The sequence below is a fragment of the Macaca fascicularis genome, chromosome 14 (genome assembly GCF_037993035.2).
Source record: "Macaca fascicularis isolate 582-1 chromosome 14, T2T-MFA8v1.1".
Taxonomy (NCBI): domain Eukaryota; kingdom Metazoa; phylum Chordata; class Mammalia; order Primates; family Cercopithecidae; genus Macaca; species Macaca fascicularis.
This window is the reverse complement of record NC_088388.1, coordinates 126,723,355-126,795,443: the sequence shown is the minus strand read 5'-3', so window position 1 is coordinate 126,795,443 and position 72,089 is coordinate 126,723,355. Positions and strand designations below refer to the sequence as shown.

At 37.8% G+C, this 72,089-nt stretch overlaps 1 long non-coding RNA gene across 1 annotated transcript; it reads right to left on the bottom strand.

Annotated features, from left to right (window-relative positions):
• Positions 1–41,159: 41,159 nt before the first annotated feature.
• On the bottom strand, positions 41,160–69,392 carry LOC123568630 (uncharacterized). The gene is made up of 4 exons (XR_006692046.2): positions 69,216–69,392; positions 66,431–66,511; positions 64,053–64,167; positions 41,160–41,322 (listed from the first exon to the last, which is right to left on the bottom strand). It is a non-coding gene; the product is annotated as an uncharacterized lncRNA (long non-coding RNA).
• Positions 69,393–72,089: the final 2,697 nt, after the last annotated feature.

Sequence of the window (72,089 nt, the reverse complement as noted above, 5' to 3'; positions counted from 1 at the left end):
GAGAGAGAGAGATGACAGCATACATTGATAAATCATGTTAGGAAGTCAATTTGGCATTATTTTAAATGCGTGTATTCTTTAACCATAAATCTACTTCACAAAATTTATCTCATAGCAATATTTGTATGTATACTCCAAGAATTATATAAAGTATTTTCACAACCAAGTCAGAAAACAGCCTTAACTAGATGAGTGTTTGCACAAACCATAGAACATCTATGCCCTGGTAGGCAATATGGTCATTAAAAAGATGGATATGAATGGAAAGAGACTGAAGACACTACTAAGTGAAAAAAATAAGTATTAGAAAAATGTTGATGATTCCATTTAGGAATTAAAGTTAGGAATTAAAATTCCATTAGGAACCTAAGTCTAGAATCTTAACATGCATGAGTGTACCTGTGTGTGTATGTGCGTCTGTGTGTGGAGAAAAGAGAGAAAGAAAGTTGAAGGCAGGGTGTGGAGAGGGAGAGAGAGAAAGCACACATTCAAAATATTCAATAAAGAATTAGAAATAAGCGCACCATTGTCCATACTATTTACCTATGCGAGATTACTGGGATTGGAATGATTTGAGATGATTTTCATAGTTTATTTGATCATGATGACTTGAACCTTTTACAATTAGAATTTGCTGCTTAATAACTGAGTAATGTAAAATATATCAAAAGGGAAAACAGCAAAAATAGAGTTAAATATTTAATAAGTATTCAAGAAAAAATTAAATTTTTATTTTACAACTACTTGAATGAATTCCAAAGAAATAAACCAATTGAATTACTTAAATATTCAAAGCCTATGAAAATAACTCAAAAGAAAGACAAAAAGATTATAATTCTTGCAATAAATATGAAAAATCATATATAACTCAACATATAATGTAAAATACAAAAATCATAATATAAAGAGAAACTTGAAGGCTTAATTCATGCATAAAACTCATAAAGGAATATTACACCTAAGAGAATTATAACTAAGTTTATATTTGGACAATTTTAGCCTCCATTGAATTAAATAAACTCCCATAACACCTATGAGTTCCATTGAATATCTGGTAAAATGTTTATAAAATTTAATCAGAATCATAATTCTCAGTGCTGTTTAGATGAACATAAAATGGTACCGATGCCAAAGTACATGATCACTTTAGAATGCAATCATGCATATCTCTCTACATCCATGTAGTGCTCATAACATTTGATTTTCTAAACCCGTTTTCGGAAATGTGTCCAAATAAACTCTTCCAGGAAATTAAGAGAAAAATTATATACATCATGTTTTTATTTGGGGAGTATTAATAAAGCCCAAAAAGTTCAGTAATAAATGAATAACCACTGAAATTAGTACACATTTACATGATAGAATATTATGTATTCATTTAAAGTTATGCTTGTGAAATCTAAAAACACAAAATCAAAGCCAAACAACTCCTAATATTGATCTACTGATAAATGAAAGAATAACATTTAAAAATGTTGACCTACTACCTGACAATGAGAAAAAATGTTTTACATTTGTGTAGGCAGGACTGGGAAAGTCTGAACAAAAATGAATTTTTTTTCGTTAGAATGATAGGCTTATTGGTATATATCTTTCTCTTTTAAAGTGTCTATAATAGCATGGATATTTACAATCATAACACCTGGAATTCATATATAGCTTTTTTTTTAAATTTATTTATTATTATTATACTTTAAGTTGTAGGGTACATGTGCATAACGTGCAGGTTTGTTACATATGTATACTTGTGCCATGTTGGTGTGCTGCACCCATCAACTCGTCATTTACATCAGGTATAACTCCCAATGCAATCCCTCCCCCCTCCCCCCTCCCCATGATAGGCCCTGGTGTGTGATGTTCCCCTTCCTGAGTCCAAGTGATCTCATTGTTCAGTTCCCACCTATGAGTGAGAACATGCGGTGTTTGGTTTTCTGTTCTTGTGATAGTTTGCTAAGAATGATGGTTTCCAGCTGCATCCATGTCCCTACAAAGGACACAAACTCATCCTTTTTTATGGCTGCATAGTATTCCATGGTGTATATGTGCCACATTTTCTTAATCCAATCTGTCACTGATGGACATTTGGGTTGATTCCAAGTCTTTGCTATTGTGAATAGTGCTGCAATAAACATACGTGTGCATGTGTCTTTATAGCAGCATAATTTATAATCCTTTGGGTATATACCCAGTAATGGGATGGCTGGGTCATATGGTACATCTAGTTCTAGATCCTTGAGGAATCGCCATACTGTTTTCCATAATGGTTGAACTAGTTTACAATCCCACCAACAGTGTAAAAGTGTTCCTATTTCTCCACATCCTCTCCAGCACCTGTTGTTTCCTGACTTTTTAATGATCGCCATTCTAACTGGTGTGAGATGGTATTTTGTGTTGTGTGATCAATGTTAAGTCTATTGTTCAGAAATCCATTTGTTTTTCTCTTTTGAAAATAGGATGTATCTCTATCCCTATTTTTTGAGGAACTTTCTAATTATCTGTAGTTTTTACAGGGTTACACGTTATATGGTGACCCTCACACATGCAGAGGGTGCCCATGTTCTGAGAAGCTATTATTCTAGGCATGAATTTACTAAAAGTGGCTACACGCTCCTTTACCCTCTCTTCTTTAAATTTAATTTTTTAAACCTCTCTTACTGAGTTTTAAATATCTTTTTTTAAGTTTAAACCACCCCTCATCTAGAAGCAAAAGAGAAGTAAAATGTTATTTATGGAGCTTTGTCTTTTATTCCTGCCATCTGATGATATTATATAACAACCAAGTAGTTACATTTCACATTCATCTTTCTGTTTGAAATGCAGCTAGAAAAACCCTTTTTATTTTCTTTGGCCTGAATCTTCTTGATTCTGTTGTTACTGGTTTCTGACATTCCACCATTCATAACTTCCCACCTCTCCAGTCATCGTTGGTATGTACACTTTTAAACCCTACGTTTCTTATAAAGTAATTTGTACAGGCACATTGGATGCTCAGTATCTCTCCTCTTGTTGATATCTATCCTTAGGTCACTTCATTTATGGAAGCTTCTAAACACACTTGGCCTTCCTTTTTTCAAAAAAATAAAATTTCAGGTTTTGATATTAGATCTAATTTTTTTCTAATGTTTTTGAAAGGGAGTCCAGTAGATAAAGAAATAGAAAAAAATTACTATTTTGAATTTAAAGCATTTTTCTTAAATACATGCCAGTGAGCAGTGAAATACGGTACTATTTGTATAACAATGATAATTTAAGAAACAAAGACTTTTCTCACTATTTTTTTCTTTATCATTCTGAGACACAGCATTGCACAGGGTACATGCAGATGACAGAAAACATGCAGTGAACTCATAACACTAAAGACCTCTATAATCTTTTCCCAAGTCACTTCTTTCTTTTCTTTCTTTCTTTCTTTCTTTCTTTCTTTCTTTCTTTCTTTCTTTCTTTCTTTCTTTCTTTCTTTCTTTCTTTCTTTCTTTCTTTTTTTTTTGAGACAAAGTGTCACTCTGTTGTCCAAGCCGGAGTGCAGTGGCACAATCTCAGTTCACTGCAACCTCCAACTCCCAGGTTCAAGCGATTCTTCTGCCTCAGCCTTCTGAGTAGCTGGGACTACAGGCACACACCACCATGCCTGGCTAATTTTTGTATTTTTAGTAGAGACGGGGTTTCACTATGTTGGCCAGGCTGGTCTTGAACTCCTGACCTTGTGATTCGCCTGCCTTGGCCTCCCAAAGTGCTGGGATTACAGGTGATTCTATTGCGCATTTGAAATACCATAATATCCAAAGTTTGAAGGTAACATGAGGGGAGTATAAAACCATAAGTAGAATGTAGTGGTTTAGTGCTGTGTCTTCTGATAGAAATACCATCAGCCTGTATTAGTCCATTTTTACAGTGCTATAAAGAACTGCCTGAGATTGGGTAATTTATAAAGGAAAGAGAGTTAATTGACTCACAGTTCAGCATGGGTGGGGAGGCATCAGCAAACTTAGAATCATAGCGGAAGGCAAAGGAGAAGTAAGGCACCTTGTTCACAAGGCGGCAGGAAGGAGAGTGAACACAGGAGGAACTACCAAACACTGATAAAACCATCAGATCTCCTGAGAACTCACTCACTATCACGAGAACAGTGTGGAGGAAACTACTCCCATGATCCGATTACTGCCACCTGGTCTCTGGATACATGGGAATTATGAGATTACAGGGATAATAATTCAAGATGAGATTTGGTTGGGGACACAAAGCCTAACCATATCATGGCCATAGAATAATTCTCACTCTTCTGCAAAGACTCTGGGCCTAAATTTAGTTTCTTTAGTGATCAGATAGATTATCTTTCCCCCTTTCAAGCTTGTAAACAAGGAGATGGGGGTCTGGGCTATATTGTGTTACTAATGAAGAGATCATCAAGGTGTTTTATGTGGAAGTTACAAGTCAATGGAAGCTCATGGGCAAAGGGATGATGGACGATAGGGTAACATTCTAAGAGTTAGACACAGATGCGCACACACACGCACACACATTTGAATAAAAAAGACATAGATGGATAGATATACATACATATGTACATATGCCCATACATTTTTCTGGGTAGTGACATAGCTATAACCACCAAAAATATTTAAATCCTGGTGCTTGGATGATTCTTTCTCGTCCTTACCAAAAGCAACTGAAGAATGATCCTCTCCAACTGAAATTGTACAAGCCACCTAAGAACACGAAGGGACACTATTTTTGTGGTGGTCTAAGGGAGAGAGTCAAAGTGGTTTGCTCTTTTCCAAATTGTTCCCTAGATTTTAGATGTCACAGCAAAACATTCAACAACAACCTCCCTTCTCCCATTACCTCCCTGGAGAGGAGGGAGCTGAGTGGGGAGGCTCATGCTTGTCAAAGGAAACAAAAAATGGAAGGAGAAGGAAGGAAGCAACTAAATTCACCTGTGTTAAGGTGCTTTGCTAAGGTGAAGAAAGGCTTGTGAAGGTTCTTGAAGTAAAAAGAGAAAAAAAGCAAACCAGTGAACAAGAGTGGGCCCTGCACCCGCCAAAGTCTTTACACACCAAACGGCCTCCCTGTGGCAGTGTGGAACAGCCTGTTTGTGGAAACAATGGCAATAAGTTGGCCCCAGAATCAATCACCAGGCCAACAGGTAGATGATCTCCAATGTTTTTTAATTGTTGCTTTTAAGTGATTAATTTTTAAATAATATTTCTTACTTCCTTTAGTGCTCCTTCAAAGTTGGGTTAACATCATATGGTGCATAAGTGCTCCACCCTATCAAAAGCCTACTGCTCAATTTTTATTTATTCTTTGGATTTGAATGCCTAAAAGCCATCAGTACACTTATATTAATAGTATCTTATTGGAAAATGAGGCTTCAAGAACTGATTCACTTCAATTTAATTATTTTAGAGGGGAGAGGACTCTGCTTCCTACTAGCAAGCAACTTATTATGACCTGGTTTAGCAGATTTAACCTGCAAGATAACTGACTGAGTATAACTGAGAATGAGAGTTTAATGGCAAGAAGAAGGTGTATGGGTATGTGGGGAAAAGGGTAACTTTGGAACTTAGTATTGTAGGGGAAGAGAAATATCTTTCTCATCACCAGGTTTGTGACTGAGACTCCGTAACAAAAGTCAGATTAACAAAAGGAAAGCATACAAATGTATTTAACATAAGTTTTGTGTGACTCAGAGGCCTTCAGAAATGGATAACCAGAGAAACAGGGAAGCCTGTGCATTTTCCTTCTGTCTGATGAAGAGCGGCAGTCATGGGGAAATGTGACAGAGGACAAAGGGTCTAATATCATAATATGCTGGGAGGAACTCAGCAAAGTCTGTTTGTTCAGTTTCTTCCTTGTATCCCTGTGTCTTCAGAGATAAGGATGCTCGTTTCCTTTGGGTATAGGGAGGGTACCACTTGAAAAGGGCTTATAACCTGCTTCAGGGGAGAAGAGCAAGGGGAAGGTAAAGGCTACCCTTCTGCTATTTTCTTAGGTGCCATATTTTGGGTAGCATGTCCTGAACCCACCGGTAACCTGCCCGTGGAAACTAGAGCTGAGTACAGTACTGTTACCAGAACCTTGGTAGCTCCAAAAGGTGGGATCTTTCCCCATTCAGTGTCGCAGAGTCAATACACAAAATTGAAAGTGAATGTCAGTAACAGCAAGCTTTATTTGCTGGCCAGGTAACGGAGAAGCGGGAAGGTGGCTCACAAATCAACTTCTCGACTAGTGAAGTGTGAGTGGGTTAAAATATACAGTTTCCATTGTGGAAAGCAGTGTGGTGATTCCTCAAAGAGCTGAAAACAGAGCTACCATTCAACCCAGCAATAACATTACTGAGTATATACCCAAAGTAATACAAATTTTTCTACCATAAAGACATATGCATGTTTATGTTTATTGCAGTACTGTTCACAACAGTAAAAACATGGAATCAAGCTAAAGGTCCATCAATTGCAGATTGGATAAAGAAAATGTGGTACATATACACCATGGACTACTATGCAGCCATTAAAAAAAAGAGTGAAATTATTTCCTTTACAGAAACATGAATGGAGCTGGAGTACATTATCTGTAGCAAACTAATGTGGGAACAGAAAACCGAATACCGCATGTTCTCACTTAAAAGTGGGAACTAAATGATGAGAACACACAGACACAAAGAGGGTAACAACAGGCACTGGAGCCTACTGGAGGGTAGAGGGTGAGAGGAGAGAGAATATCAGAAAAAATAACTATTGGGTACTAGGCATACTACCTGGGTGACAAACTAGTCTGTACAACAAGCACCTGTGACATAAGTTTACCTATGCAACAAATCTGCACATGTGCACATGCACCCCTGAACTTAAAAGTTTAAAAATAAAAATAAAACAATTAAAAAATTAAAGATATGGCCTCTTTAATGAAGGGGTTGGACATTAAAAATGAGGGGAGGAATATTCCTGTATTTTCCAGGAATAGGCAGTGAACTTCTTGGAACAAGTAGTGTTGCCTTCCTTTTTGTTATTTTACAGCTTCTTCCAGTCACTGTTATGGGTGATTGTCAATTGTCATGGTGCGAGGAGAATGTCATTTAGCATGGAAATGAGATTCTAATGAAGTCTGAGGTCTTTTTGAAGTCGTTGGTTGGCTATCTTGGTTCTAACCAGTCTCAACTGGTGTGAGTACAAAAGGAACGTCTCATAGCAAGCGTCCTATCTTTAAAAGATAAGCAGAGAGAGGGTGGGGTAGAAATTTTGCTATGTCACATAGGCATTCCACCAAGTAATAGACTATACGTAAGGGGATTTTGCACAACCGACACAGACCCTGTGAAATCATCATGAACCAAGTTTCTATAGAATTGTAAGGAATATATAGTATCATCTGTTCTAGTTCTGCATTTTTCAAATGAAAAATTCTTAAGGCCTAGGAAAATAATGTCTAGCTCACATTCACTCACATTGGTAAGGCCAAGAGAACTCATTTCACTTGACTCTTAGTCCAAAGTTTTTTCTCCAGTACCACAAAGCCTTCCTTCTCTTCAGCAGGTACCCAGTGATATAAACTTCACTCTGAGGATCTCAAAAAAACTGTTAATTATAAATAATAACTATAATTTTCATTGCCTCTTTTGTCAAAAGGCAAAGAACACCAGAGAGTTGTACGATAGTCATAGTAGTCTTTATACCTCCAGCCAATTTATGTCAGCTTAGAATTCAGAAGAGGTCCTTATATTGGAAAGTAGCACTGGGCGTCAATCTGCAGTGTCACTTTACTAGATAAAGATCTTGGTTTAGTTTGAGCTGAGTTCATTTGCACAGAAATTTTTCTGCTTGAACATTGCCTAAGTCTGTTTGGGTTGCTATAACAAAAAAATCTCTTAGTCTGGGTTACTTAAAAACAACAGAAGTTTATTGCTCACAGTGCTGGAGGCTAGGAGGTCCAACGTCAAGGCTGTGGCAGTTTTAATGTCTGGTGAGGGCCTATTTCTAAGACATTGCACCTTTCATATGTCCTCACATGGTAGAAGGTATGAACAAGTCCCTTAGACCTCTTTTATAAGGGCACTAATCTCATTCATGAGGGTAGAGCCCCCATGACTTAATCACCTCCCAAAGGCCCAATCACTTCTTATTAAGTGATCTTAACACATCTCTTTGGGGATTAAGTTTTAACATACGCATTTTGTGGAGACAAAAATATTCAGACTAGCAAACATGATGCGTTGATTCTCTTTGGGTTGGGGGGAATGGTACTTCTTTTGGGTGGTTGAGCAATTGATTTTCACATATTATCTAAGATGCCTAAAAATGTTATTTTATTTGAACATGAAAGGAAAAAGCATGGGCCTGTGTAGTTATTGAAGAGCAGGTATCTTGTTTGTCATTTCCTTTTGCTGGTACTGAAGCCAGTGTTCACTGTCATTAGAAAGTATACTCTATAACATAAGAGGTTATATTCTAAACCTTGGATTCTTATTTCCAGGGGAATCTTGCAGATGAGATATTCATGTGTCAGTGAGACTTGTTGAGAGACAAAGAATCCCCTTGAGGCTATCACTCTGTAGGATGCCAAGAATGACTTCCCATAACTTTATGCTTTGCTGTTTCTCCTGCTGTCATGACAGCTATCAAAACCCAGAAAGATAGAAAATAAGAGCCTGTCAGCGACTGTATTGGGTATTTTTTGTTTTAGTTATAAAAGCAATACAAGTTCATTGTAGAGGAAAAGCACACACACACACACACACACTCTCTCTCTCAACAGGACACAGAGTATAAAATAAAAGACAGGTCTGAATAGGTCCCTTCACCACCCAACTTATATATATAAATGAGATCATACTATACATTTTGTATTTCCACTTGCTTTTACTTCCCTACTTTTAAATATATTCTGGCCATTTTTCCATTTTCTCACGTAGGTCTATCTCACGGTTAATAGTTCTACAAGGGTTGCACTGGACATTTGTATCATGGACTCAATACACATCTTATCTAGCCCCTGTTCATGGAATCTGTTTTCTTCTAATTTTTCCCAATTATTAAACATATTTTAATGCATGTGCTTTCAGGGATCTTCATTGACTGAAGTAGGTAGAGAGTAACTATAAAATTGGCAGAAAGCAGCAGTGGTCAAAAGCGATGATATTTTCAATCCCTTTCCAGTGAGAACTGAAATACAAACAAAAGTCTGAAGAACATTTGAGTGACTTGTTCTACAAACAAACTTTATGTTCAGATTTCAAAATGGGATAAACTTTGTAGATGGGAGAGAAATCAGACAGCTCTCTTCTCTACTACAAAAATAAGCCAATTTCAGCAGAGAAGAAAAAAACAGAAGTAATGAATTGCTAAGCAACAGAGATCCTGTTTACATGCAAATATTGGTAGTAATAACAAAAAAGAAAAACAGGGTGCAGGAATAACACAGGAAATATGATCTGAAAACAAAATTGCATATAATAAAATATTTGGGTCTTGCTTTGGAGTTTGGTTTTCCACAACAAGTCAACAGCTATTTATGTTGACACCATCTGAATTAATCGGCCTCAAAGCTAACCTGACGTTTTGCAATCTGCCATCTGTCTAGGAAGGAAGTTTATTCTGACAAATACTAAAAGGTGTTTGTGCATCAGCTTATCTCTTCTAAGGACCTTAATAAGAAAGTCAATTTTGTGGTGCTTCAGACTTTTCTTACTAGCAAGATCTGAGGCATGTTGGAGCATAAATATTTCTACTAGGATATGAGCCCTTTAAACCATAGTGGTTTATTCTTTTTACTAGGATGGATTTTTAACCTTCTAGTGGAATGTATAAAGACTAAGTCACTTTTCCTAAGCAAAGTTTTAAGACGATTTTTAGAACACATTTAAGTTTACAGCAAAATTGAGAGAAAGGCACAGAGATACAGCATATGCCCCTGCCCTCATACACACAGTCTCCCTGACTATGCTGTAACCATATTTACAGCCACTTTTCCGGAAATATAGGATTAGAAGTTAGGCTTTCTGCATTTTTTTTCTTCAATTTGTTTTTAGATTTTTAACATGTGAAAACATTGCTTTTCTTCTGTCAGATGTGTTAGGTTTGTGGTTAGAGAATTTTAGACTAAAAATCAGCTTCCCTCAGAATCTTGAATAAGGCCTTGTTCTAATACCTTTTAGCTTCCAGTAACACTATTCAGAAGTCTAATTAAATTTTTATTTATGATTCTCACATTGTGGTTTTTTCTTCCTTTATTTCCTCTTTCTGTAAGATGTTAGAACTTCTCTTTATCTCTGGTGTACACAAATCTCATGATGAGGTACTATATTGGTTTGGGGATTATTTTTTAAACATTCATTTGCTAAGTACTTGATGTTCTCTTTCAATTAAGTTATAAGTGTTCTTCAATTATTTTTTGAAAACTTCATTAAGAAAGAAGAAAGACCTCAATAATCAAATTTTCATATTAATACACTAAACAGAGAAGAGTACACTAATCAGAAAGCAAACAGAAAGAAGAAAATAATAAAGATTACAGCAGAAATCAATGAAAAAGAAATAGGAAAACAATAGAGAAATTCAGTGACACCAAGGAATGGTTTTTGAAAAGCTCAATAAAACAAACAAAACATTAGCTAAATTGACCAAGAAGAGAGACAGAGAGAGAGAAGACACAAATTACCAGAACTAACGATGAAAGGAGACAAACTACTAAGCTTAGAAACACAAAAAGAATTATGAAGAAATACTAATAACGATTGTGTACCCACATATTAAATAAATTAGATTAGCAGTCCCCAACCTTTTTGGCATCAGGGACTAGTTTCATGGAAGACAATTTTTCCACAAATGGGGGGTGGGGTATGGTTTTGGGATGAAACTGTTCCACCTCAGACCATCAGGCATTAGTTAGAGTCTCATACGGAGCATGAAACCTAGATCCCTCCCATGCACAGTTCACAATAGGGATCCGCTCCTGTGAGAATCTAATGCCACCGCCGATCTGACAGGAGGAGCTCAGGCGGCGATGCTCCCTTGCCCTCCACTAGTCTCCTGCTGTGTGGCCCAGGGTACGGGACCCCCGAATTAGATAAAATGGACACATTCCTTGAAAGTTATGAACCACCAAAATTGACTCGTGGAGAAATCACAATCTGAATAAACCTGTAATAAGTGAAGAGATTAAAGTATTAAAAACAAAACACAACTATCCACAACATAAAGCCCTGACCCAGATAGATTGACCACCAAATTCTACCCAAAATTTAAAAAATAGAATTCATACCAATTCTGTTTCCAAAAATTAGCAGATAGAACACTTCCCAACTCATTCTATTAACCAAAACCAAAGATATCACAAGAAAAATCCAGAACAATGACTCATGAATATAGAGTCACACAACCTCAACAAAATACTCACAAACTGAATCCAGTGTCATATAAAAAGAATTACACACGCGACCAAGTGGGATTTAGCCTTTACATCTGAAAATAATTAATGTGATACATATTATCAATATTTAAAAATCGCATAATCATTGTAGTAGATGAAAAAACAATTGACAAAATTCAAAACTCTTTCCTAATAAAAACAATAAATAAACTAAGAATAGAAGGAAAATGTCTCAATCTGATAAAGACTATCTATGAAAAACCCACAGCTAACATCACATCTAACACTGGAAGACTGAACGATTTACCTCTAATATCAGGACCTAGACAAGGATGTTTGCTTTCAGTGCTTCCATTCAACATTATACTAAAGGCTCTTGCCAGGGAAATTAGGCAAATAATGAAATAAAATGCATTCAAATTTGAAAGGAAAGAGTAAAACTGTTTCAATTAACTGAATGTCTGATCATGTGTAGAGAAAATTCTAAGGAATCTACTAAGAACTATTAAAACTAATAAATGAGTTCAACAAATTAACAGAATTACAAGGCCAATATACAAAAAAAAATTGCATTGATACATACTTGCTATGAACAGCAAATAAAATAAAAGAAACAATTTCATTCACAGCAGTATCAAAATAATAAAATACATTAAAAATATTTAACAAAGGTGGCATAAAACTTATATTCTGAAATGTACAAATCATTATTGGAAGAGATTAAAGAAGGTATAAGCCAAGGAGAAAGCATACTATGTTTATAGATTGGGAGACTCAGCATTGTTAAGTTAGTAATACACCCCAGCTGATCTATAGATTCAATACAATTTCTATCAAAATCACAGATTATTTCTTCTTAGAAAGAAAAAGTGATTCTGAAATCTATATAGAATGCAGAAAAGCCAAAATAATTCTGTAAAAGAAGAACAAAATAGAAGAACCCTCATTTTCTGATTTCAAGACTAAATACAATATAACAGTCATCAAAACAGTATGATACTATCCCCAGGATAGACATATATGTCAATGAAATAGAATCAAAGGTTCAGAAATAAACACATACATCCATGGTTAACTGATTTTAAAAAAGAATGCCAAGACCATTCAAAACTGAAAGAATAGTCATTTCATGAGTGGTTCTGGGACAATTAGATGGCTACCTGTGAAAGCATGAAATTGGATCATAATTTACACCATATGTAAAAATTAAATGGATCAAAGACCTAAATGTAAAAGCAGAAAACTATAAAACGTTTATAAGAAAATATAAGAGTAAATTTTCATGACTTTGGATTTGCAAAGAATGTATAAGATGCCACCAAAAACATGAGCAGCAGAAGAAAAATTAGATAAATGAGACTTGATCAAACTAAACATTTGTACTTCAAAGGACACCACCAAGAAAGTGTAAAGACAACCCACAGAATGGGAGAAGATAGTGACAAATCATATATCTGATAAGGGACTTGTATCTAGAACATATAAAAAGCTCTTAAAACTCAACAATAAAAAGAGAAATAACACAATTAAAAATAGGTAAAAGATCCAAGAAAGATATATAAATGGTTCACAAGTACATGCAAGGATGCTCAACATCATTAGTCATCAGAGAAATATAAATAATAACCATGGTAAATCAAGGAGTTACCACTTTACATCCATCAAGATGGCTAGAATAAAAATGTTAGATAACAAGTGTTGGTGAGGGTATAAAAAATTAATACCTTCATACACTACTAATGGGAATATGATATAGTGCAGCTACTTTGGAAAACAGTCTGGCAGTTTCCCAAATGATTAAACATACAGCTACTGTATGCCCCAGTAATTTAACTCTTACTAATATATCCAAGAGAAATGAAAATATGTGTTCCCTCATATAGAAACTTGTACGTAAATGTTTGTAGCAGCAATATTCACAATAGCTAAAAGGTGGAGATAATGGAAACATCCATCAACAGACACATGAATAAAAAAATGGTATATTCATATAATAAAATATGATTCAACCGTTACAAGGAATGAAATACAGACAGTCCTCAACAATGATTTGACTTATAGCTTTTCAATTTTTTGACTTTAATGAAAAAATGAATGATACACAAACAGTAGAACTTATACTTTGAATTTTGATTTTTGATCTTTTCCCAAGCTAGTGAATACGCTATACAATATTTTCTCCCCATGCCGGGCAGCAGCAGTAAGTCAAAGCTTCTGGTCAGGTACATGTTCTTGAGAGCAAACAAATGATACTCTATAGTGTGCTGTGTTGCCAGATGATTTTGCCCAACTGGAGGCTAATTTAAGTGTTCTAAACACATTTAATGTAGGCTATGCTAGGTGACTATATTTGGTGGTTAGGTAGATTAAATACATTTTGGCTTCATGACATTTCCAGTTTACAAGGAGATCATCAGGACATGCCTCCGTTGTAACTCAAGGAGCATATGTAGTGATATATGCCACATCGTGGATGAACCTTGAATAAATTCTGCTAAGTGAAAAATGCCAGTCACAAAAGACCATATACTGTATGATCTCATTCTCACGAAAGCCCAGAAAGACATATAGATACAGAAGGTAGACGTGTGGCTGCTTAGGGCTGATGCAGCTAAAGGACAACACTTAGAAGCTACAGAGTCTGTTTTTGAGATGATGAAATGTTCAAAATTGGACTGTGGTGAAGGTTGCACCTATTGGTGATTATGCTGAAAGTCTATTGAATTTTACATTTTAAATGGGGGAACATGTGATATATAAAATATATCTTAATAAAGCTGATAAGAGGAAGAATGATAGGAAACATCGCAGGGGAAGAGACTTGTGTTTAGGTAAGGCCTCATTGAAGAGGAGACCTTCAGGGAAAAAGATGAAGAGGAGTGAGATATTTAGATATCTCTGAGAAGAGTATTCCAAGTATAAAAATCCTGAAATATGAATTAAAGACTGTTACAAATTATCTGTGTTTGTAAACTGACTTTTTTTTACCTTGTATGTCTGTGTTTAATGTGCAGTATATCCAATTAACAACACTGTTTGGGTGATATCCATTCCCAGACTAGAAATGAATTGCGTTGTTTTCATTGCTAAGGAAAAAAAGTAGTTAACTAAATGTACCTGATCTTTATCCAATAAGGAGAAAGACACTATTGAAATGTAGTGGAAATTTGTTGGATGCCTCCTTAGCAACCATTCCTTACTTTCCCGTTACCAGAATTCCCAGTCACTATTTAGAAATCCATTTGGTTCTGGGTAATTCGGCCATACCTCCAGATCCACAGACGTACAATATGACCTGGGATAAGCCAAGCAATACGCTCTATTCCCTGTACACAAGAGTAGGTAACAAGGTAGAGATGTAATTTAAGTTGTTTAAAGAAAGTGAATCTCTGGATATTTGCTGGTAATGATTGGCAAAGGCTTACTTTTATGTGGAGCTGAGCAACAAAAAAATGCAGCCCCAGCACCTGTTGGCGGTCATCATAAGACCTCAAGAAAAGCCAGTCTTAGGATAAAGGCAATACTGCTGAAGGCAGAAAAAAGTCAGGTCCTCATTAGCTGCTGAATCAAGCTACACTTAAAGCCAGTATTATCTCTGGAAGTATACTTACATGAATAATAAATTAGTTTTGTGTATAAGCCAACATTAGTTGGCTTTTCCAACATGTGCAACCAGAAGAAGAATAACTGTTTCAGAATTTTGTGCCAGTAGTGGGGAATTATAATTAACAGACAGAGAAGGGTGAAATGGTTCTAGTCAAAGAGGTAGGATTGAAAGCAATAAGAAACTTTGTGTCCTAGTCTGGGAAGTATACAATTCTTGCTATATAGAATTAAAGCAACTAGTTAAACTGCGAACTATTGTTTCTTGGCATTTAAACTTTGCTTTCCAAGGCTGTAGTATTGGGCATTTAGTAAAAAGTAAAACTGTATTGGAGAGTGCTGGGTACATTTTGCAGAATTGTGGGCTTCTGGGATATCTGAATGCATAAAAGAAAGAAAATATGACCTTCTAAAAGAGGCTCTTTCTGCCTGTCAACTGCAATATAAATTTAGAATATAGTAATTTGAAGACCTGCAGGCTAGATGAATGTAAATTATATGCCCCAAAGACAGAAAAATAAACCCAAGGTGGAAATAATATTGAGATTTCTGAGTCTACAGGTCTCCCCCAAATACCACTTATTTGTTTTACTTATCTCATGAGGAAGACAGTTTCACCCATGTGAAGGTACAGCAAAGTTGCATTTTGGGGGCAAGGCAAATATAGTCAGTGCCTTGACCACTGAGGCCATTGTCAAGAGATAGAAGTATCCAGGGGTTTGTCTTGAAACTCAGAACTATGAATTTGGAATGTATGTGGTTTTGGCTGCTGGATTATGGATCCATATAGAAACTACTTTATTTGAAGGGAGTTGTGAGATGGCTTATTATGGAACTACATAACTAATACATTTTATTTTCATTTTTCTCATCTTCTGTTCAACAACTTATGTTCCAAGTATTAGAAACTACAAATCTGTTCATTGACTTTCTCTTGACTATAACTATGGAGGCTCATGTGAAGTTCCTTTTAGAGGAAACTCTATTGTTCTTTTTTCCCTACTAAAATTATCTAAAAGAAGGAAAAGTTTTATTAATTTGTAACTCTAAAAACATATTTAGAAATTCCATAAAATCACTATGTTGATTATTTTATTTAAAACATGCAAGAAATATTTTTGTTCACCCACTTGACTGTAAGCTCCTTAAAGCAAGGGTGCGCTTTGCTTGTGACCTTCTTTCCCCATTCCTATCCCTGTTATATCAATTTCAACACTATAAAATCAACTGCAATCTTCTCATAATAATGCTGAGCTGTACAATTGAGTAAACACAGCTGGACAAGTGACTGAGAATTGACGATTAGAAGGGATAAAGGACCTAACTTCTGTTGGGCACCTGCTATGCCAGTTACACAGCACATTTCAACATCATCCTGAAAGGTATTATCTTTCCGATTTTACAGATGAAAAAACTGAGCCTCAGAGAAATCAAGTACGTTACATATTCAATGGCAGACTTACATTTTTAATGTGAATTCATCCAGCTTCAAAGCCAAAAAAATGTGCATTTTACTATAGATATAAATACATTGGGGTGATGATGATCTAAGAGGCCTCTGCCTTGATCTTGCCTCTGAGATGAAACATCCGTGTTGATGCTTCAATTGCTATTTTTTTTCTGTTTTTTTTTTTTTTTTTTTTTTTTTTTCCAAACTTGAATAGCAATTCTAACAAGAAGGCAATTACTTTTCACCCTGGGGAACAGATATTGGCACTAATCATGCAAATTAATTCTAAAGGTCAGATGAGAGTGTAAATGTGGGTCAGTACAAGCTGTAAAGCAAACATTTCGGCACCGGAAGAGGCAAATAAATTAGTGTTAGAGAATAGAGTCAAAAAAGAAATCTTAAAGTACATAAGAAATTAGTATGTGATAAATGTGTCTCAAAATCACTGGGAAATACATTTTATATTAAATACTTTTGGAGATATTGGAAATAAATTTAGAAGAATATATCATTAGGTTTTGATATTAAATGCTATACATAAAGGAAATTCGAGTTTGTTTATAATTTAAATTTAAAAATCTATAAACGTAAAGAAAAAGTATACAATATATTTTTAATCCTGGGCAGAAGGCAAAGGGGAAGACAATCTTCCCTCATATATGACATTCTTATATCTATTTTCCTATTATTGATCTATCTATCTATCTATCTGCCTACATATGCACACATTAGCATTTGTATGTGTTATATCTGTATTCATATTCGAAATTGGATTATTGGTGGCTTATTTTTTGTGTGTATTTGTACTTTTTTAGATAAAGAAAGTTAAATCTATTTTTCATCTATTTGCTCTTAAAAATGTTATCGTTTAAAACATAATAGTTATACAAATTTTAGGGGATATATGGCATTTTGATACATGTATAAACTGTGTAATAATCAAATCAGGGTAATTGAGAAATCCACCACGTCAGACATTTATCTTTGCTGCAATATGGATAGACCTGGAGGTCATTATGTTAAGAGAAATAAGCCAGGCACAGAAAGACACATACCGCATGTTCTTTCACATGTGGAAGCTGAGAGAAATGGATCTCATGGAGGTACTGCGTAGAATGGTGGTTACCAGAGGCTGGGAAGGTTATGGAGGGGGCAGGAAGACAAGTTGGTTAATGGGTGCAAAAATACAGTTAGTTAGAAGCAATATGTTCTAATCTGTAGTACAGTAGGGAGACAATAGTTAACAATAGTTTCTTGTATATAAATTATCTATAATATAATTGTATTTGAATTGAAGTGTTCTCAACATAAACCTATTTTTTTTTAATGAACAAAAGTCATCAACAATATTCGGCCTGTGAACAGGTAACATGTCTTTATGTGGAGCTATTAAAAGTGGCCAAATATGGAGTCTCCTTTTGGACTAAAGTGATATTTTCTACAAACTGAAAAGGAACAGATGGCCCCGGCTTTCCTGCAGCAAATGAGCCCATTTCTGGGTACACCGAGGGTGTTCCTCTGCCCACCTTGCCCTGTGTTCTTCATCTAGCACACCCGCAGACACATGGCCAGACTGGTATTCCCCAGGGCAGAACCTGACAGTGTGCTTCTCATCAGTGAAAACTCGGGCAACGGCTTCTTTTCTGTCTCTCTCCTTCCCCATTATCTACTCACGCTTTCTCTGACTTGGCGCTTTCATGCATGAAACACTGCAATTGTGAGCTCGAGTTTAGTATACCAAATCTGTTTCTATGAAGCGCTGAAGCTCAGTTGGGTGGGTTTATTTTTTATTTATTTATTTTTTTTTTGAGACGGAGTCTCGCTGTGTCTCCCAGGCTGGAGTGCAGTGGCGCTATCTCGGCTCACTGCAAGCTCCGCCTCCCGGGTTCCCGCCATTCTCCCGCCTCAGCCTCCCAAGTAGCTGAGACTACAGGCGCCGCCACTGCGCCCGGCTAGTTTTTTTTGTATTTTTAGTAGAGACGGGGTTTCACCATGTTAGCCAGGATAGTCTCGATCTCCTGACCTCGTGATCCACCCGCCTCGGCCTCCCAAAGTGCTGGGATTACAGGCTTGAGCCACCGCGCCCGGCAGTTGGGTGGGTTTATAAGCCCTTTCTGAAAATCCAAATCTTGGGGCTTAGAATGTATTCATTCTGTCTGAAGAGAGTCATTTATCCCTTCTTCCCTTTTTGCTCTGTCATTAGCCTTCCTTCCTCTAAGCCCAGCCCTCCTCCCTGTGTCCTGTTTCTCTTCACCACCTCTGCCCCCACTACTCTGCATACACACAGATAGAAAAGGATGGTTGTATTAACGTGGCCAGCGTAATGTGTTATTTCTACTGGGCAAAAGTCAGAAGTGAGCAATCAGAGTCTAGCAGATCAGAGGACACACAGAGAGAAGACGGTGACGGACTCATATTTCTGGGCCATGGAAGTGGGAGATGGAGAGTAAGAGGCATAGCACAGCAGATAGGAGGCAGTTTCGGTTTAGATTTAGGTCAGGATTTAGGCATTTCACACAAATGGGAAAGGGAAGACATTCTAACAAAAAAAGATTCACTTAGATCAGGATTTGATGTTTTGGGTTGAGAATCAAAGGAGTAGAACTGTAGTGACTGCCTGAAGGGATAAAGGGAGAAGGAAATAAAAGCACCACTGAAATGTGGTATTACCGTTTTTCCCCATTTATCTCCTGTTTACTTCCTCTCAGGGGAACCTCTTGCGTTGCCTCTTATCCAATGATTGTCAACTTCTTGAGGCTGGAAGTGTCACGTCAATCAGAAATAAATGGGGGTGGATGAAAGAAGAATTTGAAGCAGAGTTGTCTTAAGCTTTACTTAAGCCAGACAATGTCCGAATCTCTATGATTTTTTTTTTTCAGAAGAGGAAATCTCAGCAATAAGAGGAAAAGGTACAGCAGTATTAAACCGGAAGGTTTCTTGTCATCTTTTCTAATGAGTTTCTTTGATCTCTGGCTATACTCTTCTCTGCTAAAACCTGCTACTCTGAAGGAACATGAGCTTTTGCCTTTATCTCCTTGTCCCAAGGGTTCAGGGCCTGCAGTGGATGGAGCTAACTTCATTTCTTTCTTCTCAATGCTAGGGACGATTTCTATTAAGTACTTCTTATGAAGTCTTACGCCCTGATGGATATCATGTATTTTCAGAAGTCGTCTGGAAACATAATTCCATATCCTACTGATGTTGCTGATACAAACGGAAGGCAGGTAGATACTGGGTAGAAGAGGGCCGTTCCCCAGCAAAGCCTCAAGCATGGAAACCCACGGCTCTAAATGGGAACAAGCATTCCTGTTTCTGCACCCAAATGTTGCCTTTTGGCCTGCCATGCCCCTCTATCCCGTCCCCATATAAACTCCAAACGCCAGGCTCCACAAGCAGAAGAGCAGAGGAACAGAAGAGTGGCAAGGCCAAGAAGGAGGGAAGAGAAGAAGCATCTGAACATCAAGAGGAGTTCAGCTGGGGGCAGTCGGAGAGGAGATCAGCTGCAGGATTGCTGAACTCCAGGTGAAGATCATCTTCCCACTCCATCCCCTTTCATGCCGCTGAGAGCCCCCTCCATCTGGCTATAAAACCCCCCGCATTTACCATCCTTCAATTTGTCTGTGTGACCTGACTCTTCCTAGATGCCAGACAAGAACCCCGGTACCAAGATGGCACTGAGCTGGTTAACGTTTAAGCCGTCTGCGGATGCCAGAGCTAAAAGGAGCACTGTAACATGCCCGTCGAGGTTTCAGGAGTTGCAGGTACTCTCCCCAGATGCTACTGTGGGGCTGGAGCCCAAAAGTGCTCATCCCGGCTCCTGCGCCTGCCTGTCTGAATGGTCTCCCTCCTGGAAGGGGTCTGAGCATGTGGTGGCCAAACAGACAAGCCACACCCCTCCCCCACTTCCTGTGAGGGGGTCAGGGAACTCTCCGGTCTCATTGCTTCCTTTTCAGAAGATCTTCCATATGTAATTTGAATTCTCCATATTTGGAGTAAGCGCAGATCATCTTAATTTTGCTTTTGCTCTAGAATATCTTCTGTTTCCTATTTACGTGAGGAAACTTTACAGAGGAAGGTCCACATTCTAGACCTAAAGTATCTCCGAGCTGGTATACCACAGTGGCTCATTTTCAAGGACTTGAATTACAGATAGGAAAAATATTGCCTATTACACCTTTCTCATAAAATCTAAGCATACCCTGCTTGGCCCTGTCTTTGTGGGAATGCAGCAGCTCATATGAATATCATTAGAAAAACAATAAACTGTCCCTACATCCATTTCACTCTCATGGCATTAAGCAAGACCAGGCCTTGATTATAAGGCACTGGGGCTTTTGTTCAAGAAGCAAAGTAAATAAGTGGCCCTTTCAAGGAAAAAGAGGAATACAGTAGTACTCAGTGATATCACGGTTTCTGAGAGCAGCCTGTGTTCAAAAGTAAAGGTGGACTTTGAGGAAAAAATGATGCAATGAATGTGTGAATAAAAGTAGTCAGAAATTTTATCTAAGGTTTCAGATAGTAAATCAAAATAATTTATTTTAGTTTCTACATGATCTCTCTCTCTCTCTTCTGTTGGAATTAGATACTTAGATTTCGTTAGTTATTTTATTTTGTTTACTCTGTGGCCTTTCCCTGTAGCAGGAACACTGAAGCTATTCAAAGGAGAAAAAGCCAAATAAATCAAATTCCTCAAGTCACAGCTTAGAGATACTTGCTGGTTCCTGTAGATCCTGAATCTTCAGAAAGATCTGGGATAATTTAAATGTGAGAGTAAGAGAGATTTAGAACTTTGTAACCATAAAACTTATATTTGACTGAAGATATGGGCCAGTGGATACAACTTCCTGAGGAATATAAATATGTCAAATATGCAAAAGAATATTTGATCACCCATGACTGGAGGAAAGCTACTAAGTGACTCTGTCAGGCCATACTGTTGACTTCAAAAAGGAGGAGGCTGGAAATATGAAAGACACCTTTAGAATTAAGTAAGAGTCGAGAAAATACAACAAGAGAGGAACGTATGCTCATCCACTGACTCCCATAGCACACAGACTTGGGAGTCAAAGGGTTGAGGGCTGTGTGACCTTCTCGTAGTTGTTAACTGTTCTGAGCCTTCGCTAACATGATTGAGAATGAAAATCTTCATTGGCTGGTTTCAGTGTATTGTTGGTGACCCAAAGCAGCAGAGTTCTGGGTGTTCACAGGCTGCTAGATGTGCCCAAGTGGGAGCGTGCTGGAAGTTAGAAAGTTGATGAAACATTTTAATCTGAGCTTTGTGCCCTGAATGAGCTCTGTGTTCCTCCTGGTAGCGTACTTTACCTTAGGAATCAAAGTAGAGCTTTGAACCATTTTCTTTATAAACTGTTCTCCTAACGCCCATCCCCTGCCATTCCCACACGCACTGAGGCTAGCATGCTTTGGCCCACTGTGCCTTTCCCAGGCTTCAGGAGCCCAAGAGACACTAAAACCTGGATTTGTTGGAGTCGTCTATCCTGCAATTTCCCCAAACATATACTGAATAAAGAACTCTAAAACTAGTTTTCATGGGCTATTTGTTCTGTCTTCCCCCAATCTCTTTACACTTAAACTATGGCTGAAGTCAGCTCCAAAGCACTTAAGTGATTTTGCTATTTCGTATGCTATGTTTCTATTGACTTTAAAACTAATCTGATCATTCAAAAAGCTGCCAAACCCAGCCCCGAGGAATAAAGAAATAAGAGGCAACCTTTAAATAGGGGAGGGTTGGGCATCCATGGCTGCCGGCTAAGAGAGCACTTCCCCCAGGTGTGACTATATTAAAGCCGTATTTCACTTTAATGGGGAAAGACTGGAGGGGAATTGGGAGAAGGTGACCCCTCCTGACGCATGGGACTCCATTTGGGCTAATAAAAGACCACTTAGCTATGAGGGCGCATTACAATTAAATTGTCTCTAAACAGTTGCTTGCTTGGTAAACTTAAGAGTGGAACAGCTGGGGCATATGTAGGTTGGGAGACTGAGGTCTGTCCCTGCCCTGGAGCCAGCAGTGGATTTCAGGGGCCCTTGTAAATCTAACTGCACAGGAGGTGCTGTTGAATGTCCTTATAGTCCTTTTCTCTCAGCAGAGGACTCCCAGCCAAGTACCAAGTCTGCCCCAAACCTAATATAAACTTTTTCCTTTCTCATGCTACCTTATTCTAGTTTGGTTTCAAGGTAATATTACCCTTGTTAAATGACTTGGGGATAATTCTCTCCTTTTCTATTTCCTGATACAATTTATAAAATAGAGCCTATTTATTACTGGATAGTTAAATTGAACTTGCTATAAAACCTTAACGCAGTGACTTTGCTTATAGACTTCTATTTTTAATGTAAAATCGGAAAAGGTTTGATATCTGTGTATATTTGTGAGGCCATGACCATCATTAAGATAGTGAAAGCATCTGTAATCTCCCCAAATTTGCTCTTGTCCCTTTGTAATTTATCTTTCTGGCTTCCCAAATCTCTACCTTAACCTAGGCCCCAGAGAACCATTAATCTATTTTCTGTTATCATAGTTTGAATTTCAATTATACATGCATTATAGACTTTGTTATATTTTTGTCTATTTAAACAACCAATTATCTTTTAAAAATCTTAAAGTAATAAACAATTGAATATATTTACCTATGTAATTAGGATTAAATAGTATTTTATTTCTTTGGTTTATCCACGTATCCATATGCTATCATTTTTCATCTGCCTTACAGACTTTTTGTAACATTTCTTGTAGTTTAGGTCTTTTAGTGATGCATTATTTTAACTTGTAATGATACATTACATTACAATGATACAGTACATTGTATCATCTTTAAAGATATTTTTTCTAGACACAACATTCTAGGTTTAGAGTGTTTTATTTCAGTACTTAAAGGATGTTGCTATACTGTCTCTGTGCTTGCATTGTTTCAGACAGTAAATCTGCTGTCAACCTTGCGTTTTATGTAACGTTCCTTTTTCTTCAGGCTCCTTTTAAGATTTTCTCTTTATCACTAGTATTAATCAGTTGGATTATGATCAGTCTTGGTGTCGTTTTCTAAATAATCCTTGTGCTTGAGATTGATTATGCTTCTTAGATTTGTGGATTTGTAGTTTTCCTCAAAATTTGAAATGTTATGACTGTTATTTTTAAAATACTTTTTTTCTGTCACTACCTTTCTTTTTCAGGAATTTAAGATACATGTGTTAGCTTACTTGAAACTGTTTCAGAGCTCACTGATGCTTTTTTCATCTTAGAAATTATTTTTTCTTTTATGTGAATCACTTGGATATTTATAATGTCTTCAAGATTGCTTATCTTGATATTTAATCTTTGTTAATCTCTTTCAGTGTATTTTTAAATTGATACATAATATTTTTACATATTTGTTGTTCCCTTTTCCCTGCATCCTCGCCAGCATCTGTTGTTTTTTAGTCTTTTTAATAGCCATTCTAACTGAGGTAGGATGATATCTCCTTGTGGTTTTGATTTACATTTCCCTGATGATTAGTGATGTTGAGCATTTTTTTTCATATACCTGTTGGCCATTTGTATGTCTTTTTTTGGAAAATGTCTATTCAGGACCTTTGCCCACTTTTTAATGAGATTATTGATTTTATTTGTTTATTTATTACTGTTGAGTTATTTTAATCCCTTGTCAGATGAATAATTTGCAAATATTTTCTCCTACTCAATACATTGTCTATTCACTTGCTGATTATTTTCTTTGCTGTGCAGAAGCTTCTTAGTTTAAAATAGTCTTATCTTTCAGTTTTTTTTCTTGCCTATGCTTTTGAGGTCTTAGTCATAAAATATTTGCCTAGATAAATGTCCTGAAGTGTTTCCTCTATGTTTTCTTCCAGTTTTATAATTTCGGATCTTACATTTGTCTTTAATCCACTTTGAGTTGATTGTTGTGTATGTTGAGAGATAGTAATCCAGTTTCATTCTTCTGCAGATGAATATCCAATTTTCCTGGCACCATTTACTGAAGACGGTTTTTTCTCCAATGTATGTTCTTGGTGAGTTTGTCAAAAATTATTTGACTGTGAGTAAATATGTGGATTTATTTATGGGTTCTCTATTCTGTTCCATTGGTCTATGTGTCTGTTTTTGTATCAGTACCATGTTGACACAAACTATGCAAAGTTACTATAGTTTTGTGATAAATTTTGAAGTCAGGTAGTGTGATAACTCCAGTTTTGTTATTTTTGCTTAGGATTGCTTTGGGCATTGAGAATCTTTTTTGGTTTGATGCAAATTTTAGGATTTTTTTTCTGGTTCGTGAGAAATGACATTGGTATTTTGATAGGGATTACATTAAATCCATGGATTGCTTTGGTTAGTTTGGTTATTTTAACAATATTAATTCTTCTGATCCATAAGCATAGAATGTCTTTCCATTTGTGTGTGTCCTATCCAATTTTTTAAATTAGTATTTTGTAGTTTTCCTTGCAGAGATTTTTCACCTCTTTGGTTAAATTTATTACTGCTTGTTGTTTTTTGGCAGCTACTGTAAATGGCACTGCATTCCTGCTTTCTTTCTCAGATAGTTCATTATTGGTATAACAGAAATGCTACTGATTTTTGTATGTTGATTTTGTATCCTATAACTTTAATGAATTTGTTTATCAGGTGTAAGTGTGTTTTGGTGGAGTCTTTAGTTTTTTTTTTTTAGATATAAGATCTTGTCATCCACAAGGAGGGACAATTCAACTACCCCTTTTCTAATTTGGATACCTTTTATTTCTTAGCTTGCCTAATTGCTCTGGCTAGTATTTCCAGTACTATGTAGAATAGCAGTAGTGAAAATGGGCATTCTTTACTAGTTCTAGTTCTTAGAGGAAAGGCTTTCAGCATTTCCCCATTCAGTATGATGTTAGCTGTGGTTCTGTCAAATCTGGTCTTTGCTATGTTGGGGCTGATAAAATTCAACATCAATTCACGATAAAAACCTTTAACAAACTAGACATAGAAAGAACATACTTCATTCAGGTATTTTTATTCTCCAACATTGCAGTTTTTATCTCTAGATGTATGATTTCATTTTTATTTATCTCAGGTGTCTATTACCTTTATGAACATTTGAAGCACAGTTATCTGGTAATTCTAACATCTATGTCAATTTTCTTTATTAGGTTTGATTGATTGATTTTTTTCCTTATTCAGGTCATATTTACTTGCTTCTCTTGTTGTGTGTTATCTTGAATTGGATTCCAGATCTTATAAATTTTACATGGTTGGATGCTGGATATTTTCTTTAAATATTTCTGAACTTCATCTTGAGACTTGAGAGACCTGTGAACAGTTTGATCATTTTATTGCTTGCTTTGGAGATTTGTTGGGTAGGAAAAGAACAGCATTTAATTTAGGCCTAGTTATGTTCCACTGTTGAGGTAAGACTTTCTGAGACTTTTACCTAATGCCCTATAAATTATAAGGTTTTCTCTCTGTCTGGAGCAATCCAGGCAGTGTTCCCATAGAGTGAGAACGTGAGCTACTATTTCTTCTCATTTTGGATGCTCTTTCTCCTGTCTCATGTAATTTCCTCATACACATATACTGATGAGTGCTCTTTTGAATAATCAAGGATAATTTTCTGCTTGTCTCTAGTTTTCTCTCTGTGTGGCTCCCTCCTCTCTGGTATTCTGTTCTGGGAAGTCCAGCCATATTGATAATCCCAGATTTTCAGTTCTGTCTTCTCAACTCAGGATTTTTTCAGTCTTCATCTGGATTGCCTCTTCCTAAATTAAATCCTGGACACACTCTATAAAGAGTAAGGTAGGAAGGTCTTAGGCCTCAGCTCATTGCTTTCCTAGATCTCTCTGACAGCTCATAATCTTTTGTTGCCTGATATTCGATTGTTCCAGGTATTTTGTCTGTTTTCTTTTTGTTTGTTTGCTTCAGGTGGCTAGGCAAAAATGACTTCTGTTACTTTTTCTTAGTGGAAAGTAGAATCTACATGGATTCCTTTTCTCTAATGGCTAATGAGTATATTTTGTTTTGTCTGTTAAATTTTTTCTTGAGGAGTTTTAAAATAATTTTTTAGTAAAAGTTACATTTAAGTTTTCAAATTTACTACACACTAACGTTCTTTATATTCTTTTAATTTTTAAAAACGCATGTCATCTGCAATTGTATCAAAAATTTTTTTTTATTATTATACTTTAAGTTCTAGGGTACATGTGCACAACGTGCAGGTTTGTTACATATGTATACATGTGCCATGTTGGTGTGCTGCACCCATCAACTCGTCAGCACCCATCAACTCGTCATTTACATCAGGTATAACTCCCAATGCCATCCCTCCCCGCTCCCCTCTCCCCACAACAGGCCCCGGTGTGTGATGTTCCCCTTCCTGTGTCCAAGTGATCTCATTGTTCAATTCCCACCCATGAGTGAGAACATGCGGTGTTTGGTTTTCTGTTCTTGCAATAGTTTGCTGAGAATGATGGTTTCCAGCTGCATCCATGTCCCTACAAAGGACATGAACTCATCCTTTTTTATGGCTGCATAGTATTCCATGGTGTATATGTGCCACATTTTCTTAATCCAGTCTGTCACTGATGGACATTTGGGTTGATTCCAAGTCTTTGCTATTGTGAATAGTGCATTTTTACTCTTAGATTAATTACTTGAAAGTTCCATTTTGCATTGAACAATCCTGTCAACATTTTATGTATTTCATTTTCCTACTAATCTTTTCTGTTGTTTTTGATGGTTTGTTTTGTTTAATGTTTCATTAATGTATTCTTTCATGTTTCTTCTTTCTATTTTTCTTGGAATTAGTCAAATTTTCTAAACTATAGAAGTAACATTTTTAAGAAATACTTTTTACTTCCTAAAATAGACACTTAAGACTATACATTTCATTTTAAGAACTTTAGCACTGCTTTTATTACAATTCATTTGAAACATGTTGTCAATTCTCATATGATTTCTGTACTGACCCATGAATTACTTTAAAATATTTTAAAATAATACAAATACACAGAGTGAAGGTGAGAATGTAGTTGTCTACCTTTATTGGATTTGTTAGCTTTATTGTCTTATGATCTGAAAAAAATCTAAGCTTAAGGTTAAACATATTTTGTTGCATAGTTTTCTTAAATCTTATCAATTATTTGGTTGATTTAATCTGTCGATTACCAGTATAATTTTTTTCACTGTCTTCTTACCTCCCTTCTTTCTGATGAGAAGTTAATAGTTATTTGATCATCATTTTCTTCTTGTATGCAATGTGTTGTTTTTCTCTGACTGCTTTCAAAATATTGGTTTGTAGCACTTTGTGTGTGATATGTTGAGGTATGATCATCTTCATGTTTAGCTCCTTTGGGTGGCTGAATTTCTTCATTCTTTAAATTTCTGAATTGCTTCAAATTTGTAAACTTCAGTTGTTAATTCTTTGAAAAATATTTTTTTGCCATTCTGTATCCTCATTGTCTGAGATTTCAAATAATCATATTTTAGAACATTTAATATTGTCCCACAGGTCTCCGATACTTCCCCCGCTATTCTTTTCCTCTGGGTTCTTCAGATTGGATACTTTCTATTGATTCATCTTGATGTTCTTACGTTATTTTCATTACTTAGTTCAAACCACCTCATAATTTTTTAGAATTTTTAGTATTGTATTTTTTATTTTTATAAATTTAAGGGGTACAAATGTAATTTTGTTCCATAGGTTTGTTGCGAAGTGATGAACTCAGACCTTTTTTTTTTTTTTTTGAGACGAAGTCTTGCCCTGTCTCCCAGGCTGGAGTGCAGTGGCACCATCTCGGCTCACTGCAAGCTCCGCCTCCCGGGTTTACGCCATTCTCCTGCCTTAGCCCCCCGAGTAGCTGGGACTATAGGCGCCTGCCACCACGCCTGGCTAATGTTTTGTATTTTTAGTAGAGATGGGGTTTCACCATGTTAGCCAGGATGGTCTTGATCTCCTGACCTCGTGATCCGCCCGCCTCGGCCTCCCACAGTGCTGGGATTACAGGCTTGAGCCACCGCACCCGGCCTGGAACTTTTAATGTATCTATCACCCAACTAACATACATTGTACCCATTAATTAATTTCTTTCATCCACCCTCCTCCAACCCCTCCACCTTTCCTAGCGTCTGTTGTCTGTTATTGCACATTCTGTTCATGTGTACACATTAGTTAGCTCCCACTTATAAGTGAAAACATGCAGTATTTGTCTTTCTGTTTCTAGTTGTTTTACTTAAGATAATGGCCTCTTGTTCCATCCATACTGCCACAAAAGACATAGTTTCATTCTTTTTTATGGCTAAATAGTAGTCCGCTGTGTATATGTATCACATTTTCTTTACCCAATTATCCATTGATGGACACTTAGGTTGATTCCATATCTTGGCTATTGTGAATGGTGCTGTAAGAAACATGCTAGTGATGGTATCTTTTTGATACAAGTATTTCTTTTCCTTCGGGTAGATACCCAGTAGTGGGATTGCTGGATTGAAGGGTAGTCCTATTTTTAGATATTTGAGAAATTTCCACAGTGTTTTCCATAGAGGTTGAAACAATTTGCATATCCACCAATAGTTATACATGCTCCCTTTTCTCTGCATCTTTGCCAACATCTGTTATTTTTGTCTCTTTAATAACAATCATTCTGAGTTAGGATGATATCTCATTGTGGTTTTGATTTGCATTTTGCTGATGATTAGCAATGTTGAACATTTTTCATATATCTGTTGGACATTTGTATGTCTTCTTTTTAAAAATATCTATTCGTGTCCTTTGCCCACTTTTTAATAAAATTGTTTCTGGTTTTTGTTTGTTTCTTTTTGAGTTGTTTGAGTTCCTTGTAAATTCTGGATATTAGTCCCCGGTCAGATGCATAGTTTACAAATAGTTTATTTTATTGTGTAGGTTGCCTATTCACCTTGCTAATTATTACTTTTGCTATCCAGAAGCTTTTTAGTTAATTAAGCCCTATTTGTTTATTTTTGTTTCTGTTACTTGTGTGTTTGAAGTCCTAGTCATGAATTCTTTGCCGAGACCAAACTTGTTCAACCTGTAGCCCATGAGCCACATGCAGCCCAGGTCGGCTTTGAATGTGACCCAATACAAATTCTTAAACTTTCTTAAAACATTATGTTTCATTAGTATCTTTTATGAGGTCATCAGCTATTGTTAGTGTTATTATATTTTATGTGTGGCCCAAGACAATTCTTCTTCTCCCAGTGTGACCCGGGAAAGCCAAACGATTGTACACCCCTGGCCTACAACAATGTCTAGGACATTTTTTTCTAGGCTTTGTTTTAGTATTATTGTAGTTTCAGGTCTTACATTTAAGTATGTCATCCATCTTGAATTGATTATTGTATATAGTGAGAGATAGGGGTCCAGTTTCATTCTTCTGTATATAGATATCCAATTTTCCAATTTTCCCAGAATTATTTGTTGAGAAGTGTATCCTCTCCCCAGTGTATGTTCTTGTCTACTTTGTCAAAGATCAGTTGGCTATAGAGATATGGCTTAATTTCTGGTTTCTCTGTTTGGTTTCATTGATTTATGTGTCCAGTTTTACACCAGTACCATACTGTTTTGGTTACCATAGCCTTGTATTATAATTTGAAGTCAGGTAATGTGACACCTTCAGCTTTGTTCTTTTGCTTAGGATTTTATTGGCTATTTAGGCTCTTTTTTGGTTTCATATGAGTTTTAGGATGTTTTTCTAATTCTGTAAAAAAGTAACGTTGATAGTTTGATAAGGATTGCATTGAATCTATAGATTGCTTTGAGCAGTATGGTCATTTGAATGATTTATGAACATGGAATGCTTTCTATTTTCTGTGCCATGTACAATTTCTTTCATCACTGTTTTGTAGTTTTGCTTGTAACGGTCTTTCACTTCCTTAATTAAATACGTTCCTAGGTATTTAATTTTATTTTGTTTTATTTTTATAGCTATTGTAAATGATATTGCCTTCTAGATTTCCTTCTCAGCTTGATCATTTTTGGTGTGCAGAAACGCTACTAATTTTTGTCAGTTTATTTTGTATCCTGTGAATTCAATACATTCATTTATCGAATCTAAGAGGGGTGTGTGTGTGTGTGTGTGTGTGTGTGTGTGTGTGTGTGTGTGTGAAGTCTTTCCAGGGAAGAGCAAGTACAAAAGCTCTCAGGTGGGAACACAGGTGGAAGACCAGAGGAACAGCGAGGAGTCAAGAGCAGCTGAAGCAATCGCAAAGAGAAGAGTAGGACAGGAGGCACTGAGCAAGTTTTGGGGCCAGTCCTCTGGGGAGGCAGGAAGCATGAGGGATTTGAACAGAGACAGTTTAATATATAGAAATAGGGGATTAACAGGAGACTGGAGTGACAAGGGATGGACTAGTACAGGGAAAAGAGGGGCTAAAGAACACAGAAATAGTAGCTCCAGGGAGAAGTTACTGCCTGTAGGACTGAGACAGTGTACCTGTATTCGTTCATTTTCACATTGCTGATAAAGACATACGCAAGACTGGGCAATTTACAAAAGAAAGAGGTTTAATAGACTTGCCCCAAGTGGTTGGGGAGGCCTCACAATCATGGCAGAAGGTGAAAGGCACATCACATGCGGCAGCAGATAAGAGAAGAGGGCTTGTGTGGGGAAACTCCTCTTTAAAAATCCATCGGATCTTGTGAAACTTATTCACTATCATGAGAACAGCATGGTAAAGTCCTGCCCGCATGATTCAGTTAATTCCCACCGGGTACCTCCCACAAGTGGGAATTATGGGAGCTACAATTCAAGATGAGATTTGGGTGGGGACACAGTTAAACCATAGCAATACCCAAGGGAGGAGCAAACCTGGAGATGGGCCTTCGTCCTAGGGCTGAGAGCTAGACTTCGTGGGTTTGCAGGATTTCCAGTGTTTCATGATGCTCCTCTGTCTAATACATTTCTATGGTCAAGGTAAAAATGCAGTCTTCTACAGCAGGGTCTAAATAGCAGGCCCTGACCTGATTTGCCTGCATTCCAAATTGCAGCTTCATAGTTTACTCCTCTCATTTCTTAAGTGTCTTGTACAAGACAGTTAACCTCTCTGTACTTCGGTTACCTTATCTGTAAATAGGGATAATAATATTAAATCACATAGAATAACTGCTGTGAGAATTTATAAATTAATCTCTACAAAGCACTCAGAAGGATGTCGGGTGCCTAATCAGCATTCGTTCAGTGTAACTCTTATTAACATTATTGGACAGATTTCACATAATTTCTATGCCTCACAAAAATGAACAGATTTTTATGGTCATGATGATTAATTAGTTACGATAAATCTTTTGAGAAAAAATATCCTCCCCATTATGTTTTGATGCAGGGACAAGTTCAAGTTAATACAGAGTTGATTGAAAACAGTCACTCCCTCCTCCAACCAATTAGTGGGAGTGAGTACAAGAGAGTCACATGTGACTATTCACCCACATGTGAATATTCCCCTAAATTTTTTGTGGGCGTGGGCTGCTGGTTTCTGCTTGTACCCACTGGGTTAAAAAGAGGGGAAATGGAGTGAGATGGTATGGCCTGGTATCACTGGAGAAAAACTGGGGAATAATATCTATTTTAGAAAGAAGATAACTGCACAGTCATGAACCCTGGGTACAACCCCTTAGAAGGAGTAAACACTGAACCCAAGTGCATTAGCCCTTCTCCATGCACTCCCAATCAGTGCTGCAAAAATAAACAGTTTATACATTCAACGTAACCCTAGAAGACCCCCCTCACCAATTATTGTATAAGTATTCCTCAGAAGATAAACACATTTCTCTTGCATTTCTGTCCCTGGCAGGCATTCTTCTGCTTTCAGCTATGGAAGTGGGATGGTAGCCTGCTTACCCCGGCACCCCAAGGCCCAGAGCTATTTTGGGAAATAGGGTATCTATATATTTGCCACCCACTGGTGAAGCGTTTTATCTTCTTAAATTTCCATCTCTCTAAAGCTCTCCTACCTCTCCGCCTGACTGAGTTTTTCCATCCTGGAGTATTTGAGCATGTTTGGTTGTCCATGGAGAGCACTGAGGTGGGGCCTAATGAAGCAGTGTTTGAAGTAATACTGGAACTTCTCTTCTGTTCTGCCCCATGGAAGTGATAAAATATCCGCCCTCTGTTGAATACATACTATGAGCCAGAGACTGGTGTCATTTGATTCAATTTGTATTAATGTCATGCCTGGTGAGTATTATTAACCCCTCTTTAAAAAGAGACAACTGAGTCCAAGATTACACAGCAGGTCAATGAATAGCATGTCTCTGAAACTCCACCCACCTAATTCCAGTGCTGTCCTCTTTCTACTGTGACATGTTGATTTCCTATGAGGACAGGTAGCATGCATTTCATAATTCTCATGTGCTGGGTATGGTTCACAGAGATTAATGAGACCGATTGCCAACCATTGCAAGGAGCCAAACAGGTGGCATGGAATCAACAGGGAAGCTAAAGTTCATTTTATTAGGCAAATGACTCGAGGTCACATAGTTAGTAAAAGATAGATCTGAGGTTTGAACTCAGGTCTCTTTTCCAAAACACACTTGTTACATTGCTGCTTTGCTTTTTGAGTCAACGATCTTTTAACCCTGTCTGATCTCATCTTCTTCAAACTTACCATGATCAATAGCTGTAGATCTGAGCACATTACTTTTTCCCCTATGAACCTAATTTTCCTACCTCACTGGGCAAATTTAATATGGTCTTGTTTCCCAACGTTTTTTCCTTTCATTATCTGGGAGGCTTTATTTTTTATTTTTTAACTTTGCTTCTTCTTAATTAAAAAAAGAGATTATATGGAAGTTTTTTCCTTTGAAGAACTCATTAAGCAACTATTTCTTCAAGGACATTTTGTCCTTTGTTAAGAGATTCTTTTAAAATATATGGAGTTTCAAAGTTCTTTAGACTTTGTGGTGAAGAACTAGATTCATTTTTATTAAGTCTTGGTTAAATATGAGTTCTGGGATAAGATACCAGAAGCTAAAACAGGTCCTGGGACTGAAAAAATATTTTGTTTTTCGTCTGTACACCTTTGTACCCTTTACCCTCTGGATCATTTATAGGTTAAAGTGAGCAGGGTCTAAGAAGGGGATTGAGATTATTAATAGGTGAAATTATATCAGAAATTATATCTGAGCTAGCTGGGAAATTGAGTGAATGAAAATAAAATGATATTATTTATAGAAACCTGACTTATAAGCTTTTTATTAGAGAGAAAGAGGCTTTCTTGAATTCAACTGAAGTTCCAACCAAAGGCTGAATTAAGGTTGTGAGGAGTCTCCTGAATAAAATATTGAGGCTTCAAATTTAATACCAACCTAAAATTAGGTTAAAACCTTTAGAGTTGACACTATGTAAAATTCTTTTTGTAGCAGCTTTACATGTAGGGTTTGTTGTGGAAGTAGTAAATCTAGTGGGTGATACTTTAAATGCCCAAATCCTTCTTCTCTCAAAACCTACTAACTTTGGGTGAGAATCAAGCCAATTACATTCTAGATTGATGTAAAACCAAATAAAAAATAGAGAAAGTTGATAATAATATTGGTTCTTGATGTCAACTCAGGGGGTGACTCTACTTCTCAGTAAATAGGAACCCTTTCTTGAACTCTCTTGTAAAAGAGTCTGGGGCTGGAAAGAAAGCTCCTCATCTCCTTCCTCCATGAGTGGCACCTACTACTTGACCACTTGTTTCACTTCCTCACCCCCATTTTAGTGCTTGTCTCCCTCCCTCACTAGACCATAACTCTAGCATTGCCCAGATGGAGCACATAACTTTTAATGTTGATCAAACTCTAACCACATGCTAGAGTTCTCTAAAGAATTTTTGGGGGATTAACTTATTAAAATCTCTTAAGACCCCTTTTGGGTAGCTAATATCATTATGTCTATTTCACACATGAGGAAATCATGACCCAGCTAGGTGAAGTAACTTGCCAAGGTCACACAATGATTAAGTGGATTTGAACAAGATTTGAACTTGAAAAATCAGATACCAGAGCCCAAATTCTAAACTACCAAGCTACAGTGCCTTAAATCGCTGTTGAATGAATGTCAGTAGTCTATATGAATCTATTACATATTGATTATTCTATACATTCTAGAATATAATTTTACATTAATTTTATATGCATCATTTTAACATGTTTGCGTATATTTACATCATTCATACAACATACTATATATAGTTTATTATACATTAGGGTTACTAATATATACTGTCTCAATATTTATTGAATAAATGTGTATACATACATATATAACCTATAAGACATATGAATGTATAATTATTCCACAAATATTTGTCAGGGTGGAATATTACATATTGTTATATATAAGGTACATAATAAATGAAAGTTGCATTATTGATGTGGAATATATGAATATTAAATTAACATGAATACTTTTTGAGTGAATAATTTTCTCCTACTTGTACCTGTGACTCGTGTGTTCATCAAAAGATTCAGGGGCATACAACATTCAGGTTTTTTTTGGAGAAGGGATGAAATAAAAGCATTTATATTCTCCATAATGACAAATAAACAACCTTTAGTTCCCCAGTTCCTGAAAGAACAAATTCTTTTTATTATAGTAACTTCCTATCACTAGGGCTTTTTTTTTATGATGACACAGCTTGTTTTTCCAGGATCTTCTGGACTCTGAAGCTTTTTAAATTAATTCTTTCCACAACTTAGCAGTGACCTGTAAGATATAGGTAATGGCTTCATAACTATGATCAAATAGACTTCTCTCAAGAAGAAGCAGGATATTTAGCTGAGGATGTACCATTGCCTCTCTGTAGAAGGTCATCTGTATGCTCTGCTTGAAGGCTGAGCATACCACTAGTCTTCTCTACTAAAAGAAACCCACTGTGTATTATTCATCTTTTATTCTGACAATAAACTGAGAGACAAATAATGAAAATAAAATCCCCTACATTATTTTTCCAATGAGAAAAAAAAAATCTACTGTTATGATTAGACAATAAGCTGAAGCCAAAGACAGGAGCCTGGGAACGTCTACTCTGTTAATTCAGATTGTGGATGGAATTCAGGCAACATTCCCACATTGGAAATTGGGCAAGAGATGACCATCGGAACCAAGAATTAAGGAATTTAGAGTCCATAATTATATATTACCTCACCCAGGAACCAGTGTAGACAGAGAGATCCTCCATGAAAAGGCTCCAGCTTGCATATGGAAGGAGATATATATGTATATGTGTGTGTGTGTGTTCCTTTGTTGGTCCAATGAAGTTGTTTGCATTCATGCTGTTGCTTTAAGACCCTAGCCTTTAGTGAGAGCCTCCATTTTCCCAGAACAGTTCAAATGAACATGGAATTGAAAACAGATGTGGGCTCCAGCATGTTATTGCACAAGGGCAAATGGGGCATAGGGAGGGAAAGGAGGGGGAGGTGGCAGGGACTGCGTGAAGGGACCTTCAGCAGCCCCAGGACTCTCATCACTCGAGGGGGTCTGAACTCTGAATTCCACCAGCCTGCACTCTGAAAATGAACTCTTAACAGAAAACAGATGGGAGTGGACCTGGAGTTGGGGGAGGGGAAATGGAGGGAGGCCTGAGGAGAAGAGTGTGGTGAGGAAGGCTACAGAGCAAGCAGAGTGGAGCAGTGTAGAGTGTGGGCTTGTTAACATTCTTGGTGTAAGGACTCTAAAGTGCTTGAGGAGGTGATGCGCGTTGGGGGCCACACATGCCTGGGACACCTACAGTCTCCTGCAGATAAAAATGCCTCTTGTTTTTGCTCTGCTGAAAAGCATCAATGACATTCAGAAGTTCCAAGAGCAGTGAGAATCCAGCCAGATTTTTTTCTTCATTTTGCCTGGGAAACATCTCATCCAAACAGACCACTTGCTTTTGCAAATGCCAGTAGTCCTGATAAATCAAACTCACTGGAGTCAGCACAATCCTCATGTTACTTTCCATAAGGGCTCTGTCTGAGCCAAGGCATGCCAAGGTCCTCGGCAGCGGGGGAGGGAGGAGGGAGCAGGGCTGGAGCATCGTCTAGACAATAATACCTCCTAGGGCTTCCCATCCTGGGAGCAAGAGCTAATTCACTTCTGTCTCTTTGGACTGGCTTATCAGAGGTTTGACAGTTCCCAGACTTGAATGAACCTTTCCACTTTTTTTTTTTTTTTTAAACAGCTTGAATCTCCCTGCTCAGTAAGTGAGAAGAAAAGGCAGATTGCTATAGGGCTGCGGTGAACCTAAGGAGAATGTCATTTTGGGGTTCTGCTATGTTAGAGTTTGAGAGTGCTGCTTGCGAGTGGGGGTGGTATTTGGCCCTTGATGTACTTGTTTGGCAAGACAGCTTAAATGTTCTTGGACAGATGCACACTATGTAATGACAAAGCAGTGGTTCTCAATGGGAAAGTGGGATTGGAGAGGAGGATTTTGCCCCCTGGAGTTTGGCAATGTCCAAAGACATTTTTCGTTGTCATAACTGGAGAGAGGGTACTACTATCTTTTCATGGATAGAGGTCAGACGTGCTGCCAAATATTTTATAATCTACAAGATAACACCCCACAACAATGAACTAATTATCTGGCCAGAAATGTCAATCATGCTAATGTAGAGAAACTATATTATAAAATAATTTTTAAACCTTGTGATAGTTTGAGGACAAGGATGGTATAGATATATAAAATTCAAGGATTATTCTTGAATACTGTTTTAAGGACACAACTCTAAGATCATACCCCACTAAAAAAATTCTTTATGATGATGATCATACAATAACAATAATAGCTATTAATTGTATTGTGCCAGGCACTATTTCGAGCACTTTATACATTAGTAAACTTGCTTTCACAACAAACTTATAAGATAGGATAGGTAAGATCATTTTCCTTTTCCTAAATTACAGAAGAAGAAACTGAGATACAGAGAGGTTTACAAATATACCTGAGCTCCCACAATTAGTAAGCGCAGGGCCGACTTTATGGGTGTTTAGCCCGTCCAATCACACGAGGCCCCATTCTCAGAAGGATTGCATGTTTGGTCTAATGCTCCACTGTTACTGTCTTGGAAGTTGTAATAATTTTATCTTTGAATTTGTGTTCTGTAATTGAAGCTCAATGTGACAGGAATGTGCGTGTGAGCAGAGGAAGTACGTGCAATATAGATGTCCACTGTTTTTTATTGCTCCAACCACACGTAGTGTTGATGATTTCCTTGAACACAGAACTCCAGTGGATCCCTAATGCATGTGAGTGCAGAGAGACTCAAAGCAAGTACAAAGTAAGCATGGTGGATCTGGGACTAAGCATGGGCACTGCAGCCCTATGAGGCCGCACTTTCTGTTCAAACCAGAACTTGCGCTGAACACAAAAAGAAGGCAGTGGCGTGTCTCTAAGGAATGCCCACACATTTTATCACACCCCTGCTTACTCACGTTATTTCCCTGTATTAGCCAACTACTTATGCTTGTAATGATGACATAGAAGGAAAGGGAAAGATAGGACAAGCCATAATTCCTTTTTCTTTTCGTCCTTCCTTACTTATCAGTAAGCCAAAGGTAGAGAGTGTTGGTAGAATGTGCACATATCGAGAAGTACAGTTGAGTTAGTTAAGTGCAGTTTCCACTGTTCTGAAAAGAAACAAAACACATGAATATCTGAATTGTGGAAGACAAATTGTGTAATTTAAGTAATTCTGCGCACAAGTTAAATGGTCTTAGATTTGCATTTAAACTGGTATGCACAATGTAAAGATGAATGGTAGCATTTGTGCTAATAATTTACAATTTTAATTTTTTCTCATAATGACACTTTACCCCTGATTTTTGGACAAGAGACCCTGCATTTTCATTTGGAATTGGGCCCTATAAATTATATAGCTGGATCTGAGGAAGGGAGCCATGATTTGAATTTTGGCAGTGCAGACCTAGAATCAATGCTCTTATCCACAAGAATATCCATTTCCATTCTGGGATCCAATGTGATAAAAATGAGCTAGACTTTAAGAGAAATTTCTCCGTCTGTGACCAGACACCTTCCAGAGTACAACCATCACCCTTCTGTTGGAGGGGTGAGAGTAGGGTCAATTTTCTCCCAATTGGAATTGTTGGTTTTTATGTGTGATGATTCTGCTGCAAGGACAACCTCCTGAGCAGCATGCTAAAAACTGTCGAAAGCAGCAGCTGAACTGTTATGTGCTACCCTCCAATTTGTATGTTTCAGTATCACACTTTCTATTGGTCTAGAACTCTAGTTGGTCATAGTAGTACATTTAATTTACACATCCGTGTGATCCATGTGCCAGGCATTTTACATATCTTATCTCAATTTAATCTTCTATACATTCTTAAAAGTTGACTTCAGAGTCGATAATGAGCAGAGGTCTCATAGAAGGCGATTGTGCAGCCATGATTGGAACCCACATTTGAATGATTTTCATGGCTCATTTAGTCCTGACTAGCCCTGCCTCATCTCCCCTCTGCTGTAAAGCTGTCCATGCTTAGCTATTTTCCATCAGGTTTTAGTTGAACATCTTTTGCAAGTTGAAATATTATTTAGAACATTTCCTTTGATTTTTAACATACCCAGTAAAATGTGACATCTTTAGAAAGTTGAATTTTTAAAAGGCTTTTTAATTTACAGCATCTTTATTTAAAATCAAATCTACTGAAACAACTTAAAGAGCCCATCAGTTTTACTCAGTCACGTTTGCTGAAATAAGTATAAACAAAATGTTTTCCTCTGAAATACATGAGGGTTAAAAGTCTCTGGTAAAAGAATTCTCAAAGGGAACATTGCTTGGGGCCATTTTGATTGTGTTGGTGATACTACTGGTCTTATCTTAGATGAGAACTCATCTAAAATTGTTTAACTTTTGCTTTGAACTCTTTTTAAACTCCAAGCATAGATTTTAAACGAGAAAGAGCTAAAGAAAGACAACTCTAAGCAAATTTGATCTTCGTCCACATTCGTACATGTCAGCATTGCTAAGATGATCACATTCATCTCATCAACGTTTACAGCCTTTGATCTAGCATGTAAAAGAATGGATACATTGGCGCACAGCCTCCCTAGGATGTATGATATGAATGTGTGTTTTACCTACAGACTCTGCTACTCAGAGGTCTGGTTCAGCATACTTGCCTCAAAACACAAGACACTAGAGCAATGGGAGGGAGGAGAATGGTAAAGATTGGTGGCACATTATACCCTTCAAAGGATACATTTCCGTCAACTCTTCAGGAAAAATCCCTGGAAACATATGAACATATGGCCTTTTAGTGTATGATGATTCCTTAAGCATAGATGTCTATGTGCACATCTTGTGTGCATGAGATCTCTTGGTTTTAGTTTTGCTCCTTGCATTGGTTTATTTTTTTGCCAGCTTGTGCAAGTGAGACTAGCAGAGATGTTAGCATAGTCTAAGGAGTCATATGCTGCTGGGTTTAATTCTCAGCACCTCTACTTACTGTACTTACTACCTTTTTTCTTCTTTTTAAACTTGCGTACGGTTACCTTACCTCTCTAAAACGCACTTTCATCTATAAATGTAAATAAAAGCAATCTGTCTACACCATAAGGATGTTAAAAGACTACGTGGCAGCAGTGTCAATCGACTGGCACACAGTAAGTGCTCAATAAGAGAATTCATGGTACTTATTATACTGAGGCCTTTCCATGCTGATAGCAAGAAAAATGGCATTTTCAGTTAATTTTTTCTTAAATGTGATGAACTATAATAAAATGTAACTTAACGTGCTGAAATCTACCCAATCTCTTCTGATACCAACACATTACAATACTGAAACACAATTGCCAAGATAGTATAACTTTTTTTTTCAACACTGTATTTTATTTTAAAATGACAAACATGCTTGGCCAGCTAAAACACATAATTGTGAGTTACTGGATTTATTTTTTCAGTGTAGGATTTCAGTTTATTGGGAAACTAGAAGTTGTTACATTAAAAGTAAATTCTACACAAACATATATGCAGTAATGTAGTTCTGTGATTTTTTTTCTTTTTCTTTTTTTGTGAGGGGGAAGGGGACAGGGTCTTGCCCTGTTACATGTGCTGGAGTGCAGTGGCATATTCACGGCTTGCTATAACTTCCACCTTCTGGACTCAAGCCATCCTCCCAGCCTCCTGAGTAGCTGGGACTACAGGCATAGGCCATCACGCCTGGCTAATTTTCGTAGTTTTTTGTAGAGATGGGGGGTTTCACCATGTTGCCCAGGCTAACTCCAGAGCTCAAGTGATCCACCTGCATTGGCCTTCCATAGTGCTGGGATTACAGGCATGAGCCACCACACTCAGCCAGTTTGCGGTATCTTGAACTCCTGAATTAGAGCTTGATTCATGAATATAAAGCATCCCAAATCTCTGCTTAGGGATCTTTGTAACTGACATTAACACGTAAATACTGACATTCACATTGAGGAGAGTTTTGCAGATAATCATTACTAATGTATATTTTGCCCTTTGATTTGAAATCAATAAGTTGGAAAAGCATTTGTATGTCTCACAGGGTAGTATCTATAACAGCATGGATTAACTCTTTGGTGTAAAAAAAAGTATGGAACAGTTTTTATGAGTCCTTTTTTGCATTAAGTAATATTTACATCAGTGAAAACATCTGAATTCTCATCAATCTGTTTAAATTTTATTATAATTAAGCACAACACATTTTCCCTTTTTTAACTGACGTATAATAATTATACACATTCACAAGGTACATAGTGATGTTTTCTAACGTATCATGTATAGTAATCAGATCAGGGTAATTAGCATATTTATCATCTCAAACCTTTATTTTTCTTTGTGTCGAGAACGTTTTCTTACAAACAGTTTTTCATGAGTTGACTGGTTTTCTAGGAGAGACACTGAATTTAGGCAGATCCGAGGAAAGTAAAATGAAAACATCAGTAGTAGTATCTCTTGATGATGCTGAAATACAAGCACAGTGAAAATTTAAACATAAGGCATTTTATTTCTGTTGATGATATTATAAAAAGAAAATCATGAATGAGTGATTCATAGATGAATAAACATTATTGTATTCACTTTTTTTTTCTGTACAAAGTCCTGATTCCTGATTTTCCTTTGACCTTATGTTCTTCAGCAGCACTTGTTTTTACAATTAAGAGATAATTACTATCCTGGACCCCTGGAAACTTGTGAACTTTCCAGAGGTCATTATAACTTAGTATCTGCTAAGTGCAGCTCGAGAAGGCCCAAATGAAACAAAACTTAGCAACTGTGTTCTTAACCTTGTTTATCATTAATCCGGAGACAAATGGCCTGTATCTAGCTTATATTAAAACTCAGGCATTGGAGTCTGTGCACACACACAACGCATGCACACTCTTGGTCAAATGTTTTGCTGAATCAGCTGAATTAAATGATTCGTGGGAGGCAAACTTCTCTGTCAGCTCCACATCAGATAATTGATGCTATTTATAATAGAAATGAAATAGGAGGCTAAAAACTAACAAAGAAAAGAATTCCTTGTAATTGCCGTTGTTTTCTTTGGAAGAAGGGAAGGAACCAGTGACTCAGTTTGGCCATACATTGATCGCATTAGAGAGAACAATGCCAACGAGTGGAGTAAAGCTGAATATCTTGCAAATAAATGTAACATTGAGACATGTTTCACAACGGACTCTTTCCTAGCAATCAGATTCATTATAGGGAAAGGGCTGTGACAAGTTCAAACAGGTGAGAAAAGAGACCAAACACAGAATGAATCTCCTTAGTGTTTTGGGGGCGGGGCGGGGCGGGGGCGGAGTCTCGCTCTGTGGCCCAGGCTGGAGTGCACCACCTCGGCTCACTGCAGGCTCCGCCTCCTGGGTTCACGTGGTTCTCCTGCCTCAGCCTCCCGAGTAGCTGGGACTACAGGCGCCCGCTGCCACGCCCGGCTAATTTTTTGTATTTTTAGTACAGACGGGGAGAATGAATCTCTTCTAATCCCTTTTAACCAAACCCAAGAATCACGCCAATATTAAGAAAATGACAGAATGCTTTCCTGGTTATTAGAAGTGTATTGTGAAGATGGCATTTTTGTATGACTACACAATCCAGATTATACAATATTGACTACACAATGTAGTCATAAGACTAAAAGAAAAGTTAACTATGATAATAGCTTTTATATATTAAGCAGCTTTTATTGTTTTAGATATCTTATGTAATATAAGTAAATTTATCCTCACAACAAAGTTGAGAGTTTGCAGTATCACTTCCTTTTCAATTGTTGTATAGGAGGTTTGGAGATGATAAAGATAAAAGGAAAATAATATAATCTTTAATCTACAACACACCTGAAATGCAAGGGACGTGGTATTCCTTATAAATACCCAGATGACCATAATGAAGACATATGTATCTGAAATGACTTTGGTAGAGGAAAAAACTGTTTCTTTGTAGATGAAAGATGTTTTACAGAGACTTAAATTTTCATCCTGGGCTCATTCATTTCCAAACTTGCTTTTCCATAAGGTCTGTGAAGTAAGAGACCTAGGAAGCCTCACATCCACCATTCAATGTGCCTTTTGACCCTTAGTTCCTAATCCAGTGCTGGATGGGTGGGGTGTCTGTATCAGAACCACCCACAGGAGCTTTTTCAAAACACACAATCTCCCCATTGGTAGGACAGATTCCATGCTCTGAGAGGCAGACAGAACCAGCTGAGTTATTGTATCAAAGGGGCTTCAGAGGAATACGAGTGTGCACAGCAAGGACAGTGCTATTCACCTCTTGTTCTTCATAACTAGAAAGCCTGATAGGACAGAGTGCTGATTCACTTCTTAGTGCCCCTTCTGACATCAGAAGGTGGGCTTTGTTTGGGCCCAGGGTGAGTCTCTCAACACTAAAGTATTTCCTTAGTGATCTCATCACTCAGGGCCACCAGAAGACCCCATTAGAAAAGCTGAGTGGCGTATTCTCACTGAACAAGCCACAGGGAACTGCAGGTGGGGGACTCGGAAACATTCAGGGAGAGATGACAGACAACCTGTGACTATATAGAAGGGCTAGAATTCTAATTTGATACATAAATCACCAGGAATTAAGTGTCCTGTTAATAGAAGACACATGGAAGTTTCAGAGAGAGAGAGAGAGAGGGAGAAAGAGAAAGAGATATAGAGAGAGCAAGCAACTGCATGTAGATGGCAATTATAATCTTGGTTTCAAATACATCTTTCTTGTTTTATGACTGCTCCTTATTCACGGCTTCCTGTTCCTGTTATGAGTGAAATACGTATGCTCGAATTTTGAAGATCTCGATTTGAATGATCTTAAATCCCTTTCCTATTCTTGAATTAACTCTTTTTTTTCTATGTATATTGGGTACCTGTATGTGTATATGTATGCTTGTACAGAGAGATTATTTCATTAGTCAGAAAACTTGATCTAATTAAAAACCTAAATTGCCTCTTTATAAATGCAAGAACCAGCGATACTGATAGTGCCTCTGTCACAACTGGCTTCTCGTTTTTCACATGATCTTTGTCCCTGGTGTTAGCTGGCTGTGCAAGGTCTCTTCAGCCCACTGTTTCTTGGTGAGCTCTTTATATAATGTGCCTGGTGAAACCTCTTCTGGATGTAAATAACTAGGATGTCGCTGAAACATGCAAGGACCCTTCCCTCTGGGTACTATTAACAAGGTAACAGTCTGATATTAACATTTCTTAGTATTTGTGGTATTACTTTTATCCTGTCCTGGTAAATCTGGGCATCATTTATATATATATTAATAGCTACTGTGGGATCAAATGATCACACAGTTTATGATCACTTTTATCAGTTACTGAGCTTACCTTTCATGAAAGATATTTAAGAACACATTCTATTTAATTTAGTGATCTTTTTTTTTTTTTTTTTTTTTTGAGACTGAGTCTGGCTCTGTCGCCCAGGCTGGAGTGCAGTGGCCTGATCTCAGCTCACTGCAAGCTCCGCCTCCCAGGTTTACACCATTCTTCTGTCTCAGCCTCCCGAGTAGCTGGGACCACAGGTGCCCGCCACTTCGCCCGGCTAGTTTTTTGTATTTTTTTAGTAGAGATGGGGTTTCACCGTGTTAGCCAGGATGGTCTCGATCTCCTGACCTCGTGATCCGCCCGTCTCGGCTTCCCAAAGTGCTGGGATTACAGGCTTGAGCCACCGCGCCCGGCCTAATTTAGTGATCTTTAAAGTCATATAAGGTAACTGTTCAAGCCCAATTTTATAGAAAAATGAGCTAAGGTTTGGATATATTGAGGAACTTTCCTAAGACAGCAGAGCTAGTAAGTGACAGAACATTGAGTCAAATTGTGATCAAATGAACCGAAAAATTCATTCTGCTCAGCCTTAGAAAATGCAGGTCATAAATTTTATTAATTTTTCATTCAACAAGTATTTATGGAGCACAATGCCACACAATAGGCATTGTTCTAGGCACTAGATTACAGCAACAAACAGGAAGAAGCAGCAATGAGTATTCTACTCCCTACCTGAATTGCCTGATCAAAACTCTCTACCACTTTGCCTCTGCTATCCCTGGGATGTTGCTAAGCAGTGTTCAGCTTCTACTCAAAATCCATTATTAAGGATCAACAGTCATCTTTGATTTAAATTCAGTAGCTGTGATTTCCTATCAGCCTCTTCAGAGGAGGATACTATCATTCCCACAGGGTTCCTAGAATTTCCCATTTTTACATGCCCTGTGATTGCAACTTTCAGTTCTGCACAACCAGAAAAGTTATGAATGGTACATTTTCTCCATTCTTTTCACTCTTTCCACCTCTCCCTCTCAACAGGGACAGCTGTTTTCTATTATAAAACAGGCTGACAAGGTGCTGGTCTGGAGCAGAGTCTCTTTGGCAGGTAATTTTGATGAGGCCCAGAGGTAAGGGGGTGGGTGTCTCTGATGGGTTTCCGGTCCTGTTATCAGCCATGTCCAGCAACCCCAGACACGGCTGCTGTCTGTACATAGGGCTGATTTCTGGCTTGGAGCCCATGCCTGCTGAGAGCATCAGTCATTCATCAGGGCTAATCCTTTAACTTTTTCTACTTAGGCTGAGGAAGCCTGGGAACGAGGCAAACATTCAGTCTCCCTCTAGCAGAGAACTTGGTCATTGAACACTCAGTGGTAACCCTACCGGTTCTGACTGGGCACTCATACTTTGATTTTTTGGTGGTGGTGGTTCTCGTTTTAGAAAAGTAGCAATTCTAAGCAGTAACAAATAGACTTAGTATAGAGAGAAAGTAAATGCCATGTGAGAAAAGACTCCCCTCGACAGCCAGCTATCTGCAGAAGAGAGGATCCAGTGATTTTTTTTTGCACAGGGAAGTTTTCTCTATGGCTTCAAACCAGACTTTATATTGCCTTTGGTTTTCGGGAAAATACAGGTATCTTAGCAACAAGGTTCAACTAAAACCTACTGAGCTTTGTAACCTGAGTCCTATTCTACTTACTGCCCTTCTAATGGGTGCTTCCAGAAACTAGCTTTCCCCTGCACTCAACTTTACTGTTTAGATGGAAAAAACACAGCTGCAAAAGACCTAGAAAGATTTGTCATTAAGAACAAAATTGTTCTTAGTCTTAATTGGCTTTGCTAGATTAGAACGCTGTCTTTTTCTGAAGAACACCAGATGTCAGGAGACTTGGTATGTAGTCCAACTCTGTGATTAACAATAACATTAATAATAACAAAACATAACAGAAGCATTTAGCATTCAGTGACATTTAACACTAACAATATCAAGCTATTACTCTGTGTTAATATGGACTAATGTATGCATGTAACATACATTGTGTGATTTAAACTTCACAGCTCTGACAAAGTAGGTGTTATCAGCATTGTCTCTCTTTTACAAATGAAGAAACAAAGTCTTAGACAGGTGAAATAACTTGTTCTAGGATAATACTTATTAAAATACGAAGGTAGAGTTTATACCCAGATTTCCCAGCTTTATCTGTTTTTTCATGTGGAAAGTAGGGATAGGGGCAGGGATTAGAGCATGTTTATAAGTTTCCTCAAAATGCCATCATCCTTAAGGAAAAGAAAATTACAGGATATTGTATCAGGCTCTAACATATTATATGAAGCTCACATTAGTAATGGTGGTGGTAATGATACCAAGTGGATTTACAGAGTTCTAAATAACTTTAAAAAACTTTCATTTTATTACTGATATGAACTGAATGTGACCCCCTCAAATTCATATGTTGAAGTCCTAATTTTCATCATAATGGTATTGGGGGGTTAGGCCCTTCAGACACGAATTCAGTTTAGGTAAGGTCCCAAGAGGAGACCCATGATGGGATTAGCACCCTTATAAGAAGAGGAAGAGACAAGAAGGAGCTCCGTCTGTCTGCCATGTGAGACTGCAGCAAGACAATGGTCGTCTGCAATCTAGGAAGACAGCCCTCACCAGAAACCGTGTTGCTGGCACCTTGATTTGGACTTTCAGCCTCCAGAACTGTGAAAAATGGATAAATGTCTTTGTCTAAGTCACCCAGTCTATGGCATTTAGTTGTAGCAGTCTGGGGAGAACAATGAAATTACCTTATTTGATTGCCACAATTAATCACCTTTCCAAGATGGTTAGAGTAATTACGACTCTTTCATTGTTACAGACAAGAAAATTGAAGCTCAGAGGTTTGCTTGCTCCAGACACATGCCTGCAAGTGTCTTTGCGTGTGGCTCCTAGCCTTGGTATTCGCCCATCACTGTCTGAGTTTACAGCCTGTGTGTACAATGTATTCTATACAGGAGCTATTCTAATGGGACTTTAACCACAAGTATGCACCCGGTCTCAGAACTCTCCTTATGTATGCAAATCTCATGATGCCGGTTTCAGATGGAGCTTACCAAGGCCCTCAATTCATAGATGGGTTGTAACAAAAAATTACATAGGACTTCGTACTTTTCTTTTTCCAAGGGAAGTTTTCTCTGGAATGAATAATGACATAGAGCTTTGTACCTTTATTTTACTTTACTTTTTTTATTTTTTGAGACAGAGCCTCACTCTGTCACCCAGGCTGGAGCGCAGTGGTGCGATCTCAGCTCATTGCAACCTCCGCGTCCTGGGTTCAAGCAATTTTCCTGCTTCAGCCTCCTAAGCAGGTGGGATTACAGGTGCATACCCATGCCTGGCTAATTTTTGCATTTTTAGTAGAGATGGGATTTCACCATGTTGGCCAGGCTGGTCTCAAACTCCTTACCTCAGGTGATCCACACACCTCAGCCTCCCAAAATGCTGGGATTACAGGCATGAGCCACCATGCCCAGCCTTGACTTTGTACTTAAAATTATGTAATTTTCAGAAATTTGAGTAGAATCCTTTTCCAGAATCAGAAATTTAAGCTCCTGCCAAGAACGTTTTTCTCTCAGTCGCTCTTGCTCAGATGCATAAAATCTCCTCAGTGCCCAGTCCTGACTGCTCTTTGGGCTTAGGAGAAATCCCTCTGAAGAGCCACTTCGACCATGAGGGCTTGAGAGTTGTCCTGGACAGAGAAGCCCAAAGGTCCAGAGTGCCCTGGACATTCTGCACAGCTACCTCTCTGGGCTCTGACCAACTGGCTTCTTTCGGTGGCTGTCTGGAGATGTACTCCTTGGAGACCAAAACTTCGGGATCCAGTAGCTACCCTGATTATATTTCCATGCACATATTTGGGGGAACTTAAGTCTTCATTAGCAAAGTCATTTGAATGACCTCTAACATACTGAGCATCCTAATCACCGTGGAGGTGAGAGAGATAAAAGGAAGGCAGGCAAGAGAATCAGTGTTAAGGGAGCTTCTTGAGCTGGAGAGGTTGTGTTTGCTCCCATTTGTCCTCCTTCAGGCTGTCCCAGAACACTAGTGATGAGCTTTTCACTGGATGTGGCTGAGACACAGCAGCACCCACATCACCACTGTGCCACCGACCCCTTCCCACCATTTTTTCTATTACTTCACAAAACACCTTTAGTTGTGCGTCTGACCCTTGACCCCAAACCCTGAACCAGAACTCACTGAGTCCTTCAGGTTCTCTTTGAGGAATCTGCATGGCCATGAGGGTTCAATGACAGGTACTTTTTGGTCTGGGCTTAATTTTCTTGTAATTTGTTTCCCCTACCTGGACATAGTATCCTTGGGGAAGTGCCCTTCTTAACCAACATAGGCACGAGGCTAAGTGGACAAATTCCATGTCATCCCCAGAGGGTCCCCCCGCCTAGGGGAGTAAGCGAAACTTGGCGTTGCAAACACCTACACTTCCTTCACACTATAGGTTACAATTCTGGCATATTTGACTCATCTACCTCTCTCTTATTCAGATATAGATAAAATGAATGCCAGGCAGTTAGCTGTGTGGGAAGGGTTTGGTTGAGGCTATGAGAATATAGAATATTTCACAGATTTTTCAAGTGATAAGGATTGAGCATATGACAGGAGTAGAGTAAGGGGTACATTGAAAATGTGGACTGTGTAGGGTCATGGGATCACTAAATGGTGAAACATCCACACCCACAGATACCGAATGTCTCCAGAACTGGGCTTTGTACTTATTTCTTCTTTTGTACAAATCCCTCTATCATTTTGTCAGGTTTTATTTGTTTAGTTTTTTTGCAACTTTATATGATGTTGTAGAGTCAGTAACATTCATAGCATTAAAACTAGACTTTACGAGACCAAATAGTACCCTTTTAAGTTCACTTTTAAGTGGTTTGCCTTCAGGGACTCTGAATTGGCCCTAACATCTTCAAGACATGTATCCTTGGTGAACCTTAAATTTCACAACTAGAAATCTAGTTCTTTGGTTTCATGAATCTTGACATTCTAATGGTCGTAAGGAACTTAATGACGTGTTCAGGTCTTAGAGTCAGAACAATCTGAATTCAAATCTCTACCAAGCATGTGATATTCACCTTCATTTGTAAAATGAGAATAATGAAGTATTACCAACCTCTAGTGTTATTTTAAGAATTAAGTAAGGGAGTTTTTGAAATGCTCAGCAAAATGCCTTATTATTGGAGTCAACGGTGTTATCATGCTTGCCAATTTCCCCATAGCCAAACCTCAAACTATGCCAACCAAGCATTACTCAAGTCCAAAAGCTGTATTCACACCAGGTTGTATTCACGTTAGATTTGACTAACTTCAGTGATAGCGTCTTACTGCCTCCTGAGATTGCCAAGTAATTTTTCAAAATTGTAATTGCTAGAGAATTCTTTCTTAATTTGAGGCTAATCTTCTAATACCCATATATGGATTTTCATTAGGGACCTTGGAGCAAAAGAATGCAAGTCAGTGACAGTTGTTCTAGCATCTGAGAGAATTCGTGTTGATGGACTCCTTTCTTCCTTCTTGTTCTCTCACTTGTTCCAAATATGATGTGCTTGGGTGCCCTTACCGCAGTAGCTGTTCTGCTTATGAATATGCTACTTCTTGTTGTTTGTTGTTGTTGTTGTTTGAGACAGATTCTTGCTCTTGTCGCCCAGGCCTGGAGTGCAGTGTCACGATCTCAGGTCACTACAACCTCTGCCTCCTGGGTTTGGTCTCCCACATAGCTGGGATTACAGGCACCTGCCACCACTCCCAGCTAATTTTTGTATTTTCAGTAGAGACGGGGTTTCACCATGTTGGCTAGGCTGGTCTCGAACTCCTGACCTCAGGTGATCCAGCCGCCTTGGCCTCCCGAAAGGCTGGGATTATAAGCATGAGCCACCGCACCCGGCTATATACTACTTCTTTAAGCTCCTTTTTAAATTCTCTAGGTTTGGAAACCCTGTAGTCCTCACTAAGCTCCTGAATTTAGGTATTTTCCCTTAATAAAAGAAAAAAACAGTTAATTAATAAATACTCATCCATTACCAGAATGGAACAACTGTTAATACTTTTCCAATTTTCTTTACACTTTTTTGGAGGCAAAGAAAATAATAGGTAAAATTGAGACCCCTGTGATGTCCTTCCTAATTTGTATTCCCTTCCCTTCCAGAGCTAGCGATTAAGAAGTATTTGATGTGCATCCAGTTCTATATATGTACCCTTTAACTATAATATATGCACATATATAAAAAATATATAAGTTTATACATATTGGCAAAGCTATATCATTCATTTGCATTATTTAAATTAAATACAGTACATGTAAAGTTTTCTAACTTGCTTTTTCATTCAATATTATATTTTCAAGGCAGATTCATGACAATACATATGTAGGTTATTCTTTTTAACTGCAGTATATTTTATTATATGAACACATGTGATTTATCCTTGTATCTAACTATGTGTCTTTATTCACTACCACCTGACCTTTGCATTAATTCCCCTTTTTGCTACAACATTGTTGTATGGGACATCCTGGTATATAGTTATCTCTACTCTGTAAGAGTTCATAGATTTTATATAGGCCAAACACACACACAGGGAAGCATTCTCACCTTGGATGGCTGGGCTACAGAGTATAAATGTTTTGGGGCGATGCCACTGCTCTTTGTGATGGTTCTATTAGCACACTCTCATCAGTATTAAATGAGAGTTCCGATTTGCTCTCATTCTTGGCTAAATATTGATATTTTTGACTATCTGGTGGATTTTAAAGTGTGTCTAACTTTTTAAAAATGTTCCTGATCATTTTTATAGGTGAGCATGTTTTCACTTGCATTTTACATATGCAGTTTTCCATTTCATTTGTCATTTTCCATGAATGACACATGAAAATACTTTGCCCATTTTTCTATTACATTCTTTTATATTTTTGTATTGAATATATTTATTTTCATATTCTGAGTGTAGACTTATATGTGCTGAACATATTTCCTTTCAGTGGCCTTCAATTTTGTTTTATATACCATTATTTATGCATAACTTTTAAGTCTAAATTGGTCAGGTTTATCAGAGTTTTCCTTTATGATTTTGTCTTCTTGTGTTTGCTTTAATAAATCTTTCCCTGCTCTGAAATCTTAAATATGTGCACCTATATTTTCTCCTAATAGATTTAAAGTGTTTTTAACATTTATATTTTAATTTATTTTATTAATAATATGAAATAAGAAAAATCATTTATGCCTACTATATATGAAAAATACATTTTATGTATATGGATAGACAGCTCTCCTAGTGTCATTTACTAAATACTTCATTCTTTTACTTTGCTAATTATATCTTTACCCGTATCCAATTTAGATTTTGTTTCCTCTGTCAAGTTTTTATTTTAATGACTGTATTTTTCACTTTATGATTTGGGATTGGTTGGTTTTATCATCCACCTGTGTTCAGTATCTATGTCTTTTGTTCCATGACACCATTTTTGTTTTATAAATTTTCACCTCCAGTTTTTAAGGATCTTGAAGATTTTAATGTCATTATTTTCAATATTGTCAGGAGTGAATTTTTGTCTGAAATGTTTTATTTTGTAGGCAATCTCTTCTGCGTCTTTTTCTTCATGGCCTTTGTAATTTCTATTTGCAAACTAGTCTTGTGTAAGGAGATGTTTTTCCTCTGCCTCTCTGTATTTTCACTTCCCTGCTTTCCCCTGGGGCCCCTTTCCCATCCTCAGCAGGGCAGAACCATTCTTTCCATCATTGCCCATTCTGCCCTGTGACTGGGCTGGCAGGAGCCAGGCCATGGGCCAGCAGACCAGCACTTGAGTGACACAGCTTTATGTAAACTCTGGGCTCGGCCTCCTCTTTTTACCACTACGCCCTGTGCCAATGAACTTGGTTTTTGTCCTATACAGCATGTGGGTTGTTTTGAACACTATGGTCCCTAAGAGTCAAATTTATTGCTTATGTATTTTAGTTATTTTCTGGCCAACGATGAGGTTTCTTTCATTTTGTAAAACTAGTGTGTTTTCTCTTTTCACTTGAAATATGATTTTGCAGCATTACATATTCAGAGGATATGCACTGACCGGAAATTGTGTATGGTGTATTTTTCACTTTCTTTGACCACTGCCAAAAAAACTGTCTTGCAAGAAGTAGAAACTACTCTGATTAATCAATCACAGTGAATGAAGGGATGAGTAGAGCAAAAGCATCGCATTACCAATTCTCGTACAGTGGTCTGGAATAGACTGGAGCAGTCAGTGTGTCCTCAGCTTGTTGTACAGAATGACCTAGAGATTCAAGTTTTTTTTTTTTTTTTTTTGATACAGAGTCTCACTGTGTTGCCCAGACTGGAGTGCAGTGGCATGATCTCGACTCACTGCAACCTCTGCCTCCTGGGTTCAAGCGATTCTCTTGTCTCTTGTCTCAGCCTCCCAAGTAGCTGGGATTACATGTGTGCACCACCACACCCGGCTAATTTTTGTATTCTTAGTAGAGATGGGGTTTCACCATGTTGGCCAGGCTGGTCTCAAACTCCTGACCTCAGGTGATCCACCCGCCTCGGCCTCTCAAAGTACTAGGATTGCAGGCATGAGCCATTGTGCCCGGCCAATTTAGTTTTTTTTTTTAAGGGTTTCAAAGTTGATTCTTATGCTCAGGAAGGCTTGGGAAGTGCAGATCTAAAGGAATGTGCTCTGGGTGAGGAAGTCAGAAAGCATGATGTTCAGCTCTCTTTTTCTTAAAATCTAAATTTTATTGGGCCAAGTCCTCTGTGGGCTCTGATTCTCTCACATGTAAAATGAAAGGGCTATATTATATAGTCGCTGAGAACATTTTACATACTGAATACACTTAATTCTTATACTAGTGAACCTTTTTTTTTTTTAAATTAATTTTGGCATCCACAGTCTACTCGTGATTTGGATTGGGACTGTAGTCAATTAAAACCTCAGGCCTTTTTCCATGTGCTGCTCTCAAGCCAACATCTCTCCAGTCTGCAATTAGTTTTCACATGCAGGTAAGGACTTGGTATAATTTTCTGCCTACATTTACTTTAATGTTTGTAAACATTTTTAATGCACTATAATATGCATAAATATAAATGAGCATATTCCGGGAATATATTTGCTAATTTTTTACCAGCTACACCTGTGCATCCAGCACCCAGCTAAAAGAACAGACTATATGCACCACCCCAGAGCCCTTCTTTGTATTCCTTTCCAGATATTACCCATCTCCCCATGAGAAACCTCTACTATGACTTATAACACATTTGTTTGCTCTTTTGGGCTGTATCTAGAATCACAAATATATACTGTCTTCTTTTGTTTAATATTGTGTTTTTGACAATTGTGCATCTTGGTACATGGATTTATAGATCATTAATTCTCATCGTTGCGTAGTATTCCATGGTGTAAAATACACCATGCTTATCCATTGTACTGATGGTGAGCATTTGGGTAATTTCCAACTTTGGCTACTATGAATAATGCTACTACGAAAGTTCTAGTAAACGTATTTTGGTGAACATAGGTTTGCACTTCTCTTGGGTATATAACTAAAAGTGATATTACTAAGCAATAGTTCACTTACATATTTAGTTTCAGTAGACACTGCTACACTGTTTTCCAATGTGGTTGACTCAGTTAAAGCTCCCACGCACAGTGTATCAGTCTTCCAGTTGCCCCACCTCTTTGCCACATTTAGAATTTTTCATTGTAGTTATTGTAGGTTGTGTGTTGTGGTATCACATTGTGGTTTTAATTAGTAATTACCAATGATTAATCCAGTTGAATGATTTTTTTCACATGATTATTGGCAATCTTGATGTAATCTTTTGTGAAGTATCTACTCAAGTCTCTCATGCATTTTTTCAATTGGTTATTTGCCTTTGTCTTTTCAATTTGTTTTAGGACTTCATCTATTCTAGATATAAGTCCTTTTAAAATATATTTATTGTAAATACGTTCTCCTGCTCCTGCTTTTAGCAGCCTCGTGGGAATTAGGTGAGAAATAGTTCTGAGAAACAGGATGGTGGTGAGGGTTAGCCAGCATGTGGTGCCTGGCTGGAAAGGGCTGGCCTGGGCAGGATGCTGATGCCAGGGCAATGTGCTGACTTAGGACCAGAAGTGTCAGCGAGCTCTGAGAAGTGGAATGGAAAGGCAGGAAAGAAAAATATTTCTTGCCTTTAAATTGCATGCAGGGCTGACTAAGAGTAATTAACCGTGTTGATTTGTTTTTCCATAGAAGTACTAGCAAAGAACAATGAATGTTTCCATTACCCTCGCCCCCTCAACTTGTCATGCCAGTCACCACGAGTCACCCGGCTTTCCCCAGTCTCAGTTTCTCCTCTTCATAGAGGGAGATGGGTGGATGGCTGTCTCATCACTCTCTGTGCTGGAGCCTACTGCAGTTGTAGGGTTGTAAAACTCAAATGAGACTCCATGACCAGAAATGAATTATCTTCACTGCATCTCAGAAGACTACTCTGTTACCCTCTTCAACCTCCACACCTTTATGTGTGAGGCTGAATGTGAGTGTGTGTGTGTGTCAGAATTTAAGACCAATCTACCAGAATGCAAGCTTGGCATTGAAGGATATTCTCTGGAGAGAGGATCCATGATAGTGGAATCACCCCAGCAGAGGCTGAGGTGACAAACATTGAGGGGGGACATAGAAGAAGCGTCAGGGGAGGTAGTATAGAGTGTACGAAGGGTTTTTCGACTCCTGGTTTTATACAAGAAGCTGGCTGTGTGCTCACTCCACATGGGAAGTGCATCTGGCCCTTTTTGCACATCAGTTATTAACATCTGCCTGTTCTTAGACTGAGTATATTTTAACACTATATTTACATGTACTAGTGCTGATAATTTTTTTAACTGAAAAAAATTTTCTGGAGAAAATGACATTAAGGTTACTTTTCCTTTATCAATTTAGTATCCAGAGTTAAATCACCTCAATTTTTTTAAAAAAATTTATTTTACTAAACTTGTTTTCATCTGGACAAATCCTTTTTAGTGTAAATTTTACAAAAAATGTCTCATTTGAATTTAAATCAATTTTTACTCATATGTAATTGTAAAGTATCTTTTGTGGCCATAACTGCTACAAAGTCCAAATTTTGTGTCTAAAAATGTTAGATCTAAATTTCTGAGGATATTTTGATATTTTAACAAATATTATTGTCATCAATATTTACTGTGTATAATTTTACTTATTTTCAGTCTATCTAAAATGATTTCTATCAAGTTTATTTTTTGTCTGTTTAATCGTAAGGTGATTCTTTGCTCAATGTTTCACTTTCAACAATTCTACTGTGTGGAGTTTTAGCTATTGTTAATTTCTTTGTGTGTTGATTGCTTCTACTATGCTTGATTTTTTTTTTTTCTTTTTTGAAACAGAGTCTTGCTCTGTCACCCAGGCTGGAGTACAGCAGCACGATCTCGGTTCACTGTAACCTCCACCTCCCAGGTTCAAGTGACTCTCCTGCCTCAGTCTCCCAAGTAGCTGGGATTACAGGCATGCACCACTACACTCGACTAATTCTGTATTTTTAGTAGAGATGGGGTTTCACCATGTTGTCCAGGCTGGTCTGGAACTCCTGACCTCAGTTGATCCACCTGCCTTGGCCTCCCAAAGTGCTGGGATTACAGGCATGAGCCACTGCACCTAGCTGCTGCTTGATTTTTTTTTTTTTTTAAATAATGTGTCAATTGTGTAAATGTTTACTTTACCAGCTAGTTATGATTCTTGAGTTAATTTTTTATCTGTAGTGGCAGGTTCAAACTGTTCACATGAGTAAGTTTTACTTTTACTTTTCTAAATCTGCATTAAAATGGCCTTGTACTGGAAAAAAAATCTTTTTTTCTTCTTTAGAAATACATGTTCCATATTTCTCTACACAGATACAGAGGAGAGGGAGAATATATGTTCCTGTGGTAAGCAATCCCTTACACATGGAGCCAAGGTAGAAAGCAGGCAGGAATGATATGAAATCTGAAGTGAGGACTGGCTCTGAGAATAGCCATGTCTAGTGGCGGCTGTGACAGACCTACTAACCAGAGACAAGTGATGTCTCAGCTTGTAAAGAAGTCCTGACTTTTTAATAATTGCCATACTGACTGGCATGAGATAGCATCTTACTTTGGTTTTGATTTGCATTTCTCTAATGATCAGTGATGTTGAACTCTTTTGCATATGTTTGTTGACTACATAAATGTCTTCTATTGAGAAGTGTCCATGTCCTTTGCCCACTTTTTAATGGTTTTTTTTTCTCATAAACATGTTTAATTTCCTTGTAGATTCTGGATATTAGACCTTTGTCAGATGGATAGACTGCAAAGATTTTCTCCCATTCTGTAAGTTGTCTGTCCGCTCTCTGGTAGTTTCTTCTGCGTGCAGAAGCTCTTTAGTTTAATTAGATTCCATTTGTTAATTTTTGCTTTTGTTGCAATTGCTTTTGATGTTTTTGCCATGAAGTCCTTTCCTGTGCCTATTTCCTGAATTGTGTTACTAGATTTTGTTCTAGGACTTTTATAGTTTTGGATTGTAAATTTAAGACTTTAATCCATTTTAATTTAATTTTTGTATATGATGTAAAGAAGGGGTCCAGTTCCAATTTTCTGCACATGGCTATCCAGTTCTCCCAGCACCATTTATTAAATAAGGAATTATTTCCCCATTGCTTGTTTTTGTCAGGTTTGTCAAAGATTAGATGGTTGTAGATGTGCGGTCTTACTTCTGAGTTCTCTATTCTGTTCCGTTGGTCTATGTGTCTGTTTTTCTATCAGTACCATGCTGTTTTGGTCACTGTAGCCTTGTAGCATAATCTTAAGTCTATTTGTGGGAATGTAAATTAGTTTAACTGTTGTGGAAGACGGTGTGGTGATTCCTGAAAGACATTGAACCAGAAATACTATTTGACTCTGCAATTCCATTACTGGGTATATAACCCCCAAAATAGAAATCATTCTATTATAAAGATACATGCACATGTATGTTCATTGCAACATTATTCACGATAGCAAAACTATGGAATCAACCAAAATGCCCATCAGTGATAGACTGGATAAAGAAAATGTGGTGGCCGGGCCCGGTGGCTCATGCCTGTAATCCTAGCACTTTGGGAGGCCGAGGTGGGTGGATTGTGAGGTCAGGAGGTCCAGGCCAACATGATGAAACCAGGTCTGTACTAAAAATATGAAAAGTTAGCTGGGTGTGGTGGTGTGCACCTGTAATCCCAGCTATTCCGGAGGCTGAGGCAGGAGAATCACTTGAACCTGGGAGACAGAGGTTACAATGAGCCGAGATTGTGCCACTGCACTCCAGCCTGGCAACAGAGCGAGACTCTGTCTCCAAAAAAAAAAAAAAAAAAAAAAGAAAGAAAAGCAAGCAAAAGATGTGGTACATGGTAGATATACACCATGGAATACTATGTAGTCATAAAAAGGAACGAGATCATGTCCTTCTTTGCAGGACACGGATGGAGCTGGAAGCCATTATCCTCAGCAAACTAACACAGGAGCAGAAAACCAAACATCACTTGCTCTCACTTATAAATGGGAGCTGAACAATGTGAACACATAAACACAGGAAGAGAACAACACACACTGGGGCCTGTCAGAGGGAGGGGAAAAAGCATCGGGAAATACAGCTTATGCATGCTGGGCTTAATACCTACGTGAGGGGGTGACAGGTGCAGTAAATCACCATGGCACACACTTACCTACGTAACAAACCTACACATCCTGCACATGCACCCCATAAGTTAAAATTTTTAAAAAAGAAAGAAATTTATCTTTGTGCTGAGGGGAATTCAGCAGGGCTGAAGCAGAAGCCAGGGCTCCCTGCTGAAGCCACAGTGCGTGTGTTACATGTTTGGTGATTTCCCTAGTAATGCACTGTGTGGAGAGGCTAAAAACTCCATTCTCCTTTGAGATCCCCTTGCTGCCTTATCTTTCCAGGCTAAGTCAATCCCCCATTTCCTCCAAAATGTGTGTTATATTCTGAAGTGGAAATACTCTGAATTCCACTTGCAGCTAAGGGCTTACTTGAGCATAGAAGAGGTTAAGTCTTCCGACTTAGGTCTCCTTTGCGGTTATTTGAAAAAAATCAGAAATGAGGATCTCCTTGAGCTCAGGAGATTGGTTTCCCAGGGGGACACCCAGAACCAGATTCCTGCACTGAGCAGCCTTTGCGTGGCTTCCCATGACCTGCTGCTATCTAAAGAATTTTTAAATACTCAAAGAATGCCTTCTTGTTTCTAGTGAAAAGTAATTCAATGTTTGAGGGATTTATTACTCAAGCCTGAAGGATAAACCTCTGCATTCTTCATCTTGGACCAAGGTGCTCTCCCAAGAGCCTCTCAGCACCCTTGTGTCTTCTGGGCCGCACATTTCTTTTTTCAATAAGCTTCCGAGGCAGATAAGGAGAGGCGACCTCTGTCTCCACCCACTCTTCTGAAAGGTGGAGTCCAGAGAACAAGTCTCACATTTATATGAAATTAAAATCATACATTCATTATTTAAAAATCATTTATTGAGCATCTGCTATGTGCAAACTATTGTTCTTTATGTTGTGAAAAATACAAAAAATAAAAACCCAAAACAGAAAACAACCCATCAGAATATATTATCTCTTTCCTCAAGGAGACAATACAGGAGAGAGGAAAAAGATGAATAATGTTACATCTCAAGCCAAAAACCTGGACACTACCTTGTGAATTCCAAGGGAAACCATTCAAGGGTATGGAGAAAACCCAAACATGCAAGGGCAGAATGTATACTTTATTTATCTCGGGGGTAAACAGAGACATGGAGGTAAAGATACTTTGTAGGATAGTTCAGCCTGAGTCCACAGCACACATGTTGTGGTGTGTTGGGAAATGAGGTTGAAGGTTGAAAAGGGTAGACTGAGGCTATGCTGTGGCATGTTTTGGATACAGAATAATACTGTCCTGCCCAAAGTCAGCATTCTTTGATTGCATGAAGAAAGCGGAATTTTATGATTAATCTGGTGCAGTTAGTAGGAAATCAGAAACAGGAAACCAACGCAGCATGCCCAGTGATGATAATTTTAATACACATATTAACTGGAATCTTCCTCAGTATTTATAATATATAGGGAAGACATTATTGTCTGCACTTTACAGATGAATGCATTGAAGGTCAGAGGGGTTAAATGACTTGTTAAAAGTTACACATAAGGGCCGGGTGTGGTGGCTCACGCTTGTAATCCCAGCACTTTGGGAGGCCGAGATGGGTGGATTGCCTGAGGTCAGGAGTTTGAGACCAGCCTGGCCAACATGGTGAAACCCCGTCTCTACTAAAAATAAAAAATAAATAAATAAATAAATAAGTCAGGCGTGGTGGCGCATGCCTGTAATCCCAGCTACTCCGGAGGCTGAGGCAGGAGATTTGCTTGAGCCCGGGAGGCGGAGGTTGCAGTGAGCCAAGTTCGTGCCACTGCACTCCAGCCTGGCCTACAGAGGGAGACTCTGTCTCAAAAAAAAAAAAAAAAGAAAAGAAAAACCAACAACAACAACAACAAAAGTTACACGTAAGATAAAAGGACCAGCCTTCACTTAGACCCAAGCTTCTTTACTCTCTGTGTGTCTTTGGTATACCAAGTCCATCTTGTTCCAGAAAGAACTAATCAGACCTCTTCTAAAGTGTTCTGGAAAATTTAAATTTTTGCAAACAGAAGGTGGCTCTCGATCCACAGAGGTGGGAGGTGGGCATAATTTTGCAAGATATCTTTGCAGAGGTGTTTTAAAAGTAGAGGAAATATATGCTGACTTTCTGAATTCCACCTTTTCATTTTTTAGGCAGGGTCTAATTCTGTCGTGGAGGCGAGTGCAATTGTATAGCTCTCTGCAGCCTTAACCTCCTGGGCTCAAGTTATCCTCCCACCTCAGCCTCCCGAGTAGCTGGGACTATAGGTTTGCACCACTACGCTGGCTAACGTTTGCATTTTTTGCAGAGATGGGGCCTTACCATGTTGCTCAGGCTGGTCTCTTATTCCTGGACTCAAATGATTCTCCTGCCTTGGCCTCCCAAAGTGCTGGGATTACAGGTGTGAGCCACTGTTCCCGGCCTAAATTCCACTTCGTGAACAGTCCTGTCCATTTCAGTGTCTTATGATGAAGAGATTTTATTTGAAGACTAGTGAAAATATAGCGGAATTCATTCAGTGCTGAGATACTTCCTGCTAGTGAGTGATTTATAAAGGCAAGTTATTTTTCTTAGACCAATAGCATGTGATTGAACAATTATTGTAACACTTCTGTGTTCATAGGTCCAAAGTTACAGCTTTCTTATTGCTAGAGGTGGAATGTCACATCATTTAACTTGGCATCTGATAAGTTTACCAAGTTCTATTCAACATAACTTTTTTTTGTTCCTGGCTTCATTTATGATGCAAGGGATGGTTGGGACTCTAAGAGGAAAAATACAAGGGATGAAGGTTTGGAGACAGGTGCATAGAAGCTGTGCTGGCTACTGCTGCAGTCTCTGCTTCTTTACAATGGCAGCTACTCCAGACAGTCTCCTGCCTTAGGAATGCACCATAAAAGAAGCAGTTATTGGTTTTCATTCTAGCCTATAACCTTTAAACCCCAGTGCATGCTTGTCATACCTGGGTGAAATTTCTCAGCTCAGCAGCAGTACTGATTTAAGCATAAGTGATTCTGCAGCTCCACTTCATTAGGCTGGTGAATAAGTTGCCAATCTTCTTGAGGCACTTCAACTCCATCTCTGTGGAGACCCTCTTGGAAAATCCCTCCAGTAGGGTTGGGGGTGGTGAGGAAACCCTCCCAATGGGAAGGAGAAAGGCCAGAGCACTTTTCTCATGCTCTTCCTACTCTAACAACTCTCATTTATGAATTCCTTTTAGATTTCTGGCCTTTGGTTTGTAGAAACTGGTTGCTTCTCCAGAAGCTGCCTGGCTTGAGAGGCACAGGACTAATCCTACTATTTTTTATTAAGCCCTAGAAGGTATATGTTGTAATTCTAAGATATTATCTTTAGGAGAAAGGGGCAATTATCTATTGCCCCTTAATTTGGGGCTGAGACAAAAGGAAAATTCTATTTAATATTCTGTTTAACATTCTTTTTACTCCCAGACCCAATATAATGTATGACATATAGTAGAGGTCTAGTCAATATTTATTTAATGGAGGAATGGGTAAATGAGTGAATAAAAGAATGATCAAATAATTAAAACTGGAGAAAAAGGAAAATCATTAGCTGAATGACCTGACTCATGGTCCCTCATGAAATTGTGAGCAAGGTGTTGGCCAGAGCTGCAGGCATCTGAAACCTTGACTGAGCTGGAGAATCCATATCCAAGATGGTGCACTCACAGAGCTGATGTCTCCGCCACGTGGTCTCTCCATAGAGCTACACACAGTGTGGCAGGTGGCTTTCCTCAGAGCCAGAGTCAGAGACAGAGACTATATCAGAAGCTGCAATGTCTTTTATAGCCCAGTGTTGGAGGAGACATAATTGCCATTTCTGACACAGTCTATATTTCACACAGGCCAACTCCAGTATAATGTGCAAGGTGACTACACAAGAGTGTGAATAGCAAGAAGCAAGAATCATTGAGGCTCATCTTGGAGGCTGGCTATACCATAGCAGACTATTCATATGTCTTAACCCTTTGAAAGCTCATAAATTCAACAACACAGAAAAAACAGACCAGTTCCTTGAAAACCACCGGCCACCCAAACTCAGCTAAGATGATTTGCCAGTCTGAATATTTCTATAACCATTCAGGAAATTCAATTTGTAATTAAGATGTCCTGAGGAAGAAATGTCCAAGTCCAGGTGGTTTCACAGGAGAGTGCTACCAAACTTTTAAGTATTGACACCAATTTTAGATAATATTTTTCATCTCATTTTTTTGAGACTAGAATTACTCTGATACCAAAAACTGAAAAGAAAATACAAATTTTAAAAAACAAAGAAAAATATAGACAATTATTCCTCATAGCAAAAATCCTCCACAAAATATTAGCAAATCAACTACAGCAATGTATAAAATGAATTATACACCATGACTAAGCAGGCTTTATTCCAACTATGTGGGGCCGATCTAACATTCAAAATTGATCAGTATAATCCGCCATATCAACATGTTAAAGAAGAAAAATCACAAGATCATATAAATCAATATAGAGCAAAGCATTTGACAAAATTCAACATCCATGGATGGTTGAAAAAAAACTCAGAAAAATAGGAATAGAAGGGAACTTCTTCAACTTACTAACAAGCATCTTCAAAAACCCTTTATCTAACATCAAACCTAAGTGTAGATGACTTTCTCACCAAATTTTCTCCTCAAGATTAGGAACAAGGTAAGGATATCTATCCACTAATCTTAATCAACATAGTACTAGAGGTTTCAGCCATTACAATAAGGCAAACGAAACAAACAAACGAAAAGGTTGGAAGTTTCTAAAGTAAGAAAATTGTCCCTATTTTCAGATGACATAATTATTTACATAGAAAATTTCAAGGTACCTGCTTCCCAAAAAGTCCTCAAGTTTTCAGAATACAAGATCAGCACACAAAAATTAGTCACATTTCTGTGTACTAACAACAAATAACTGAAAATCAAAATTAGACACATAATTCAAAACACAATCTTTTACAAAATAACTGTAAAGAAAATGAAATACTTAGCTATAAACTTAACAGAATATGTATAATCTCTTTATGCTGAAAATTATAAAACGCTATGAAACTTAAAGAAGAGCTAAATAAATGGGAATACTGTGTTTATGAATTGAAAAGACTCAAAATAATACAATTGTCAATTCTCCCCAAATTGATCTATAGGTATAATATAATTCCTATCTAAATCTCAGCAAGACATTTTGTAGACATATACAAATGTATTTGAAAATTAATATGAAAAGATATATAGCCTAGAAATGTGAAAACAATCTTGAAAGTAAAGAATAAGGTGGGAGGAAGCACTCCACCTGATATGAAGGCTTACTAAGGCTGCAGGAATCAAGACAGTGTAGAACTGGTGGAGAGACAGACATAGATCAATAGAAACAGAGCAGAATAGATAATGCAGACGCAGACCTAAAGATGCCCATATGATTATGTAAATTAAACTTTTTATTTTGAGATAATTATAGATTCACATGCAGCAGTAAGACATAATACAGAAAGCTCCCATGTAACCTTTACCTAGTCTTCCTCAATGGTAACATCTCGCAAAACCATCTTATAATATTACACCAGGATATTGACATTGATACGGCCAAGAGATAGAAGAGTTCTGTCACCACAAAGATTCTGTATTGCTCTTCTGTAGCCGCAGTTTCCTACCACCTCCCTCAGTCTTTAAAAATTATCAATCCGTTATCCATTTCTCTAATTATGTCACCTAAAGAATATTGTATAAAGGAAATCAAATAGTATGTAGGCCTTCAGGGCTGGCTTTTGTTTTTTCTTTCACTCAGCCTAATTCCTTGGATACAAAGTTTTGCGTGTATCGGTAGTTTGGTATTTTTTTTTTTAATCACTGAGTAGTGAGTGTTTCGTGCTGTGGATGCAGCACAGTTAGCTGAACCATTCATCTTTTGAAGGACATCTGGGTTGCTCTAGTATTTGGTCATTATGGATACAGCTGCCCTAAACATTCATATACAGGTTTTAACCACCATATTGAATTAGGTTGAACAAACACATATAAGGAAATGTTCCCATTTGTAGAAATATCTTTAGTAATTATAAAATATTACTGAGATATTTAAGAAATTACGGAGAAGGGAAGGTGTTCCAGAAGATTGTAAGCACTCTTCTCTTTAATCATCATGCTTCTCCCTTAAACTCTTTTTTTATTCAGATGTCCCTGACACCCCATCCTTACCTAACCTTCCTTGAGACACCTTATCTCTTTCCACCAGATACTGAAGTCTGCGTGTTTAGCTCCCTTCTCGTGCCTCTCAAATTCCAGTTAGGAAAAAGAAGGATGGATTCTGATTCTGTTTGGATTGATGAAGAAAAGGAAAAGAAAATGGTTATCTCCAGAAGTTCTCTGATTTTCTCCTAAATTCCTAAACTCAAACATAGTTCACCAACATTGCTATTAATTTCCTTCCAATGATGAGTATCTAGCTTGAATAAAAAAGTATTATCCATTTATTAACACGACTTTTGCCTTTTTTTCTTGCGAAGGAATAACCAAGATTTAGTTATTCTAAAAGCATAGATACCCATATCTTGGCCTTAAATTCATTTTAAGGCTTTATTACATTGACTAAAAATGCCTTTGTGTGAGTTTTTTAGATAAATGGCACAATGCCAAAAATTCATCTAGCATCTGACATATAGATTCAACTCAATAAACATCTGAGGAATTAATACTCTGTTTTATTTTTTTTTATTTTTAGAGCATAGTAGGGATTAGGGAGAGAGTGAAAGCAATTTATAGTGCCACCTGAGGCATGGTGAAGGAAGCAGGAAGCTGTTTACGTATATTTTAGAGATCATATGTGAAACTAGGATTGGATTTATAGAGATGATAGATTATCATACATGTCTTCACAGAGCAGAGAGATGGTCAATGGATGGAACTATCAGGTTGATAGACACAGGCCATCTTGTGAAAGATCTTTCCAATAATGAGCTATTTAAAACTAAGAATCCGCTGATTTTTGAAGTAGTAATCTACCCATCATCAGGAATATTCTACTAAAAACTTCAGCACTAAGGGAGAAGATATTGTGGCATTGAGTGAAAAGTAGAGCGACATAATCTTGAAGGCCCATGCAGTTCTAAGATTCTACATGTTTATGCCCCTTGATTTTAAAAATTCTGTAATTTTTAAAATATTCAAAAATGTGCATAAATGTGGACTTGTGAACAAGTTCCTATTAAAATATTCCTATACATAATGCCATTGGAAACAAAGTCATCTGCTCAATCATCAAGTGGTCTGGGCATCTTTAACTAAATAAAGTAAAAACTAGATGCATGAAGAAAACATCGACACTGACTGGCAGAAGTGTAAAATCTGCTACAAACTCTGACAAATTTCAGAGCATTAACTCTATTTTGCGGAATCCCTAATGTTTTATTGAAAAGGGAATAGTCTTTAACTCATCACTAGACTAGTTGTTATGGTTAGTCTTCTGAGTTAACTCAACTGAAAAGCAGGTTATTTAATCAAACGCTAGTCTAGGTGTTACTGTGAAGGTATTTTGCTGATGCAGTTGTCTTTAAGTAAAGGGTATTACCCTTGATAATGTGGATGAATGTCGTCTAATCCATTGAAAGCTGAACAGCACAGTAAGTTGAACCATTGATCTGTTGAAGAATAGCCTAAGGGCTATCCTGGAGGAGGAATTCTGTCTCAGGGCCCTAGCATCAAATCTGTGGCATCAAATCCTACCTGAGTTTCCACACTGTGAGCCTTACATATGCGTTTCAGACGTGACAGTCCTCACGACAGTCCTCACAACTGTGGGATGAGGCAACTACTCAAACAATCAATCAAACAAACAAAGGTTAATTTACATATTCTCTTTGTTCTTTTTCTATGGAGGAGCCTGACTGATACACTAGTTCTCTTATGTCCACTACTGAATTGCCTGCCTTAGGGAGAAGATATTGTGATTTGATTGGTAGATTCCAGAATGTACTGAAGTCAAAATCATGATTGCATTAAAATGGTATAGCTCTCTTTCCCTCCTTTATATTTCTTTTGTGCCATACCTTCATTTATGCAAGCATTTTTGCATTAATTCATCTTTATGTGGTGGCCTAATTCAAGAATTTGGTAAGATTACTCACTGTCAGACATAGAAAAGATCTTAGAAATCAACCAAGCCAAACTCTCACTTAATAGACATGGAAGAGAGAGAGCAAAATGATTGCGATTGCTAGTACTGGGCTAAGCAGCCATGTTTCACACACATGGTTTTATCATTCTACTCTGCCTTCCTCTTCCTCCTGCCAGTAGTCTCCTCTCTTCCTGAGAAAATGAAAACTGACTGATTTTGCTACCATAGGGTAAACCAAACTAGCATCTGGAATTAGGACAGATGATTATGGATGGAGTATATGAAATCATGAGGAACAGAAGTTGCTACATTCTGTTCTGGATTCCTACTATGAACAAAGGCATTCAAGTCTCCAAAATTAGGGTGACCAGCCACATCCTTTGATTTTTGGAGCCCTCTAGGAACTCTGGCACAATCAAAGCTAATACATTATATTGAATTCACATATGGTTCAAATATGTACCTTTCTCTGTCCATATCTAAAGCATCCAAGAAAGAAAAAGATCTTTTGCATCCAACAGCAGCTGTAGAATTTGTTTCCTCTCTAAATATAGTTTCATTTTTGAAATAAAACCAAGAGATTAACCAACAAATTATGATATTGGTACAGAGAAAGCGAAATGCAGTGTCTTAGATTTGATGCTGAAGTGGGACATTGGCTTTCTTCTTGGAAGTGTGACTCTTCGTTGTATATGGTTGTGAATACTCTTTCAGCTGGCATTTTATACCCTAATGTTAGATACTCAGTTTTTATTGGGGAGCATGAATTTGGGTTATGAGGCAAATAAATAGTTGTTCTTAATGCCTGGAAACAGGTTGAAATGCAGTGTTACAGATCTTACAACATTTTCCTACAGAGGTTAAAAATATTCAGAGATTCATGGGTTTTAGTCACATGAAGTTTTGTGCTAATGCCTTTTTCTCAATTTTGCACATTAAGCCAAAGAATAAATGAATGACTCTAAATTAATGACTAAAAGGTTTCTAGACATAGTACCTCATTGGATCTTGATGTTAACCCTATGATGCACATTAGGCTGAAAAAACTAAGCTAAAGTAGAGAGTTTTGTGATTTTCCAACATCAGTTAACTAGTGATCAGCAGCGTAGGGTCTTAAATCTGTTTTTTGTCTCTAAATGTCATGTCTTTTGATTAAGATTTTTGGCCATATAGATTATGAAAAAGAAATGTTAAGTTAAACAATGGAACCACTCTATTTCTTATTTATGGTTTGAGAAAGATTGACTCTCCTGGAATTTAATTCTCAATGTCTAAATTTAAGATCAAGATTTCTAATGAAGTTTTATTTTTATATCTGTGGAATGCATGTCTGCCATAAATGTTGAGCAATTTCCACACTGTTGTAAGCAATGAATGTGAAATTCAAGTGCTTCCGTGATTTATGCCAGGTTGTTGGCATTCAAACATGACTCACAACTCCAAGCCAGCAGTTCTAAATCTCAACAGTCCCACCTTTCAGTTGGGGAGTTCCCAGGGTTAATGGTCTTTGGAGCCAGTATGCTCCCTGAGTTTGAAGGTGATTCATTGCTCTGGTACGAAGTTTGAGGACTAGCCAGTTGAGGTGGATTCCATTCAGCACCCAGTTCAACAGAGAACACAAGACTGATTCAAACCCTGGCTCTCCCACCTACATAAACGTTACAAAATCAACAAACATTCACTTTACAATAATTTGATTTGTATTTTTAATTCAGTCACCAGTTATCTACATTGGACAACGTGGAAAAGAAAAGTTGACTTGCTTATTACTGTTGGCCTATGCTGGCAGGAGGGTTAATCTTTGCCCAGAAAGTGTACACCTCACAGCTGAGTCACTCTATCTGTCTAGAACACTCCTCAACACTTATGCTGTTACTTGTCTGAAGAAGTCTGTTTTTCATCCTCTGTTGTGATGAATGCCCGTATTTTTACTCAAACTTGAGCCTTTTTTCAACCAGTAAAAATAAACCTTCTTGTCCTAAATAAAAAAGACCACCTCAAAAGATGGCTCAAAAGGAGTCCTGGAAATCAAGTAGCACTTATGCAGCATGATTTGCTTGTATTACTATAAGTGACAATGACTCAAAATCATATGGATTAAATTTTCTTGCAAATAAATACAGGCTCACTAATATGGAGTTCGGTTTGTATTTTGCCAAAAATACAGCAACATAATAAGGATTTGTAGCCTTTCTTGAACCAGAAGGATCTGCTGTTCAACAGTAGAAAGTAAAATGGATCACAAATATGAAACGTTCCAATAGATATCAATAAGGCATTCTGAATTCTTTTTAAAAGTTAGGCTAGCTGTTGATTTTGATTATAGTTAAAATTTTGCAAATGCTGTAATTTTTAAATTAACATAAACAAATACTGTTGTGGGTAATTAAAACATTTCTTTTCTCATTAAAAGGCATTGCCAGTAAAGAAACTAGGGACAAATATTTAAGATGAAAAGGGACCAAGAGCAAGTCACTGACAAAGCAAAACAAGAATTGAAAATTTCTTCTTCCAAGTCCCTTACTCAATCTTTCTTTGCCTTCTAACTTCATGCTAGTGATTATTTCAAAGATAACATGATATTAACAGTAACACATATGATGAAAATAGTACTAAATGCAATAATGCAACCTTAACTAAATGTAATTTAACATCCATGCTTAGAAATGGATTACTTAATGATTCAATAGTTGGACTAGTCCAGCTAAAATATATGCAAAATACGGTTCTAAACTGGAGAAATCATGATTTGAAGATAATTGATAAGATCCTGCTTTTTTCAGCCATATCACCAGTTATATGCAAATAACTATAGGTTATAGTGAATAATTCAACTTCATCTGGATAATGCTGAACAAAACTCTAGAGAGGAACTGTCAAAAACAAATGTTTTTATTTTTATAATTTTGACTAGAAGCCAAGTCTTATAGGATTTTGCTTGGAATTATATGCTGTTATTTGCAAGCAAAGAGTTCCCTAGGCTTTTAGATTGGCAGAGCTAGTAAAATACTGTTCATCTGAGGCTATTGAATCTTAGCATTCTAAAAAGTTCCAGTCTATTACTGCTGCTAAACTTAACCTCAGGTGAGCCACACCACTGAGGCATGAGGTTCAGTACTCTTTCCAGTATACGAAGTGAAAGTTCCTTCTGCCTGTGGTTTGACGAACACACTCAGACAGGATCAACCTGAGGAAGGGCCAGTCCTTTAGTTTTTCATTGCTTTACCAATTATTATTTTAGTGCTTACTAGGTATGCAGGTACATGTGAGGTCCAAGCAATGTTTTTAGTTCCAGGGAACTCAAAGTCTGGTAGTGGAGAGACATGCTGAAATAAATAATTATGGTCAAATATGAATCTTATAATAGAAGTAGACACAGAGTGCTGTGATCTTTCAGAATTCAGAATGACCAGTTATTTGAGATTGGAGTTGGGGTGAGGCTATATCAATTGTCTAGTGCTGTGTAACAAATCATTCCAAAACAAAGAACCTTCAAACAAAAGGTATTGTTCATGATTTTGTTCTGGGATCTGGGCTCAGCCACACAGTTCTTCTGTTGGCATCTCTTGGGATTACTCATGGTGTTTTGGCTGCAGCCAGAGGATCCAAGAAAGTTTCCTTCACATACTTGGCAGTAACATGGAATTTGCAGCTGAGTGTCTTGGCTCTCCTCCATGTGGCTTTTCCAGCATATTGACCCAGGTTTTTAATATAGGGGCAGCAGCTTTCCAAGAGAGTGAGAACAAAAACTGCAAGGTCTCTTGAGGGAAACTGGGCAGTCACACAGTGCCACTGCTACTGCATTCAACTGGTGAGAACAATTAAATGGGCCATTCCAGAATCAAGAATGGGGAAAACTGTCTCTACCTCCTAATGGGAGGAGCTGAAAAGAAGTGGCCATTCTAAATCACAAAGGTTTGTTAGGGAATATGTCAAAGCAAGCACTCTTGAACTGGGTCTTAAAAGATTTGTAGTTGTTTTCTGTGCTTAAACGTGTGTGTGTGTGTGTGTGTGTGTGTGTGTGTATGTGTGTGTGTGTGTTGGGACAAGGGATATTCCAGGAATGGCAGAGGAAACATTCCAAACTCAGTGATTAGCAGGAACAATGGGTGGTGCAATATTTGTGAAACTGCAAGTAAATGTACATGGATGAATATAGAATGCATCATATCCTCTGGGGTAGGGGTAACCTGAAGAAGAATGCTGGTGAAAGGAGTAAGAAAAAAATGGGTCTAGAGAGGCAGACTGGGCAAATATTGTGAAAGAGTTTATGTGAGCGATTCAGTGATTTGGAATTTATCCTGTCGGCACTGGGCAACCAGGAATCATTTACACAAGTTTCAGGACTTTCTGGGAAGTCACTGAATAAATATTTGACAAACAAATAAAACCAAGTTAGTGACAGAATTTAATTTGCCATCCTTGAAAAACATTTGATAAGATTAAGAAGACCTTATAATTCTCCAACTGACCTCTGTGTCTTGTTTAGTCTGGGTCCCTGAACTACCAGTAGTAGACAGATCCTCAATCTCATGGTGGCTTCCAATGTCTTTCAAGTGGCAATCTAACTAGGGAAGGATGGCAACTAGGAAAAGATCTTGAACAGGATACTTGGTTTTACACAACCGGTGTGCTTATTTGGAGTAGGTCTGGAGGTCTGCTCAAGATTAACAGTGGGGGTGCCAAGAAACAACATGTTGACACCATGACTGAGGAGCCCCTGTGGTAATGTAGGTCAACAGTTGAAAGTTAATGTTGATGTTGATAATTGAATAATAGAAACTTTTCCTTAGCTTAAAAAAACTTTCTAAGTAATTATAGACTCAGAGTGTTGTGCAAAAGAGTACCTAGGAACCCGTGCACCATTCACCCAGCTTCTCCCAAGCATGACATCTTATTATAATGATAGTACAACATCAAACAAGGAAATTGACATTGGTACATTGCTGTTAACTGGACTATAGATCTTAGTTTTCAGTACTTTTACATGTACTCATGCAGGTGTGTATGTATGTGGTTCTGTGCAATTTTGTCCTATATACAGATTCATATAATCATTATCACAATCAAAATACAGAATTCTTCTATTACTACAAAATAACTCCTTCATGCTACCCCTTTATGTTTGTACCTCCTGTATTTATTTATTTGTGTTTCTATAAAGGAATGTCTCAGGCTTGGTAATTCAAAGAGAAAAGAGGTTTATTTAGCTCATAGTTCTGCAGGTTGGACAAGAAGCATGGTGCCAGCATCTGCTTCTTGTGAGGGGCTCAGGCTGCTTCCACTCATGGCAGAAGGGCAAGGGGAGCTGGCATGTGCCGATTATATGGCAAGAGAAAAATCAAAAGAGAGGGAGAATGTGCCAGGCTCTTCTTAACACCCAGCTCTTGAGCAAACTCTTTCAGGAAATAAGAGAGAGAACTCACTCATTACTGCAACGATGGCATCAATCCTTTCAAGACTGATTCATCCCAAAGAACAAACACCTCCAATTAGGCCCTACCTCCAACACTGGGGATCAGATTTCAACATGAGACCTGGTGGGGCCAAGAAAACCATATCTAAACCCTAGTACCCCTATTCCTCTGCGTTTGATTTCATAAATGTGATGGTGTTGGAATGATTGTATTGGAGAAGCATGCCTTAAGACACTAAAATCTGTTTTCTGGGAGCTTTATGGATTACATTTTATGAGTTACACAAAGTTTTGTTTTATTTTCAATCCTGACACCACCTAGCTTAATGTGTGTGGGCAAAGAATTGGATAATTTAAATTGGTTCTAAGTTTAAAGACTTGTTTTGCTTGCATGTTATTCTGTTGCTTAATGAGATTACCCCATGATCCTCTCTGCCCTTCCATCTCCCCCAGTCCACCAAAAAGATCAATCTCAAAATTTACTCTATCTTCCTTTGCAGAGGTCATTGCTTTAGGTATCACTACTCTCTTCTGAAAGCCCAATTAAATACACACATATGACGTGGTTTGGATCTGTGTACCTACCCAAATCTCACACTGAATTATAATACCCAATGTCGGAGGTGGGGTCTGGTGGGAGATGATTGGATCATGGTGGTGGTTTCTCATGAATAGGTTAGCACCATCCTCTTGGTGCTCCTTTCAT